The sequence below is a fragment of the Pseudopipra pipra genome, chromosome 8 (assembly GCF_036250125.1).
Source record: "Pseudopipra pipra isolate bDixPip1 chromosome 8, bDixPip1.hap1, whole genome shotgun sequence".
Lineage (NCBI taxonomy): Eukaryota > Metazoa > Chordata > Aves > Passeriformes > Pipridae > Pseudopipra > Pseudopipra pipra.
The window spans coordinates 19967819-20039907 of NC_087556.1; the positions used below are offsets into that span (position 1 = coordinate 19967819).

The following is a 72089-nucleotide window of genomic DNA, read 5'->3' on the forward strand; positions in this document are numbered from 1 at the left end:
TTCAGTATCCTAATGGTAGTCCTTTGAGATACTAGTTCAAATTAAAATTTAAAAATGTGCAGTATTATAAAAACAGTTTTAGAAATCTAATATTGAAACACAATCAAAATATTGCCTGTACCATGAGCTTTGTTATGCCCCAACTTAGCAAGAATAATTTTCTGCAGGACATAGAACCCCATCTTTTTAGGAATATACCTTGCAAAATATTTCAAGAAGATCTTCAATTTTCCTTTCCAACAAGTAGAAGAGAACAGCTGTCAGGTTTGATCCCAGGAAACTCTCCTCTCTGCAGATATGACTTCTCACTTCCAGGCTTCGCAGGCTTTGCCCATTCCTATGGGACACAAATCAAGTTTGACACTGATCAGGTTTGATCCCTTTCTTTCAGAGTCATTCTCAGTCTCCTTCTGGTATGAAAAAGTTGGTTTGCCATTAGGAAAGTTCAGTGTTTTAATTCTGTTTAGGAGAGAAATCAAGATACTTTTAAAAAAGTGAGCCTAAGTCAAAGAATGACTTGAAGAACTTTTCAGTTTTGCTAGCAAACAATTTCAAATTCAACATTGCATCATTTTCTGCTGTTAAAACGGACCAACTCCTGCAACATGTCCTATATCCCAACTGAAATCAAGTATACATATTTTACTGATATGACACAGCCTCTCTTTAAAGAAAGGTAGAATTAATCCCAAAGACAACCTCATCAAAGCAGCTGATAGAGGATCTGTGTAGAATTATTCTTTTACAGAATTGCTTGGTCTTGCTGGCATTCTTTTCTTCAAATGAAAACCAAACGTTTGGTTTTGGCAGATACTGACTACTTTCAAGTTACTTGTCCTTTTATTTCAATTTAAAACAGGCAGACATTCCTTATTAAAGTTCAAAGAATTTCTGTCTGATTCTGAGAGAAACTCATGGTGACTTTTGTTACCAAATCCTGTACATTCCCATACCCTGACATTCTAGAAAAAAATTATCTGATTGGTGCTATGACATTGGTTTGAAAATAAAGGTGAAGGATTTCTCTCATTGTTGATTAAGAAATCAAATGCCCATCATGCAAACCTGGTACCCAGCAATAATTTCAGTCTGGGGAAGGTTTTAAACAAAGGTGCCTTACTAAGTGTTTAGAACAGCTGTTGTTTGTCAGGACTGGAACACGGGGTAAGGCTGTCATGGGTGAGAATGGAAGGCTTAGACAGAGTTAGTAAAAAGCAAAGCCTTGCTGGTGAGTCTCGAGGTACAGAAAGGATTCCCTTGCTTTCTAAACTCCTTCTCAAAGAAGGGCTTAGGTGCAGTTGAATCCTATCTTAGCCTCGGACTGTGTTAACAGTTTAAAGGAGTTATAGAGGTGTGATTAAAACACTTTGTCCTGCAGGTTTTAATGATGTCAAAACAGATATATTTATATAAATGAATTATTTATTATGACAAATTAACAAACAGGTGAACAGATGAAAAATCTTAATCAGAATTATTTACTACACAATATAAACACTAAAAGTCTACTAGTAGAGTATAACAGAGCATAAAGTAGTATAGTGCACCGTCACAAAGCAATTACTGAAACAGTTATATTAAACCTAGCAAAAAGAAATATTTATTAAGTAGACATCTGATATAACACCCATACCAACACTAGTGGGGAGATCTCTTTCTCTCTGCCTCGAGGAGTATCCTTGGAGGGCATCCCTCGCCAAGGGAGGAATCTCCACCCACATACCCCAAGAAGGGTTATGTCAGAAGAACCTGACTGCATGAGAGGGGACTGGACTTTTATAGTATAAAGTGATTGACTGCTAGTCACACATTTACAGGCCAGCTATCAGCTTACCTGTCAAATCAGACTTCAAAAAGCAGGGTGTTTATTCGAAGTCTAGTGAACCAGGATGGTTTTAGCATAAGTAACACCAAGACAACACCCTGGCTCGAGCAGTAGATCTTGCATGATAGCTTGATTGGATTTTAGGTCTAATGAGCGTGGGTCTATCCTGCCACAAAGGCACAAGCATATCCTGGACTTACAGGAGGTGTTTCCCAACTCGGCTGATCCCTGCTCTGATACACAGCATCTGCAGCTTGTGCAGGTCACCTGGCCTCTTCCCTCTCATCACTGCGATTATCCCGTTTATAACCAGATAACCGCAAATGCCCGTGGAAACAGCACCGCTGTGACCGCCCCGAGCGCTGACAGGTTTGAACTTACACACTTCCTTCTGCCGCGCCTGAGGGAGGCGAGGTCCGGGCGCTGCAGGCAGGTGAAGGCAGGCCCGGCGGGGCCAGGGCGCCTTCCTCCGGCAGCCGAGATGGTGCTGCTGCTGTCGCCGCCGCGGGGCCGAGCCCTGGCGGCCCTGAGTGCCGGCGGTACCGAGACCCCCGCAGCCCCCTCAGAGCGCATCGACCCCGCCGGAGGGCGAACAGGGGCACGGCAGCCCCGCCCCGCCGGGACTACACCTCCCGTCGGGCCTTGCGCCGCCGCACTCCCAGGAGGCCGCGCGGCGCCGAGCGCTGCCATTGGTCGGATTCGAAAAGAAGCCGCGACTGGTGCGGAGAGCGAGAGAGAGACGCGGCGGGTGAGCGGGGCCGGGCGCGGGGCCGGGCGGTCGGGGCCACCCCTGCGGGGCGCGGGGCCACCCCTGCGGGGCGCGGGGCCACCCCTGCGGGGCGCGGGGCTTTCGCTTGCAGAGGGAAGGTGGTGGGGGCTCGGGGTGCGGGCAGTTTTCGGGCGTGGGTAACGCCCGGGCCAGGCCGTGCTGGGGCAGAGCCCCGGCGGTTGTGTCCCGTAGGAACGGGCAAAGCCTGCGAAGCCTGGAAGTGAGAGGTGTATTTGCAGAGAGGACAGTTTCCTCTTCATTTTTTTTTTTTTTTTATAGTGTAAGGGCTGATGCTTTAGGTTTTATATAGGCTCCAACGTGGTTTGGAGCTTTTTCTACCTTGCCTTGTGCTGCCTGGCAGTGCTGCACGTGTGTGCTGTGACCACGCTTTGCTGTGCGTGCCGCTGGGGATCCCCTTCTTTTAGGGTGCCTCCAGCTCTATTGCCGCGGTTAGTAGAGTTATAATAACACAATATGCCCTTACTTTTTAGTGGCTGCAGCCAGGCAATATAGTTGTTTACACCAGAATATCTGAAGCAATTGCAGTGCTGTGTGACACCATGTGGAGGCAGATATATAGTCTGCACCTTGGGCTTTGCATTCTGTCAGGGGTTGAACCTCGCTACCCTGAGTGCTGGGCTGTGTAAACACTTCTAGTGCCAGCTTTGGAACACAGCTTGATGTTTGCTTTTTGCCTCTTACGTAGAAAGATACAGAATGAGAGCATAATCTTGACAAATCACACTTAAAGCTTATATTTAAAGCAATTTAAAAGTCAGTTATCTAACAAATATATTTCCTGTAAAGGGCTGATAAGAGTTTCGCAGTGTAGCTGATGAATAAGACTTCAAATCGCGATAGCACAGGTACGTTTCTTTCCAATTGTAGCTTATTCACAGGTCAGTCTTTGTTCAAGCTGTGATGATATTTTGGGCCACATTTTTCCTGGTTTTCATACAGTTGCCTGACAAAAATGTAGATTGGAAGAAACAAAGTAAACATTGATGCTTAGTTTATGTATATTTTTACCTCATTTGCAGCTTGGTGACATTTGTCTAGCTGCTTAGAGGTCTCTGTCTGCCTTTTGCAGCTTACATAGATTGAGCCCTCTGCAGACCCACTCCCCAACTACCAGAAACTTGCTATGTAAATTATGAATAGGATGAAGAAAGCTTTCTTCTCAAAGAAATTGTAATTATCAGTTTAAAATTTACTGTCTTCTAAGGGACTTCAGAAGCTCTATGTTATATGATCAGGGAGCAGAAAATAGTTTTATTTTATCTTGCAGAATGGATCCAACTTTGGGTAATGACAAACTTTACAGACCATCCTATATTTCTAGCATTGAGCTATCTCCAAGATCAGGACTAGTAAGTGTGGAAGATCTTAAAACAGATCTCTCCTCTGAATTTTCTTTGGTTTCTTCAAACTCGGACACAAGCCAGGTACGAAAGCTTTAATGTTTGGATTGCTTTGACATTTATTTTTTACAAAATAAGCTTAGTCCTTTCTTTAATAAGAATAGTCAGAATTTTACAGAGAAGATGGAAAGCATCTTTTGTATGTTTTAAATTTGGAAGAGATGCATAGGATTAGACTAAGTTGTGTGGCACTGCATTGATGCCCTATTGGGCACATCAGTTTTCTCTGAATGAAGCTAATTACTAACTAGTTCATAGAATGTTTTATGAGTGTCATTCTTTATCTCTAGTTGGACTGAATGCAGTGTGTATATGTATATGCTACAAGATTAACTCATCACAGGCAACTTCTGCAGTGCCTAAGCACTTGTAAAAAATGATGTAGGGAATTACTTCTGATTCACATGTTGTCAAATAAGTCTATTCAAAACAACCTGGTTAAATAGAACTGCCTTAACATGCTAGTTGTCAGACAAAGAATAAAGAGTCTAACTTCCTTAATTTTTTTTTTTTAAGGGGAGCAATTTGGACTCTAAGGGACACCTACAAGTTTGCTTACGTATTAGGCCATTTACATCACTGGAAAGAGAAAATGGATCACAGGTGTGATGTTTATTTAGTTTAAAAATACCTTAAATTTGTTTTGTGGGAGTTTTTTTGTTTGTTTTTTTTCCTGTAAATGAGCTCTTTATATTCTCTTCATGCCCACATTGCTTGTGTTTCCTTTAATAGGACTGTGTTTCACTTGAAGACTCAACAAACATCATACTGAAGCCCCCCCACCACTATCTGAATCGACTAAGTGAAAAAACTGCTGGACAGATGATACAGAAGTTCACTTTTTCACGAGTAAATGAGTTATCTTTAAAAGTTTTTAATTTATTCCTGGAGCACGTTGTTTAACTTATATTATTTAATATCAAACAAACTATGGTTTTTGTTTAACTTTGTAGTCTTTAAGATTGTAAGCAAAAAGAATTTAAAAGAGCCTTTAAAAGTCACAAATGATTGCTTAAACAAAATATAAATGTTTCTTGGTAATACTCAGGTGTTTGGACCTGAAACAACTCAAGAAGAATTCTTTGAAGGTACCATGAAGGAACCGGTGCAAGATTTCTTAGATGGATGTAATCGTCTTGTTTTTACATATGGTGTTACAAATGCTGGAAAAACTTACACTTTCCAAGGTATAAGTAAAAACAAATTCTTGAATACACTTCCTTTTCTTTTTTTTTTTAATTAAGGATTACTTCTAGCAGAAATATCATAACTATTTCCTACATTTAAACTGTAGGCCCTGTACATGGGCTTCTCTTGGATATCAATAAATAATCTTTGGAAATCTCTTTCCATAACAAATATACATGCCAACAGACAGTCACTGTTTACATAAACTCTGTTTACATAAACAGTCATATTACTTTGTAAGGCTATACCACTTATTTTATAAGAAGAAATAGTAGAAGGACAATAAGTTTTGTGCCTTCTGAAACTAATCTTTATTGAAGTGACATTATTTTCTAAGCAATCTTCAGTTTAGGTGGACTATAATTGAAGTACTTTCAGTTACCATTTATCTGGGGCAATAATGGGATTCTCTTTTCTGTTGTTATAAATAATAGGTAAATAACAAAACCCAAAAATTCCTCAAGGGTACAGTTCTTCCAACCTTGACTAGTTTGGGGGGTGTGTTGTGTGGTTTTTCAAGAATTTTTGGTTGACGTCTTTTTAGACTAGAAGCTTTTTCATGGTATTATAGTTTTAGGACTTGGATAAAAATTGGCAGGGCAGAATCTTGTGTACTGGGTGCCGTGATTTCCTCTTCTGTTATTCCACTCTAGCATTACATGGGAGCCTGTATTCAGGCAATGGCAAAAGACTTAAGTGAAGGATGAAGCAGTTTTTTTAGGATTGTTCACCAGTAACTGTTATTTTGTTTGTGTTAGGTTGAATTACAAGTGGCATTGCAATACATAAAAAAATTTTAGAGAGGAGATAAGATGGGGAGAAATACATGCAGTGAAACAGTAGTTAAGCTTAATATGTTATTTGGTTAATAGCTTGTGATATGAGTGCCAACCACATTTTATATAAGTTCTGACTTAGGTGACCCAGCTAGTGCTATAACTTTTAAATGTCTGAAGAACAGGAGAAATTTATCAGCCTGATAAATTCTGCTCTCCCGTTTTCTCTCACTTAGAACTTAAGTGAACCCTTTTTAAACTTGAATTCAGAAAGATGAAGTGTACACTGAGGCTTTTATTTGACTTCTTTTTGTCATTCAGTTGCAAAAGTAGTATGTTATGAGAAACGGGTCTGGGACAGGGAAAGGAGTGACTCTTCACAAGGCTTTTAGAAGATTTTTGTAGGGTCTGTGGAGTTAGTACAGGACTGCAGCTAAAAGATCAGTCATGAGTTTTGTTTGAAGATTGATTCCTTGAGAGAGAGCAAAGGCAGCCTATGAAATACAGTTGAAAAACTGTGAATCTTTATTAAATGTCTGTTGGTTGTGGGGTTTTGTTTGTTTGTTTTCCCACAAGGCTAAGCTTATGCAGAATACTCCAGCAGTTTTTATTTTATGTTATGCTCGTTATTGGTGTAGAGTATGAACTGTTGCTGAAAGTTGAATACCTTTAAGAACACTCTAATGGCATTTCTATTACCTTGAGAATACAAAAACCCCTCACTGATTCATGCTGTAAGTTGCCTCCAAATTTCTCCTGTATGCCTCAAGATTTCTTTTTTTTTCTGTCTTCATTTATCTGTATACCTTGTTCACACTAATAACTAGGATTTTTCTTTTGTATGTTCTTTCAGGGACAGAAGATGATGTTGGTATTCTGCCAAGGGCCTTGGATCTGTTGTTTAAAAGTATTCAAGGAAAGCTATACACAGCAATGGATCTCAAACCCCATCGGTGTAGAGATTATATAAAGCTGACTGAAAACCAAGTGAGAGAAGAAACTGCTATTAAAAATTCACTACTTCGCCTAATAAAAGAGGTAGAGGAGCACTTTCTACACTGATGAGTGCATGCATCTTTAGATAGCTCTATGTTCTCCATTTTTCAGTGGGAAGAGACTAACTGTATTTAAGCATGGATATGTCTGGTGTCAGCCAGCTATTCAGATGAGCAGTAAAGTGAGCAATAGAGCTGATGAACCCTGTTCTCCTGTGGATTTCTGTCTCATGGCTGAATACTTGATGCACATGTAAACTCTAAGTGGGTTTTTTTTCTGTAGCTTGGGCACCTGATAATTTATCCTCTGGGCTTACTTAGTGCTTAATAAGAACTGAATGCAAATAGTCTCCTTTCTATCTGTGGGGATACTAGTAGGTCTGATCCTTTAAATAACTTACTGTCTTTCAGGGTAGTTGAAAAAAATTAATGATTTTGAGGTTGTTTTCCTCTTTCAGTTTGGCAAATATCTTCAAAGGAAGCAAAGAATTTATTTGAAACAGCAGAGCTATAACAGCAGTGGACTTACAGATTTGAATTAATAATCGATTTCTGCTGGACTTTATTCTTATATTCGCTGTTGAGCAGTCCAGAATTGCACTCCAGTTTTAGGAGTTGCCTGGAATTCTAAAGCTGTTTAGTCCAATTACAGTTATGGGGATTTGTATTTTGTATGAGCATATGCTTTTCTCGGTGTCTTTTCATTCTGAAATGAGGGGAATAATATAAAATAAAACTTAGCATATGTTAAGATTTGGAACTAGAAAGGTACAATTTTGCTTTTTTTTATTTTTAATGGAAAGAATTAAGCGTCTCCCTTGTGGTATGCTAGGTTATAATGGCTGTTGTGGGAAGGAATATATCTGTTACCTCGATTTTTATCCATTAGTTAGCTGGGCTCCAGGGTGGAAGGTAGATGGCAGCAAAATTCTTCGACTTCACTTCAGAAGCACAGACACATGCTCTCTACCTCTGGCAGTCTTCAGAAAAGGCTGTCACGTGTGTGTTTGAGTGCACATATATATCCCCTCTACTTTGTAAAAATGTGGTTTTAAGAAGAATACTTTAGCTTATAAATTTGCTGGCAAAGTTTGCATCTACTTCAACAGAGACAGGTTTGGGTGGGTGATTTATATGTGTAAAGCTTAAATCTAAAAATTTTGATTACATAAGTATTCCATTATTTTAGGAGCACTTACGGAATCCCAGCTTTATATGAAAAATACTCTTGACAGAACACTAAAAACCCCTGACTCAAACCATACCTGTGTTTTACTTCTTGTTAGTTCACTTAAGCATACTTGTTTTGGTAGACGAATTTAATTTCTTTAGACACTTTCACTGGCAAATCTGTGCCTATATAAAAGCTAACTAACCGAAATTAAGACTGGGAAGGGAGTGCAAGTGTATGAAGATTATAAGCTCTAGCTATAGGGTTTTGGTTGGCTTACTTTTTTTTTTTTTTTTTTTTAAATAGCTCAGCAAAAATTTTTTTCTAAAACCTTGACTTTATTTCAGCTGTATCATGTATTTCAAGCATGTATCAGGAAGCAATACGTTACTCATTTAATTTTTTTAAGTGAATGAGTGTTCTACATTTACCGCTGTTTCTGAGGGTTGGCCTAGTAAGGTGTAAGATATGAAACTGTGTATTAGCAAAATACCAATAACAAAAAACTTCAAGACTCTTCAAATTTGCCAGTGTAAGACTAATGTGTAAACTGCAACTGGACTCCTGCAAATCATCCTGTTAAATCACCCTGTTTCTGTGTGGGCTCCCACTCCTCTATTTTTTCTATGGCTAGACTACTTCTGATTCGGAAAGCTGAAATGCCATATACTGGGGTAAGGGAAGTGTCAGGAAGGAGTAAGAACAGCCCTTTCAACAGCAGTATATGGGTACATTGAACTAGACATTATGTGTAGGCAGGATCTTTCTATGGGCGTGTTGCAGCCATGCTCTATTCCTATTTAGTAATACAACAGAACTGTTAGAAAAGTAACTTGTAGCATATTGTACTGCCAGCAATATGTTTTAAACTTTGTTTTATTTTGTAGGTAGACCATCAGATTAGCACTAACAGCAATGCACCTGTTGATTCTAAGGGTATGTTTCATATAAAAGAATTGCAATTAAAACTGGCAAAGAAGCTTTCTTAACATCAATAACTGATTTCTGGCCTATGTTAATAATAAAATGACTACTTGTCAATTTTTGTATGCCTGTGAATTGGATAATGAGGAAGTTATTTGGGCAGAAAACCCAAGGATAAAATGGTTAGAATACCTGAACAGGCATTATATGACCTGGAAAGGTCATAGGAAAAGTAATACTACTTAAGCTATGGGCCCTAGTAATATCCTGACAGACTTTTAGAATACCTGTACTTTATAAATCTAATTCTAGCATTTTAAAAACTACCAAAATACTATGTTTGTTTTAAAAAGTCAAAATGAAGTATGCTTGTCAGTTTAATTCTTTGTCTTAAGAGACTTGGATAACTCTAACCAAGCTGTATGTGTTTGATAAAATTTAAAAGTGGAAAAAGAAGTGGTACAGTAAGTGTCTCTTGCAAATATGTAGGTTAAGCTTGTGACTTCCAGACATTTAAGAAAGGGAGTGGGAACTTCAATGAATTTTTGTATGAGTTAAGAGTTTTTTAGAAGGTTGCTGTAATATCAGTTTTCACTTATTAATTTTTTTAATGAAACTCACTTTGCTAGGTCTATATTGACTGGTAATATTTTGTACTTGGCAGATGTGGAAGATACCTCAGAAGACTCAGAACAATCTGCCACAACTGTGAGAAATTACATCAAGTTTTCTGTTTGGGTTTCATTTTTTGAGATTTACAATGAATGTTTTTATGATCTACTGATTCCTATATCAAATGACAAGAAAAGAAAAACACTACGCCTTGCTCAAGACATCAAGGGATGTTCTTTTGTGAAAGGTGACTAGAATACATTGCAAATTGCCGAATGTAGTTTGAAAAGTTTGTCTACCTGTAATAATGCTTCTTTCTGGATTGGAAAACTCCTAACTGCATTCACTGTGGCACTGGAAATGCCTCCCTTGAGTGACTGTAACTGCTGAAAGCCTCCACGCACTCCACTGCCTCCATTTCTTTGAAATGGGATAAATATTAGAAACAATTGACAAATTTGTTAGTGGCTTGCTCTTTTCCATTTTCTTAAATGCTCCAGTAGTTCTTAACTGTATTTATAATTGGCTCAACAGTTTTGGGGATTTTTGTTTGTTTTCAGTATTTTCTGTAGAGAAGCAGACTTCAGACAATATGTGAGAAAGTTCAGCCTGACTTCAAATTGGATTTTAATCTCCAGTCAAACCTGTAATTCTGTTTTGGGTTGCAAGAGTGTGGGGATAATAAATAACAGTTCAACGTTTGTTTCAGGTCATGGGGAAAAAGAGTTTTAAACCTATTTCATTTGTTACAGATTCTTTGAACAATCAAGGCATCAGTTCTAGAGTAAGGGCTTTTTTGTAGGCGTTTGGCCTGCTGCTTTTTCACATAAGTTGGTGGCCCTGAAAGATGTTCAGATGACTTCCCCTTTCTCCCTTCCCCCCAACTGTAGTGTGAAATAGAGAAGCTATCCAGGTAGAATTCTGCCTTGCTGAATATGAATGTTGGGCATTCTACTCATATTAGACCTTTTTTGCTTTTCAGTGCTCAGGCTAAGGTTGCTCACTTAATTTGAATGAAACATATTTAGTGTCCTAATAGAATGAAATAGTGTATTATATTTGTCCTTTTTTTCCTGTGAGAGGAGCCATTTTGATTTTATTTGTCATTATATAACTTCTGTCTGAAGCAGGTGTAGCAAAAGCCTCAAGTAAAAGTAGTATCCTTGCTGTGCATACATTATGCCCTTAATACTTATTTTAGTATTGTTATTTTCAAAACTGTCATATTTGTTTTTCTTAAAGGTCTGCAGTGGGTTCAGATTTCTGACTCTAAAGAAGCTTTTAGACTACTAAAACTGGGGTTGAAACACCAGAGTATTGCAAGCACAAAACTAAATCATTGCTCCAGCAGAAGGTAAGAAACATTTTGAATAGCACTGGGCATAGAGCGCTGTGTGAGAGGAAGGAGAAACTAAAATATGGCTTGTGGCTTTCAGGAAGGGAAGAGGCTTTAATGTGGTCTAGATTTCTAGGTTTCAGTTTTTGTGTCCTTTAGCAGTATGTGACACATTGCTTTAAGCCAAAAGGATTCAATCCTTCAACAAGATGAACAGGTACTAAAGCTAACAGCATTTTATCAAATACTCTATACAAAAGCACTTAGCTTTATTCCATCTAAATGCCTGAGGAAAAAGCAAAATAAGCTCTACATAAACATCTCTGTAAAAGTTTGTATCTGATAGTATATGCTTACATACCTTGATAGGTTCAACAGCATTTTGAACAAATATTGTGGAGGCTAAAAATACTTTCAAAGTATTGGTCTACTTCATAATTTCTCTTATGATTTCAATTTCTCCTTTTAGTCACAGCATATTCACGGTTAAGGTACTAAAAATTGAAGATTTAGGAACACCACGAGTGATCCGAGTCAATGAGTAAGTTCAGAACAGTCTCTCTTATGGTGAAGTTGTCAATTATTTTCCATGTTGATATACTGGTACTGCACTATACATCCAGTGCTCCCTGTGGGAGCTTCCTGCATGTATGGTGGCTTCCCCACTCCCTATGCTCCTATGGTACTTGGCCCTCTCCCTCAGCCTGTCAGGTTGCAGTTCTGTTCTCCATCTTGTCCCCTCTGTTCATCACAGAGTTCTGCCAGCATCCTATACTCCTCAACTCATGTGAGTCCCCAGAAGGAATAGGATGAGGAGGTGGGGGTGGGTGGAATAAGAAGCATGTTGAAAAAATGTTTGACAGGAAATAGGGGGAAATTGGATTGGGCAAAAAAATTTGAGAAGGATGAAGAAAAGTGATCGTTTTGAAAAGTGAATAATTTGTTCATCGTGTAAGGTAAATAAAGTGAATTTTCCTGTTCTGCTTTCAGATTGTCATTTTGTGATCTTGCTGGTTCAGAAAGATATACCAAGACCCGCAATGAAGGTGACAGATTGAAAGAGAGTGGAAATATAAATACCTCTCTCCTGACTCTAGGCAAGTGTATTAATGCACTGAAGAACTGTCAACAGTCAAAGTAAGTCCTTTTATGAATTGCAAACTGGTTGTGTTTTTTAGGTGTTGCCCACAACATTTAAAAGTTATTGTTTAAAATATACAATATTAACACTTAAATTTCTGGTAGAAAAGACATATAAACTTAGGAAGTCTATACTGTAGTCTTGTTGATATACTAGAGTTATCTTTAAACTTGCCTGGTTTTGCTTTGTAATTAAATCATTTAAATTATAACATAATCCTTTAAACATGCTATCATAGATTTTAGCAATTTAACTTTCTTCTTCTGAGCTTGACATATCAAACTTTGGAATAAGTTTAAAACACCATTGTCACTAATGTCATAGAGCCAAATATTCAGCATTTCATTACTTCTTTGGAAACTAACTCCATCTTCTACATACTTCCATTGTGATATTTCTTGTCAGCAGGATATTGCTGTGCTATCATGACTGTGTACTGTTTGACAAAATTTGTTATTTTTAAACTGTGACATAATTTTAACACTCTCCTGATCTAGCTAACCATAATGCAGACAAAAGAAAGCCTTCCCCCTACTTATGCCCCAGCCTGAGGATCTAAATAAGAGTAAAACAATACAAAAAGTTAACTGTCTAAAAACCAGTATAGTAACTGTCCAGGAAGTGTTTCCTGCATAGGTTCTCGTTTGAAGATCTGTTTCTGTCCTAGAGGTTAAATAAACTGTCTGCTGTTTTTGATATGCCTGTATGTGCTTTGCCAAATTCACTTAGTCCATAACACTGTTCTTGGCAGCATGTTTGAAGTCTATCACACCTTAAGATGAAAAAGCTTTGCTAGTATGTCTTCCTGATTAACCCTACATTTTGTGAATTTCTGGGGGTTTTACCTTCCTGACCTTTCCAGATAGGAAGGATGCATTAAAACTAGCAGCTGTGTAGGGAGTCATTAGTGTATCCGTAATATAACTTTCTGATCCTAATAATGGGGAATTTTAATAATATGGAGGAAATGTTCTGAAGCACAATCTTGAAGTACTAATACAGGTCCTGTGCAAGTAGAAGAAGAAGCAGTAACTTTCTTATAATGGTTCTTGTTTCCATCATGTGGCAAAGCTACTTCTGAGCCATATATGTATTCTGGCAGGAAGGAGTGTCACTATCTTGCTGAGTTCTGTAGCACTATTCATGTTACTGAATAGCTGTCGTGCATCCAAAATGCATTTGGTGGCAAAGTCGTGTTTTAGGAATTCCTATAAAACTTTCTATAAGTACTAAAAACTTCATCACCAGCTGTTAATTTCAAGGGTGCAACTTCGGATTCAGGACATGCCAAACTTCTGGGAGATTAGGGATAAAGTTCTAAAAAGTATCTCTATATGTTTGATGTATGCTAGTCTTCTTACCTAGACACTTGCTATTGTCTGTTCTCAGAGGTACGATAAGGGGTGAAAGAGATCTCTGATAATGTTGGATACTGCATGTCTAAAACTACATAAGTACTTTTTGTGGATGTGGAAAAGAAAACAAAGAGATGGGGTATAGTTTGTAGCATGAGGCTTACGTGACCTACTGTAGGCTAAATGTTGAACACTCTTGGCTTAAGTGCTCCCATTGATTGCATTGCTGTAGTGTACCAGAAAAAAAGGTAAAGCAGCAATCACCACAGCCACACAAGCTCTTCACAAACAGCTGTATCTAGTTCAAAACAGTTTTAACTGATTTAAAGATTGCGGCTTTTATAGGTGTTTTCAAGTCTTCAGGCTGGACAGCTCTTGGACTGCCTGGAACTTATTAAACTTCTGATCATCTGTTCTTTTGTCTTTAAAGGTTGCAGCAGCACATACCCTTTCGGGAAAGTAAGTTAACTCATTTCCTTCAAGGATTCTTCAGTGGAAAAGGGAAGATATATATGATAGTAAACATAAGCCAATGTGCTTCAGCATATGATGAAACACTCAATGTGCTAAAGTTCTCAGCCATTGCACAAAAAGTAAGTGTGTTGTTGTTTATCTTGTTGCTCTGTAACTTGGATTTGCTTTAAAGAGCAGGTTCTCTCACTCTTGAGAATATGAATTTAGTTACTGGCTTTTTCTGTCATGTTGCAATGATATTCCTGGTTGGGGTTTATCTCCTAGAGCTTTTAAAAAGGCCTTGTTGGGAGTTTCTTTTTCCTTCTGAATGTGGGGTTGGGAGCATCCCCTGCTGAAAATTTGTAATTCCTGTGAAATGTCCAGCCTAACCAGACACTAACTATATTTGAAAGAAATTCCCTGAGATCTAGGTAAATTTCTTCTGTAGTCATAACATACTTTCACCTAGGAGCACTTCTAGCTGTCCAATATCCTACTGCTATCTCAATTTGGAATATTGCTCACCTGAAATACTGATAAAATAGACTGAGTACCAAAGAGTTTGAAAGGTCATCTTTATGTTCACAGAGGCTTCAGTGGGAAGGTGGAAGCAGAGTGAGTAGAAGTAAGTGCAGTGATGTAACTTTGGCAAAGATAGAACGTGAAAGTATTGGGGATCAGTGCTACAGTCTTAATGAAAGCTATGGAAAAGTTTTGTTGGCAGTTGGATCCATGCTTTTGGAATTTGGGCAGGCTAAGTGCACCACCAGAAGTAGCAGACTGTAAGGGTGATAGAGCTGTTCAAGAAATAGAATTTGTAGGATGGTATTCCTGTAATGCAACTAGAAACTCAAAGTACAGGAAATTGAGAAATCTCTTGGTGCAAGTGGTGGTAACTCTCTTTTAGGTTATCCATCTAGTGAAACTTTGTGGTCTTGGGATCAAAGGAAAGGTTAGACTACAAAGTGACAACTTTGTACTCTAGCTGGAAACCCATGTTGAGTAGTGACTCTGAATAGAGGATAGGCTGGATACGCTCCAGAGAGCTACAGGAGAGTGCAAGAGGTATGTCTTCAAAGTGCCAATGGAGGTTTTAAAAAGTACCGGTAACTTTGTTCTTTGTTTTCTGGATAGGTTTTAGTTATGGATACATCTATTCTTCCCCAAGATCAGTCATTTGGCCAGAAATTGGCAGGAGAATCATCACTGCTTAATGTCACTAAAATGCCAATCTCAAGGAGAAGAGCCACTATCCTGTGGGACAGAACCTTGGAAGATGTGGTCGAAGATGATGATGACGAGATGGAGGAACAGCACAGTGTGTCAAGAGAAGAAGCAGTGCAGGAAAAGGAAGAAAGTAAAGTTGTTGTAGGAAAAGAAGAATATATGGTATGTATCAGGGCTACTTTAAGACTCAGTGTAGTGTGGAGCCTTGAAGCAAGGTATTCTTCTCCCGGTTTCCCTCATCTCTCTCCTCTTTTTTCTGATCACCCTTATCTTACCTAAATATAGTGTTTAGAACTACAAGTGAATTACTTATGACTTAGTGCTTATTGTGGGAATACTCTATGAAATGTGTCAAGGTACAGACTGAGCAGTAAGAATTACAGATTTGGCTTTCTCTTCTTTTGGTAACCTGTGGTCAATGCACAGAAAGTATTACGTGGTTTTTAGCAATTCAGAAGATTGTTCCTTTGTTATTTTATGAACAAGAAAACTCTGGAAACTGTCCTTTAAGGAACAGTCACTTCTAGGGAAGACAAGCAGGAGGGAACAGAGGATTAGAGACAGTTTTGTTCAGGTTTCATCAATACCGCCTCAAAAATGGGTATCTGGAAAAAAAGGCCAAATTCTGTGGATCTTAAGCCTGTTTTTAAAGATAACTTTGAGAGTTTTTTTGTTATAAACTTAGTGTTCTTTGTAAATGCCACCTCTGTGCAAACTTAAAAATTGCTGTTAGTACCAAACAGGTAGTTCAACCCACTCATGAGTCCTCCTGTTTATGAATGAACTAATAAAATACTTTTGCCAGCAGGAGAGTAAAGTGTTGTAGTGTTCAAGGAATGGGAAAAATTTCTCTTCTGGGAAACTTTCTTTACGAAAAACTCAATAATAATTGTAATTTTAGACACTGCTGAGTCTCATAGAAGAGCTGAAGAACAAACTTATTACTGAAAAGAAGAATAAGTTACTGCTGGAGCTAAAAGTTCGTGAAGAAGTGATACAAGAGTTTACCCAATATTTTGCTGAGCGGGAAATAGATTTCAAGTAAGCTGGCTTTAAGTGATTTTAAAGTTACTGGTTAAGCAAATTAGAGTAAATTCTCTTATTTCTTAAGTCTCTCTTGGCTGTAAGAGACCACACTCTTCTACTAGATCTTATCTTCCACTATATCTGTTAATGTACCAGTTTGTTTGGACTATGAGGTCAGGAAAAATTCTGTGTACAAAAGGCTTTGACTTTTCTGTGAGATGGGTAGGGGTGTGTGTATAACTTGTGAGTAGTGTTTGTTCCTGTGGAGCTCTTTCTAAGAGAAGAGCTGCCTTGATAGGTTGTCTGTAGGAGTGACATTTGCAAATTCTTTGGTTACTTTGGTCTTAGCGATACTCCAAACAGATATTCTGGCTCAAGAAGCTTAGGAAAAAAAGCTTTTTGTTAAGTGCTATCCATAATCTGTATATTTGTCTCACTCTTGTTCTTTAGGGGTGTGTCTGTATGGGAAATATACCTCTGTTCTGGTGTAGCAGCACTATTTTGTGTACTGTTTTGCTGTGCCAAAATAAAGAAGAAAGCATCTTTGTTTATAAGCAGCTGTATTTATAACTTTTTAGCATCTCATACTGGCTAGCTTTTAGCTGACTTATTTTTCCTGCTCTAGAGAGTGCCTTGATCATGAACGAGCACGGCTTGAAGAAAATGCTGAAAAACGCCTGGAAATCTTCAAGGAACTCGCAAATAGTTGTCCTAAAAATGCAGATGAAAGAAAGAAATTAGAAGATCAGCCTGGCAGTGAGCAAACTGGACCTCTGGTATTTTTATCTGTCTTCCCTAAATGTCCCTTTTACTCACTACCTGTTATCATCATGATATTTCTTAAGAATTAGAAGAATGGTTTCAAGGAATTGCATGCAGTGCAACTGTATCCTCAGCAAGATATATTTATCCCATTTAATAATGGGGTTGCTGAACCTTGGGATTTAGGAATCTTTGGAGTTTTCTGCATTTCTCCAACACAAAGTGAAAATTCCTATATACAAAGAGATTGAGGGAAAACTGCAATTATGATATAAAATCCGTTGCATTAAGTGCCTATTTACAATCCTTGAAGCTGATTTCTTAGGCATTATATATGGACTGTACTGGAGTGATCACAGATTTCTCTCAGGGCGGTTGTAGCTACAACTGAAGCAATGAGAATTATCCATACACTTAAGTCATGACTCTTCTTACTTTGAGGCTGTCTCTTGTGAGTTTGAAATCCTTTATTTTTAAAAAAAACAAAGAAGAAAGATATAAAGTCAGTATTTTGAGTTCAACTTTCACATTAAGTTACCACAAAATTGTTTGACCTCACAAACTTTTACTGATACCTGAAAATTTCTGGTGTATTCCTTCTAAAACTGTTTGCTTGCTATGTTCATTCAATATTCTCATTGAATTAAAAAATGCTACCTTTTATAGTAAAGTTGGAGGTGATATGTTTATGGACATATAAAGTGGACTGCAATGTTGGGTCATTAAATATTATAAAAAAGTAGCTATTACTTGATACTGGACACTTGTGTGTGAAGGTAGACAGAAACTGGCAATCAAAATGCATATGAATCTTCAAGATGGTTTTGAAGTCAGAATTAACGGTACTTAAATGTTTGAATTTGTAATGGTCTTCCAAATTTTCTGTAGAAATAATGGCTTTTGTGTAATTATTTGCCATTTCTAAATGGATATAAATTATCTTTCAGGATGAAGAATATAGCACAAGGCCAGGTGTCTGCTTTGATTTTGAGGGCATTATTGTGTCTCTGCAGAATGATATCACCGATATAAAAAATCAGGCAGAAGCAGCACACCAATACATTGTGTCCCTAGAAGACCCACAGCAAACTATAGGATGGCTTCAAAAACAGCTAGAAAAAATCACCACTGAACTAATTGAGACCAAAGAACAGCTGGCAGAGAAAACCAAAGGTAAGCTGGGTCTAGGAGTGATGTGAAAGAGACAAAAAAAGAAATTACTGACTGCTGTGAAATAGAAATAATAATCTAGTTGAGCAGGATTTTGGAACCAAATCTTATGTATAGCAGTGGTGATCAGGGGTTTTTTTATATGTTCAGGTTGAACAATTTTTCAGGCCTTGGTTATTTGATTTTTAAGACAAAACTTCAAACTATCAATCGCAGACTTTGGAATTGTGGGGTAAAACATCCAAATTATTGATTCCTGATTCTAATCCTTATACTTCTCTTATGTTTTGCTGATGTAGTGTTTTCAGGTATCCTGTGAAACATTCATGGAGGAAAAGCTAGCAGTACCTCATCATACGATTTCAGCAGAGGTCTTTTGACATGATCTATATTTTGTATGGGTTGCAAGGCCCAATTTTCCTGTTCAAAAAACTTAAACAACTTTGAAATGTGTCCTATAAGTAGAAGTCAACTTGAAAATAAATCTATTCAAAAACTACTGAGGTACCAGAAGATCCAAAAGAATGAATGATTACCTGATGCAGACTTTTTTCCTGTTACAGATTTTGGAACACAGAGGATTAAATTGGAAGAGTCTGCTGAGCAACTTAAAGATGCAACTGAGGTAACTTTCTCATAAAAAAATTTTGTGCAAAATTATTTGCTTTAATACTAAGTTCCAATAACTTAAAATGCTATTACAGTGTCGTTCTAGCTTTTTTTTTTTTTCATATATCAAACATAATTTAACTAATCTTGCTTCTAAATGCATGGTATAATTCAACAATTTAACACTACCTGAACTACTTTTTTTTTCTTTTCCAAGAAAATGAATCTACAGAATAAAAGGATTCAAGAACTAATAGACATTGTCGAGCAAAAAGATAAAGTTATTATGAGACTACAAGGTTTGATGACCTGTTCAGAAGAAACCATAAAAGACAAAGTAAGTCTTAGACATCTCAGTTGTCTTTATATAAAAAAATCTTTCTGTATGCTTATAATGGACTTAGCTACTTTGGGAAATTGAAATTTTCTGTAAATACTTGCTTGAAATAGTAACAGGTCAGTTGGGATTGAAACTAAAGCCACAGCAAAATGTTTGTGTGGGTGTGAAAAATGGGACTTTCAGAAGCAGTGGTCTGAACTTATTATTGGAGAATTCTAGATGAGACTCTTAAGAGCCATTAAAAAAAACAGCCACAGTGTGAGAACTTGAACGGTGAGAATAGTGGAAATGCATCACTGTCTATTTTTTTGTCCGAATGAAAGAGGAAAAAAAGGAGGTTTTGTTGTAGCAAAAGGCCAATTTTAATTGAAGTTAGAAACTAATAATGTGAAAAGAACAGTGATTCTGTAAATAGAAAAAGATAAAAAATCAGTGCATTCCACCCACCACCACCATGCATGCACACTTGCAAAGGAAAAGCAATAATAGGAATATACTGAGCAGAGTTTGGACTAAGCAGGTATGACATGGGTATCTGCTTTTGATATGATTAATACCACTTAGAACTGTCTAGTCTATTGATAGCTCCTGAATGCCAGAAGACTAGCTTGACTAAATGTATACAGGCTTAAAAAAAAGATCAAAACATGCAGTTAGGGGGTTTTGGGAATTTTTTTTTTTTTTTTTTGAGCCTGATGTCCAGTAACTTGAAATAGCTCTGAGAAGATTTTAAATGAAACTTAGTCAGCACTCTGATCCGTTTTTCTCTTCCACTGTAAACTTAAAGCTTTGACCATATTTAATCTTGTATTCTCTCTCTCTGCCCCACAGCACTTTAACTTTTCAATAGTATGAATGATCCAAGAGTGATGAGAGTTGTGGTGACTTCTTACTCCTTCTTCCAAGAGCAAGGCTTTAACTGTCCAGTGTTTCTATGAGACTGTGTGGCATGAAATTTTAAACATGACCACAAATCTCAAGTCTAATAGAGTAGTCAAATAGATATCTATGTATGACAGGCATGACTGGGCTTTCAAACTGCATCAGATGTGTCATGACAAAAACGATTTGTGGCTTTGCTAAAGGATGCTAAAACTCCCAACTCTGGCAACGATGATAAGAAAGTGATTGACTTGTAGAACTGACTGTTTGCCCTTTGAACAAATTGGGAATTTTGTCAGCTCTTGACATTGAAAATTATTTTCAGATGGTAAACTAATTTCTCTTACATGTAAGTCTTGCGTTTTGTAGTTTCCCAGTTTTTTTGCTCTGATTCCTGTAGAGTGCAGAATATTGAGTTTATTAGTATTATAAATTGTACTGGCTTTTGGTTTAAGTAACTGATCTGTACTCACTTTTTCCTCTGACAACCCCTATACACCTTACCCAGATAGTTTTGTAAAAGTATTTGTATATAAAAAACTACTAAGCCTTTTAAGTGCTCAGTTTATGCAACTTCAAAGTAATTGATGCTATTTTAACACAGGACAACACTCTGACTACCATTAAGAGAAAATTAGCAGAAAAGAACTCCAATGAAGTGATGGAAAGCAGCCAATTGAAGGATTGTGAGGAAACTGTACGGGAAGTGGGAAGAAAACGTTGCTTGGAAAATAAGTCTACTGTGGAAGAAGAGCCACCTACAAAGAAAGGTACAATTTCTACCATCACTCAAGAGGGCGTCTTCAAAAAAAACTTGATTACTATCCCAGAACAGATGCAAAAAGCTGTGAAGCGTAAACATCGCGTTATGAGGAAGAGATCTGCTACATTAAACTGGAAACGGAAATAACTGTTCTGTAAATGTAATCTATTTTACAGAACGTCCTATATTATTTACTCTAAGTGCTTTAAATAAAATTTAGTTTTTAGACTCTTTCCTTTCTGATGCTTTTTCTCATCTGTCTATGTACTTGCAGACCCAGCTGTAGTTCTTCGGCAATTTCTTAACAGTAGTTTTTGTGCTAAACTTGCTATTGCTGGACTTCAGGCAAAGTGGCATCTCCTGCTCAAGTTTTTGAACCTTACCTAAGCAAGCATCAAAGGTGTCAATGACTTATTGATTGTTCTGTCATACTGTTCTGTCATACAGTATGTGCTGCAAAACTTGGTGTTTCATTCTGTATCCATGAGTGTGAACGCACCAGCTCTGGTCAAGGTGAGAGTGCTGGCAAAGGAGAAAAGCCTTTCACTTGAATGGAAGTAAAATTATTTTAAGTTCACAAATTATATATTTTGTACAGCTCTTATGCTTGCACCTTCAATCCTTTTGCTTTTCTTGCTTTATCTGTGAGCATATCAGGTGAATAAAGTCTATTAATAAGCAAAAGTGAGCTATATGCGACTTGTACGAAATGGTACTTACAAGGGCTGGCTGCCTCTACCCAGCTCAGCTTCACTTCCTCATAGAACTATGGAAAGCATATGTGACAGAAGGGTGAAAGGCCTTCTCTTTCTGTAAAATGAGAATTGTCAAATTCACACGATCATAGAAAACTGAGGCTGCAGACGGTGAATAAACTGAAGGGTGGACTATCATTCATTACAGTATGCAGTAAAAGAATGTGGGAACACTCATTGCAGTAGGTCAGTTTTAAGTTTATGGTGCAAAGAGTTACAGTGAATGGGTTTACCTCAGGGTAGTGACCCATCACTAGTGGGGCTCTGCAGGGCTCCATCCTAGGCCTAGTTCTCTTTGACATCTTCATTGATGATGTGGATGTGGGATCCAAAGCTATACTAAGTAAGTTTGCCAATGATAGCTGTCAACTCCCTTGAAGGCAGAGAGGCCCTGCAGAGAGATCTAGACAAATTAGAGGGCTGGGCAATCACCAACTGTGAGAAGTTTAACAAAGATAAGTGCTGGATTCTGCACCTGGAACAGGGCAACCCTGGATGTACATATAGACTAGGGAATGAGAGGCTGGAGAGCAGTGCTATTTTCGATGATCCTTGTGGCTCCCTTCAATTCAGGATATTCTATGATTCTATGAACGAAGCACTTCTTGCCCTGGGTATTGAACTTTAATATTTACTGCCCTAGAAGGTGGGAGAGGCAGATAACTCTCATATTCCAGGCATGGTTAGACAAGCTGACAGCCTCCAGGTTTGTGACTGAGAGGGTTAAGGAGGGTTGCATTGTCTCAGTTCTTCAATGTCAGGGAAGTTCCACAGGAAGTGGCTGGGCCTACCAATAGTTGCAAAAGGAGGTAAAAATATTAGGTTAAGTCAGCTGATGGTGTGTGATCCAATAGGGCGTTTCTGATGTAAAACTATTTCAAGTAAGTGTCATTTGAAGCTAAGGACTAGAGGTTTTGACAAAGCACCTCAACACCTCTGCCTTTTAGTGAAGTATGCACAATTCCAATCCAATGTGAGGAATATGTGGTATTTTGTCTGATATGCTTTCATGTGTCTACACAACTGAGCTTTCAGAGAACCATTTCCTAAATCCAAAGTTTTTAGTCTTTTAGGATTTAAAAGTATGACTTTATATGCCACAGTCAACCTGCTGTTGTGGCTGATCTAGCAGGAGCACTTGATGTGTCTTATTAGAACATAAAAGCTACAGAAAAGCAAGAGAAAAGAAGTGTCTTGGGGACTTTAATCACTAAAGACCAAAACACTACTGCTAATATTCAGCATGACTTTTTGTTAGTGACTCAAATTAGGGACTATAAAACTTGCTGGATCTGTTCAGAGGATGTTTCCATGCAGTACACATGTACCTATGTGCTTGATGCTCCCCAAGTGAGATGACGGCTGAACTCTGCCTTATTGTAGTTGCAGTAGTTACAAGAATCCATACTATCTTCCTGTAGTACATGGTTATGATGACCTAATCCTTAGAGATAGTCAGGCTTGATTTAATACAAAAATGCATGTCACTAAAGGAACACAACTGGATTCTAAAACACTTGTGTGAAATACAGCCAGAGTCATTTTTGAAGGTGATGAAATACATGTGATTTTTAGTTAGAATTGCTCATTACTTTGGGAAAAAAAGAGTCAAGCTAATAAAATACTTATGGAAATTTGGAGTTGGGTTAATATGTTATAAATCTTTCATGGAGAACTTTACATGCAACATATTAGGTGTGGGCATTAATAGTTATCCTTTTATCTAGTTTAGAAACCTATTGAACAAAGAAGAGGGGAAGGTTCCAAACACTAAGAAGAACAAAAAAATCAAACAAAAAACATGCTGGAGTTTTAGCTTTACTTTTAAAGTAACATGATATTGAGTGTGAATAAAACTTCTCAGAAAAGCATACAACACCATCGATCTGCTAAAGATAGTGTGGGTAATTGCTGGTTCTATTTAAAGGGATTGTTGAATCAGTGAAGGTGGAAACTAGATATAACTGTGAATGTTATCTAGCTCATAAGTGTTATAAATACTAGTAAAACTAGCTAGATTTTTCTGCTAGTGGTATAGAGTAAAGGCTGGAATAGAGCCATAACAAACTTTTTTAAGTCTTCTGCACATCTCTTTCTGCAAATTATGCCTCGAAGACCAAGAGGCATCTATTGCAAGGGCTCTAACTACTTCAAGACTCCAAAATGCTATAAGGGTGTGGCTTTCAGACAGTGGTCATTTTCTGTAGAGCAATTGCAGTTTGTATTGCTAGAGACTTGCACTATTGATTTTAATCAACCTGAGCTCTATGGGTATTTTTTATTTTTGATGTTGTTTTGTTTTTGTTTTTAGGAGATAAGACAGGGAGATGGGAAAATTGCTCTCTTCATCCAAAGAGAACTAATAATTCTGAGACCCATGCGGAAATACTGGCACTGAAGGAAAGAACTGAAACCTTGGAAGGTCAGATAGCTGCACTTGAAGAACAATGCCAAAGAGAAAAAAATAAAAAAGAAGAGTTAAGTTGGCAGATAACAAGCTTGCATCTGAAGCTGTCTTCTTCTGAAGAAAGGGCTTATGGCTTAAGTGAAGAGCTTCAGCAATGTCAAGCTGACTATCAGGAGACTGTTTCCAAATTGGAGAAACAGAAAGCTGTAAATAAGGAACAAGAAGAAAAGATTATTCAGCTAAATAACCAAGTAACAGCTGCTGAACAAAATATAATTGATAAAGTGTCCCAAATTAAAACAATGCAGTCCCAAGTAGATGAGTTGTATAAATGTCACTTAGAGTCTTACACTATGGATACTGATTTAGTTAATCTAAAGGACTCCTTAGACCCTCAAAAAGATGAATCACAGACATCTCAAATGAGTCCTGTATCTATGCAGTTCCAAACTGCTTCTACAGCAGATCTGGGACAGGAGAGCTCCTTTCACCGCAGTATTGAAACCATTTGGGAAGAATGCAAAATTATGATTAAGGCTTCTTCACAAAAAAGTCATCAGATTCAAGAACTGCTTCAGCAAGTTGCAGACTTAAAGAAGAGACTTAATGACAGTGAGAATTACAATAATCAACTAAAAATAAAATTAAATGAGATTGCAAGTCAAGATGATCAGTCTGTAAAGGAAAAAGATATTATGAGTCAGTTACAAGAGCAAATCCTGAAGAAAACTCAGGATTTTGAAAGACAGGCTGCAGAAGATCAGAGAGTAATTGCACAGTTTCAGGAGAAAGCTAATGGATACGAGGGAAAAATAAGAGATCTTGAATGTGTATTGGAAGCTAAAGATGACAACATAAAAAAGTTAGAAGAAGTACTTAAAGAAAAAGAATCTACTATTTTAAATCTACAAAGTAGTACAGTAGCTCTCCAAGAGAAATGTACCAGGTCGGACAAAAAACTGCAAGAACTGAACGATCAAGAAGCAAATCTGAAGGATGAAGTTGTGCAGTTGACAAGCAGCTTGGAGAACATGAAACATGCTCTTCAGGAAAAGGAGAAAAATGAGGATAAGCAAATGCAATCTATAGAATTGTGAGTAAATAACGAGATTACTCATAACCCTTTGACAATAGACCTAAGTTAAAAATCCCTTATGTCAACATCAATTTATTTTGACATAACACATTTCCTTGTTTATAAACTCAATTAAACAAACTGCTTCTTTGAAAAGTTTCAATACACTACTTGAATTTTATATTTGCATATTCTGTTGGCTGTGTTTTCCCCACCTGTTTTAAATCATGTGGAAGTATTGAGTGGGGGAATAGGAACATATAAGGAAATTAATTATTTGGGGATTTCTAATAGTTTTGTTACATACCCTTTCTGAAAGAAATCACGTGTAGTTTAATGTACCAAAGCAGGCAATGTTGTCTTTGGAAAGGACTGGGTGGTAAAAGGAAAAGAAGAAAGAAAAAAAAGCCTAGGGAGTAAACAACAACAAACAGTTGAGTTTGGTAATAGCTATTCTAGCTGAACAAAATCTACTGTAAGACTTGAAGGAATAATAGTCATAGGAGGGTAGAACTTTCTTCACCTTCCTCTACTTTTTAAATCTTTAAGAAATAAGAGTATGTATCTGAGAGATTATATTTGTTATATGTTAAAAAATTATAATTATGTAAAAATAGTTTTAAGATGCTATGTAGCCCTTCTACTGACTATAGTTTCTTTAGTGCTGTATCTGAGAACCTGCACATACTGCAAAGTACAATTTAGAATGAAGGTCTGATGATCCCCAACCCTGTGCTTGTAAAGCTTTGAAAGGTTTTCCTTTTGTAAGGCCTTGTATTGTATTGTCACTTATCTAAAAACCTTTATATTAATTAGTTCAAAGGTAAAATCCAGGATGTCTTACTGTAAACTCTTTGAAATAAATGTGACCATTTAAAAGTGAACCCATCAAACTTATTTTTTGCTTTGTAGCACTTGTGAGGGCAGCATTTGCTGCTATGTTATTGGGTTTTTTAATTTGAATTTTTATTTATTTGATCCTTACAAGGACTGGGATGTGTAGTTATCAAGCTTGTTCGATATTAGTCTCGTTCCTTTTTGTTACTTTGTATGGTCACCTAGTGATAAAAATGGTTGCTCTCCTGTGCTTAAAAAAGTAATATTTAAAAAGATATCAGTGTTCAGAAATGAATCTGAGCAGTTTGTTACTTCAGGATCATATAATAAGAAATTGAAATCCAAAAGTACAATTATAAATCTTGTCGTTGATCTGCTAGAGCCAAGATTCTATTCCTGAATAAAATTAGGAAAGAGCCTGAGTTAATGTGTGAAAGCTGTTTTTTGAGATGTGTAAGACTAATGTTATTTATTTCTAACCCAAGGCTACGTAAAGATCTTTCTGAGAGCTCTGCTCTTGTACAAAGTTTGAAGAAAGATTTGCAGAGGAAAGAGGAAGAATATACAGATTTGAAAGAGAAACTATCTGATGCCAAGAAACAAATTCAGCAAGTACAAAAAGAGGTTGGTAACCATAGGCAAAATGTTTCTTCTGCAGGTTTGGGCCTGGGGTTCTGTTACTAAAACTGGTTTTCACAAATCTCAAGCTACAAATGTTAAAAGTGATTCATAATAAAGCTACTTTGAGCAATATATCTACAGTAACATTGAATTTAAAGTTACATAGCCATTGAAGTTGTAAACCAAAGACCAGATGTTAGAACACAGATTAGTACAGATATTGAAGGGTCACGTAAATTTTTATTAATACCCTTGAGAAAGAGTTGTGAAAGCTATGACTAATCTGATTATGCAGAAGGATTTTATAATCTCTGTAACAGCAGTAATCTTACATTGTTATTTGTGCTGACTTCAGACTTGTGGAAAACACTGATCTCTGAGAGGAAAAGATAGATTAATCAGAAAAGGAAAGCACTAACTTCTAGAGACTTTTAAATCTGAGCTATGTTTCCTATTAAGGTTGGGGAGAAGAAATTAATAAATGGAATAACTCAATACTGACAATTAACATTGGTAAAAGTTAGCAGGCAGTAAATTTTTTTTTTTTAGAACCTCATGGGATATTGCAAAAACTTAAAATCCAAAAGTCTTGCAAGAGTTTGGCCTTGGAAGTTAAAGAGTATTAACATTTTCACCAGCAGCCTTTCCTACGCAGCATTCAGTGTATAATCCTCTGCTTGAAAAATAGCAAGGAGTGGATAAGGTCCCGTGTCAGAAAACTTTTTTTTAAAGGACAACAAATTGTAGCTTAATTAGGCCATTTCCTGGTTTGTGGTTTGTTTGGGGTTTTTTGTTGTGTTTTCAGAGTGAGTTTTTTTCCTTTATTTGGGTTTTGTGGTGTTTTTTTAAGGGGTGGAATTTTTGTTAAGTTGGTTGGGTTTGGGTTTTTCCCCCCTCCTCTCAAATGTAATACTCTATGGTTAAAATCCTTTCCTCAGAAGGATGTACAGCTCTACCAGCCCCTGGAATTTAACTAAGATACTTGCAAAAATTTGACTCTTAATTAAAGTAATTGGTTATTTAGACATCTGACAGAGATTGTAGAAGGCTTATAACTAAATGTTAGTTTTGCTTGCTGTCTTGTTGCAGGTGTGTACAATGCAATCTGAGGAGAAAACCCTGAGGAAAAAAGTTAATGAGCTGGAGCAAATTAAAAGCCAGTTTAGCGAAGAATTAGAGTTCAAACAGCGCACAATTCTGAAACTTAAAAGGGTATTTTTTTTCCTAAAATTTTCCTTGTTCTTAATTTTTTCAACTAATCCAATATTGAGTTCTCCAAGGAGGTGGAGAAAGCTTATACAGGTTGAGGTAAAAGAGTAGCCAGCTGAAATTAGTTTTAACAGCTGAATGAAAAACGTTTGAAGAAATTCTCATGCAGGACATGGCTCTATTTAAAACAATTTGACAATCTACCTAGCAAATACATACTTAATACCTTCAGAGTTTCTGATTAGTGACACTTAGATATGTTACTTGTATTGTCTTCTTCTTTTTTTTTTTTTTTAAGCAACTTGAATGCTCCTTTATGTTATATGAAGAACTTACTTATTTGGACTGTTTGTCTTAAATACTTGATTCATCATTTATTAAATTCACAATGAAAAGCCACTAATTTATAACATATATATTTGTTTCTTTCAACATGTTTTCTTTAATTTGCTTTCAATGTAATATTTAGGAGCAGTCAAATAACGAGAAGCTGGAAGAAATCTCCAAAGAGTATGAGAAAACACATAAAGGTCAGAAAAAGCCATTGTTGTTCCTTTTTTTTGTGTGTGTATAGGGAGTGTCAACATAATGGGTGGTCATGTTGAGAACAAATTTGGAGAGTCTCGTGTATTTTTATTTTAAAATACTGAGAAATTCCAACTTGGACGTTAAAATCTCACAAGAAATATTTTTATTGAATCATTATTAGAGATATAGTAAGCAAAGAAACAAGAATAAGAAATGTAAGCCTTGGAGAAAGTATCAGTGTTAACTTATTAAATGTTGGGATTTATTTGCCATTTTAGTTGTCCGTTTTAACAAAAGCATGAACTAGCACAATATTAGTTTCTGCAGATTTGGTAAACATTTGGCAGTTGAACAGTGGTTATTTTCTCATAGCCATGAGTAGTCTGACATTTAACACCGAAACACATCTAAATCAAGTTGCTGAGAACAGAATCACTTAAGAATTTTAGATTTGGATAGTTCAGTAGAGATGCCTGATTTCTTTCTAATGGAGCTTTTAATCTCAGGAAATGGAGAAACAACTTGTAATCAAGACACTTTGGGAGACAATGGTGGGAACTAGGAGGGGGCTCATCTGTAAATTAATTTTCAAATTTTCAGATCTGTGTGCAAAGGAAAAAATAATTGAAGATATGCGGATGACATTAGAAGAACAAGAACAGACTCAGATGGAACAAGATCAAGTGCTTGAAGCCAAATTAGAAGAGACCAACAGATTAGTTTTAGGTAATCTCTTCATGAAAAGGGAGCAGGGAGGCAAAATTATTTTGAATGTGTATTGTGATAGCTGCTTTAAATTTCTGGGTTTACTTGCTAATTGTTATTTAGGCATTACTTTCATGTAACACAGCAATTTTTTTGAAAAGCTTCTGTTGTCTTTTTGTGATCATAGCTGATAAACCCAAGTAACTTCAGTAGAAGGATGTGAACATGGTCAAATAAGTGTTCAAAACTATGTGAGTTCAATGTGAATTCATTTTGTATTCTGACTAGAACTGGAAACATGGAAGCAGAAATACAGAGAGCTGAATAACCAGAGCAATACTGACTGGCAGCAAAAGATAAGCAAAAATGAGAAAACCATAAATGAAAACGAGGAATTAATGAAGCTGCAAAAAGAACTGAAGGTAAAATATAACACGTAATTCATACATAGTTTTAAAACTATAACTTCCCTTTAGGAGTCTAAATTTTTTTGCATCGGTATCTTCAAAAGGGAGGGCATGATATGGCCAATTGTTACACTGGTAAAGGAAACCTCCTCTGAAAGCTGCAGTGCACCAGTGCAGTGAAGTCTGGATGCAGTGTCTTTGTAATATGTGGCATCACTTATGCCCCATAACGAAGTGCACCATCCCCTGCATTATGCTCCTACCATGCAAGGTGCTTCTGTAGCTGATCTCCTCTTACAGTTATCTTGATCCAGCTCCTGATATCTGTTCCAAACATCTTTCCTGTCAGTTGCTAAATCAAACTCTCTCAAGATCTTGTGCTTGCTGCATGACCTGTGAGCCCTTTCTGTGAGGCAGAGAACTTAATTTTAATTCTCCTTGGAATAGAAAGTAGACTTTCTTTCTAAGCAACTTTACAGGTGGCTTCTGTCTTATGTGGTAAAATGTCTGAGGTTTGACTGTGATAGAGGAGACAAGGTTGCTGGGGATTGAAGTGACATTCTTAGGTACGAGCTATCTCTGCCTCTCATTCAAACTGTACTGCATTCTTTACCTTTCAGTCATGAAGCAGAAGTTAGTTTTCTAACATGTCCTTTAAGGCAGCATAAAAGATTGGGGATTTTTAAGTTAAGAGAGTCTCTTTATCATTACTTTTGGTGTAAGTTTTATAGTGTTTGTAACTTAACCCAGAACATTTTGAGGAAAAAACCACCTCTGTTACATGAAGATTTGCCAGTCTGAATTACAAGTGCTGAAAATTGATAAATTTTTTTCAATAGGGAAGAACAAATGAGAATGTAATACTTGCATTTGGGAATATGCTGGAATAGAACTGTACTAGTATTTCTGTTATGTTTTTGAAATTCAATGGTATTCTGAATTTTAAGTCTTTTTTTTTTTTATTTCTACCTATGGTATTATTTCTGGTTTCATCAAAATAGGAAAATGAGGCAAAGTATCAAACTGATAGAAAGAAGTGGCTTGAGGAAAAAATGGAACTCATAAATCAAATAAAAGAAGCTGAGAATCATCTCAACAGAGAAATGAGAAAGTTTGTGGAGAACAGAGAACATCATGTAAAGCAACAAGCAGAAATTGTAAGTGACTGGATGTCTCAGCAGAGTCCTCTAGTGTAAAGCTTTAGTACAGAGCAAATGTCATGTCAAGTGTTAACAGTATGGGCACTTGAGGTAGCTGGCCTTTGTCAGAGTTCCCTGACTTTCTCATATGGCAAAGCCTACACAAGATCTTCTCAATATGAAAAGGGAAAAGTAGGAGGATCATAAAATGAAAAAACTTACTGCATAATGAAAGTTACCATGCCAGTTCTTTTCTGTCCTATACTACCACCTCACTATGAAGTCTTCAAATTTCATATTGTATGTAAAACACCAGTAAATAACCTATGCTAAAATGAATTGCTCCTTACCTGGAGCTAAGGAAGCTCACTTTGGAAAATAAGATTTCTTGCTTGGATTTTCTTAAAAAAAAAAACAAAAAAACAAGAAAAAGCCTAAGCAAACAATTTGTGAGACTTTAGAAGGAAGAGAAAAGGCAAGAAAGAAAGGAAGATAAGTTGTTAGAAAAAGCGTTTTCCAGATATAGAATAAAAAAACTTGATGTATATGCTGGGGTTTTGACTAGCATTGGAGTGACTGATGGTTAATAACTAAGATGCCTTACTTGGTCACTGGACTGTGTCAATTTTGTAATTTCTTAAGCATAGGAAATTTTTATATGAACCTCTAGAATCTAAAACTGTATTTGCATCTAGAGGTGGTTAGCAATGACTTTCTGGACCTGCAATCAGTACAGGAGGATGTTAGGAGCTAGAACTACTTTCACTTTATCTGTGACTTTTCTTGCCTGAGACTTATTACTAGCAAAATCTTTGAGCAAGCAAACATGAGTGGTGGTTCTTAAAAAATTCTCTTCACGAAGAGTATAAATATAAATACAGATTTTCTAATTGAAAAATGGTTTGCTTTGGCATATTTGTAGTGAAACTAATTCTGTGCGAGCTTTTTAAGATCTGCATAGGCTCTTAAGTTTACTAAGGCCATAAAATAGTACTAACTATGCAAAACAAAACTACCAGAACAGTTCAGACACTGTGTAGAAGTGGTCTTCTATTCTAACCTGTCCTTTTTCCCTCTTTAGGAAAGACTTGCTGCACAGCTGGTAGAGAAGGATAGTAATCTTCAAAAGTGGCGTGAGGAAAGAGATGAACTAGTAAAAGCTTTGGAAGTACAGCTCAAGAGTTTGGCTTCTAGCACCACACAAAAAGACAAAGAAATAGAGGAGCTGAAACAGGCTGCACTAAAGGCTTCAGAAAAGGTCAGTTCTCTCTGTCTTCTTCCTTTGTGATTTTTTGTTTGTTTTTGTTATCCATTAATTCTGCAAAACAGTATCGTTGCACTTGGCATTCTGGCTCTCCTTTTGTTCTTAAACACTGTTATATGAAAACCTTTTGCAGATAATTTAAAGAAGAAAAGCTTTATGTTTGCTTGAAACAGAATTCGTAATAGTAACTGAAGTTTCAAAATATTAAGTAGGGCAAATAAATGCTCTGATTGTGAATTTGGGCTGGATATCTGAAATAACTATCACATTTGTTGCCTTTTTCACAGCACCAAGAACTTAATGAACAAATCGGAGGTGAACTTATTCTAAACAAGTATAGTAAAACAAAGAGTTTTGCATTACATTTTCCCAGACTGTTATAAGACTTTTTTTCACTTTACACAGAGGCATTAAATTACTGGCTTTGTGTTGGATACCTGACTGTTTTAGCCCGCAGTAATAGAACTGATGCTACCAAGTAAACATAATGATGCTTTTGATACGTATTACTTTCTTCTGCCAATCCTGCAATTTGTGGCAATTTTTGCTTTGTTTATTAGGGTAAGGAAAATGACATAGAAGAACTAAGAAAACAATTGGCTGAGAAAGATGATTTTATAAAGGAATTGAAACAACACATTAACCGTGAAAGCCCTCAGTCTTTGTCAGAAGTACCTTTACCTGAAGAAGGACAAGATAAAACTGATCAGTCCGTAAGCAAAGAGGTATGTTTGTTTAATTTATAGAAAGAATGTACTAATGATATTAACTTTGTTTTGTTGTTTTCTCAGTATATATTTCTGTATATAGTTTTGGAAATCTCCTAATACGTTTTTTGTAGTTCTTTGTACTTTAGCTATATCTTCAGTTCTTGCTTATTCTTCTTCTCTTTAACACTCACTCTCAGAAAATGAGTACTTTAGTTAATAGAATGCTATCTCTCTATACATTATAGAACTTCTACCCATGAGGGAAAACTAGTTAACTAATCCAGGTTCTAGAGATTTGGAGATATAGTATTTGTAGTGTCATCTCAGTTTGAGTATGTCAGTATTAAGGGGATTTCAACTCAAACAACTTTTCATGATGTCACCTATGGGGTGGTAAGATGATTCTGTAATTAAAGCTACCAGCCCATATGGGGGTTCACAAGAACAAAGCAGTATCTTGCATCCCACTTAAAACCAAAACAAAATAATATTTGAGGTGTACACAAGGAAAAGATCTATTTTGCCTATTTCCTGAACAAAAATTAAAAGCCTTGTAACTGTACAGAGACTTTTGATTCTGACTGAACCCTTGTATGCATCATGAACACTATTTAATGAGGTCATTCTCCTTCTAAATGGAATTAATGCTATGTGACTCCATTGCCAATTAATAATGAACAGGTCTGAACATGGATTTCATAGCAGTCCCTCCCCTGGCTGCTACAAGATATGATTCTCCTCTTACTGCAGAACTTGACTGAATGCTAAAATACATCTCTTCATCTCTTTACTGTCTATTGGCAGGTAGGACTGTATGGCTAGTTTCTTGCTGTTTCATCAATTCAGCTTGTGCTGTATAGATAAAGCTTGTGATGTATGAACTCTTGGGAGGGTTACTGCTTAATGTAGCTTTGTAATAGCAGCTAAGAGATCACCATAAAATTAGGTTTTTGCTATAAAATCAGTTACAGAGAAGATGCGTTGTGAATGGTTAGTGCTGAAGTACTTAACTTAAGGCAGTAGCAACAATATTTGATGTAATGGATAGGTAGAGTCTATTACTGTGATCATTGTGTGAGAAACTGTTATGGTGGTGTTGAAGTGAATGGGGTAAAATTCTGGGGGGAAGTCAAATAATTATCAGGAAAATCATAGTGGAGAGAAAGAAAAAGAGCTAAAATGATCAAGGCAATATGTGTCTCCTGCCTTGTGTGGAGAGTCTGGCACTCTAATTAGAAGAGGTTAAGGCCAATGGAGGGTCATGGAGCTGAGGCTTAAAAAAAGTCATGGTTGGGGGTAAACAGAAGGCAGAACTGTTCTTCCTAAAATCCTGCAAGAAATGGGCAGCACTTGCTGAAACTGATAGGAGTTTATTTTAAAACAGGTAAAATAGCATATTTCTATATGAAGGAGCTAGTGGTCTTCTGAAGGTGGTGAAAACCAATACCATCAGCAGGGATTAGGAAAAATTATAGTAGAAATCTATAAATGTGTTTGTGGATGGATACTCTGAGGATTAGGCAAAGGTGTATCTGACATTTCTAATGCAAAAACTGAGAGTGCTGCGAGGGTATTGATGGAACAGATGAGGTGACCAGGATCACACATGTTATCCCTACAAAGCATCTGTTTTCCATTCCTGAAGGCATAGTATTGAAGTAGTTGGTGAGACCCACCAGGACACGTGATCTCATTGTGAACAGATGTTACTGTCTTAAACTCCCGTTGTCTTTCAGCCTAGGTGTTCATTAGCTATCTGCACTTGAGCTTTTATACTGTAACTTTAGGAAACTCAAAATAGTTTGAGATTTACAGTGTAGCATATTCTCATATTACTTATTGTAAGTATTTACAGTTTGTGGGAGAACAAAGCAAGGTTAGTCCTGTAGCTGGAAAAATATCCCAATAAGATATGATGAAGGTAAAGAGAATTATTCATAATCTCAGTGTCCTAGCAGTGCCTTCTCATTAATTGAGCTTGGTATAAAACTTTGAAAATTTTATGCAGTAGCACGGATTTTGCTAAATGCACAGTAGGGAATAAAATGTGTCCTGTTGCCTGAATGATTCTAAAGTTTTATTCTGCAAATGCCTTGATGATCAGATCACCTGATTTAGCGGCTTTTGGTAGAAATAAAAGCTGTATAATATAATTATGTGAATAATTATATCTGACTTCAACTGTGTACTCTTGAAAACTTATCTCTCACTGATGCATATGAAATGGCTGATTATTAGATATGTCAGCTGGAGAAAAAATATAAATTCTTTTAAATGGGTGAGCAATAGCAGGGCAGACTGCTTGCCAGTTGGACCTTACTTACACAATTTAACTTCTCTACTGTAGAAGTGAAGGGAAAGCTCTCTAAAGATAAGATAGCGAAAGATTATACTTTTCTTGCAAAAGCTGCTATTACTGCCTAGTTCCTAAGGAGCAGCGGAGTTAGGATGGAGAAAATCATGTCAATTTTGCTACCCCTAGCTGTGAAAACTGTGATTAGTTGTCTCTGCCCTTGAGGAAAATGACTCGGAAACGAAGTATCAGGTTGAGTTTGGCAGGGAAAGTTCTGTGATCATAGATACAAATGTTAACTTGTAAAAATTTAACAAAAAAAAAAAAATTCTAAAATACTCTGCTGTAGATTTCTTTGGAATGCTTCTATTGGAAGTGTTCTGGAAGCTAACAGCTGGAAAATAAAAATGCTTATTTCGCAATCCACTGCAAAAGTGGGGGGGATATGTATAATACTATTCTTAAAATTTCCATATACTTACAGGACCATTCAGAAATTGTCCTTGACTCTTCTGAAGTGTCTACAGAAGATGGAAAAACGAGTCGGTTCCCAAAACCAGAGATGGAAATCCAGTTCACGCCTCTGCAACCCAATAAGATGGAGGTGAAGCACCAGGGCAGCACATCACCAGTTACAGTTAAAATGCTCAAGCCAAGAAGGAAAAGGAAGAGTGTAGAGATGAACGAGGTGTGAACTAAACCAGCTGATGAAATCTGTAGTGGAGCTTTTCAGTGTATTACTCTGATCATTTACTTAAACTCTATCCTTCTGATTTTTCACTGAGATCCTAAGGATATACGTAGGGTATATTTAAACCTTGTGCCCCCCAAGTGGTGGATCTCTGGCCTGTGTTGATTAAGGTCATAGACTTCAGCTGATCCAGACTCTGGACTCTTGTCCCTAATTTGCACTTTCTCTTTACCTTTTACATTTCTCTCTCCCTGCTGGTGACAGGAAGACATTTCTTCCTGTCTCCAGCTCTGATCTGTGGGATCATAGACCAGTTCTGTAAAATTGCTTCTTTTGGTTATGCAATCATTGATATCAATTATTATTTCTTCTAATTTCCTAACTTTTTAGGATTTTGTGAAAAGTGAGAACAAGAGAAATGCAAAACCTGCAGTGGCTGATTCACCTTCTACAAGCAACAAAAAAATGGTTTGATTTAGTTCCATTTTGGAAGTTAGTTTAGCCTTTTCTGTAAAGGTGGACTTGTTAAAGGAGCAAATATTCTTATGAGGCAGTATCTTATCCTTATCTGTGTACTTGAATAGGATCCTCAAACACTTATGTTGCCTTTCTACTAAATTCTGTAAGCCAACCAAAGAGAGTGTCTGTATTTGCGAAGAACGTGTAGTGTCCTAGCTGCAGTGTGCAATGATTCAAAGGGAAGGATGTTACATGTTGAATAGTTACCCAGACTACTTTGAGCATACTATTAGAATGTGATGTTATAGACAATGCCTTTGAACTAAAACTGAGGTTTATATTACCTATATTTATGGCAATTATAAAAAGATTATTTTAGGCCATAGTGGAAACCTGCGAAGATTCAGAGATTGGATAGTACATCTATTTTCCTCATCAGATTCTTCTTACTTTATTTATAATTAGACCATCTTGTCTAATAAAATACTGTATAACTTTGAATCTGCCTTTTTCAAAAAGGTAAATATTTGTTTCCTATATGACTCATGTCCTTTAAATGTATTCTGTGAAACTTTGGCGTTTGTTTTTTTAAATTCTGGGTATAAAGTGAGGTCGTCTACATTTCTTGCTGTAGTGGTATCATTACTAAAGTGAACAGAGGTGTCAGTAGCAAAGCTTAAACTGTCAGCTTGAAAATAACATTGAAGTAAAATAAAATGAAATTAAACATGAAGATAAGTCAATTTTCAGTTTAAACAATAAACTTGTATTTCTATACAGATGTCGACTGCTCAGTCTCTTAGAAAAGAATACCCCTTAAGAAAGCAAGAATCTACTTTAAGTAAAAAGTCAGCTAAGAAGAAAGATGGGACATTCCAGAAACTTGGTGATTTTTTCCAAAGTTCTCCTACTATTATTCACTCCAAAGGTTTGTACAGTATAAATAAGGCTTATTCCCTGTTCTCTGGGCATTGCAGAATGGCAGAGTAGAAGAGTTTGTCTTGACTGCAAGGACACATGGTTCTAAAGTTTAGGTTAAGTGTGAAAGGTAAACCAAGTGGAATGAAAGATGCAGTGTGGGATGTGTGCACACATATCATAAAAGCAATGATAACTGTTTGGCTCAGAATACCAGAGTTACTTTGTACTTACAGGTAAAGGCAACATTAGAAACTTGCCCTGCTGCTCTACAAAAATCAAGAGATGAATCCAAACTCCAAATCTTACCGTGTTTTATAAGCAATACCTTGTTTCTGTGGAAACTTTCTTAATGTTTTTTGATGTATGTGAGAGGGGAAGATTGGTTCTACAGAATCTGAAAGCCAGTGTCTCATGAAAATATTTGGAAGACTTCATTAAATTGAATATGGAGCAATTAATGGATTTTGTTAAGTTTGAGCGTAGCCTTGGTAAGGTTAACTACTAGGACTTTCCATTGAAGAATATACTTTTATTCTTTTCCACAGTAAGACATGATCTCTGGATTACTGTGTTTAAAAAAAAAATTAGCAGAAGGCACAAGAAATTGCCAATGTTAAATTCTAAAAGACACTATTACTTATTTGTTTAAAACAAGGTCAGTCGTTATTTAATGTGGGCAGTTGAAATAAGCTCCTGTACCAGCTTGAAAACTTGTCTTGCATCTTTATTTATCTGACATAAGTCAGGTTTGTTTTATTGGTTCCATGAGGACAGCATTTATTACCAATGGAAACCAAATTTAGACTACTCAAAATTTCATCCTTAAAATACTAGACTGAGCAAATGAGTTCTGCTTTATAACCTTTATTACCACGTCCTTTATCTTTTTCCTCTTTGTATAAGAGTATTGTTTGGGATTTCCTATTGCTTTCTAGTGCATACACTCCTCTATAGAGCTAGTACTAATTTGATAAAACTACACAAATATATAGAGAAAATTGACTCTACATTATGCTTGTGTCAGCACAAAGAACTTAAATCTGTTCAATTCAGAAGTCTTTAACTTGCAGCGAGATCTGAATCCTGTTTGTTTTTTAATGTGCTATTTAAATGTGTCCTTTAAACTTTTGCATCTGAAGATACAGAAAGCTGCTTCCAGCTATAGAAAACTGTGGTAGTCAAATACCACTTCTGAATTTTTATATTTGAACTTCAGACTACATTGGTTTCATTTTAAACTGTTTTAATAAAGCTTTCTTTATTCATGAATTTTGAGGCTCACAAAATCAGTAAGACATGTATTTATATGACAAAACTTGTTTTCTAGCAAAGAAGCTGATTGAGACAATAAGCTCTCCCAAGTCTGCAGAACCAGAAAAAGTCAAAGAAGATGAGCTCAAGCCAAAACGAGCTAAGAGAAAGCTGTATTCAACTGACATTTCTTCCCCCCTACATATCCCTGTTTCTTCAGTAAGTGATTACAGGTTACTGTTTTGCCCACTGTAATGTTTTTCTGTAATCTTAGTTTAAAATAAACTAATAGGGGAACAAAACAAATCTGAAGGTTGCAAAAGAGATTTTAAAATAACAACTTACTTTTTAATTCTGCCTAACCATTCCTTTTGGTCTTTTCTTTCTGCTGTTTTACTTAATTTTCTCTATTTTCTCACTTGTCTTCTCTCTTTGACTACTGACTTACTGTATGGGTGATACAACAATCGTGGAGATATCTTTACATTTGGATTCATAGATATCTTAGTTGTAGTATGTGGAGGATTACTTTTTCCTGTGCTACAGCAGTTAAGTCTGAGTTTGTGTTTCCAGTAGCTGCGGTTCGTTTAAGTGTAACATAAAGGGAGAATAGAAATAGAGACCATTAAGGGATCCATAGATTTGGAATAACATGACTGAAATACTAAAGATAAATGTCTGCATGTACAATTAATGTTACAGGGTAAATGAGCACGTAAGGTGGTTTTGAATTCTATTTATGCCCAGCTGATATTTGGGCATAATAGCATCCATGCTTTTCAAAACACAGTTTAAATAGCCTTCTGGATGTGGTTAAATTGTGTTGCCCTGTCTAAGCCAGTCTATAAAAAGCCTTATAGGCCAGAGTTTATGTATTGTTTCTGAAATTCAACTGAATGGTTTTGACAGTAACTATACTGCTGAGAATCTCTTGCTCTGTTGCTTCTGAAGTATATCCCTTCATTCTCTTCAATCCTTTCTTCCCATGCTGTAGTAAGCATTTGCCCATACTAAGATATCCTGTTGAATTTCCTGTAAATTGTATGAATGGATGTTGCAGAAACCAAAATGCTGTCCATAAGAGGAAAACGAAAATGGTAGAAATGCAGAGCAAAAAGAGCAAAGAAGCTTGGAAGTGAATGAAAAAGTAGAAGACTGAATCCTGGAAAAGTCAGAGAAAGCTGTAAAAATTTAAGCTAAAAACTGTGTTTTCTGAACACTTCTTGTATCACGAAATGAGTATTAGGAATTAGAACTGAAAGCTGCTTTCAGATCACATTTTTCTTTGGACTTTGGTATTTGTTCCAGAAAAAAAAAAAGGGATTTTGTGTGTTTCTGGTATTTGTAGCTCATTATGATGCACTAAAATGGTCTCTCTATCCTGGAGACCTCTGACTAAAAGGTAATAGAATCATAGAATTGTAAAGATTGGAAAAGATCTCCAAGATCATTGAGTCCAACTGTTAACCCAGCACCACTGTGTCCACCACTAAAGCATATCCCCCAGGTGATGATTCTACCACTGGGCATCCTATTCCAGTGACTGACCACCCTTTCAGTGAATAAGCAAATTTCATTCTGAAAACAGATTCTGGAGAAAACTATGCTCTTAGTCATACAGGTCTAGAAGTCTATGTCATTTGTCTCTGAAATGCTGAGTAACCATTGTTTAATACCATCTTTTTCAGATCTTTGTAGAACAAAAAGAAAAGGAAAGTGATCATCTAATCATCAAGCGACGGCTACGATCAAGAATAGTAAAATAATCTTACAAACATGCGTTTGTATTTCCTAGCTGGGGCATATTTCCAGCTGATTGTATGTAGGAAGTAATAGATATTTAGTCATGCTTCGACATCTGTATATAGTTGTATAGGATTGTTCTGACTCCATTAAAGTTGAGGCATTCAAGAAAGCTTGTGTGTGAAAATTTTGTTTATTTGTTATTAGGAATGGTGTCTTTGGAAGTACTCATAACTTACCCATTGTGCAGTGAGAGCTATGCCTGCCTATGTGGAATGGTTTTAGTTGCCTTTTTTTTTTTTTTTTTCAGACAGCCTGTATACCCACCATAACTTTGAGTGGAAAAAAATAAGTACACATCAATACTTGTATATCCATAAATTCTTTAAAAAGATTTTAAAAAAATTCTGTCGTGGGACAAAATTAAGAAATTTGCACTATCTGGAGAAATATGTTGTTTTCCATTACTGGTGTTTTAAACTGTTTTGTATTTATTCTTCTAAATTAAGTAATTTAGAAGCATAATATTCTTTCTTTGGGGATTATAATATCAATAAATAATTATAATCTGCTACTAGAAGTGACCCACACTTGGACATTTGACATTTTCTACTCAACTAGAACAGCTACTTTTGATATACTAATGTTTCAGCTTATAATCAGTGACTGAGTAAACATTTAAAACATTTTGGTTCCATCAGTGTGGCATTTACTGAGGTCACAGGCAGTGTATTTCATAGGATCTTGCATTGTTTGAAGAATGGTGATTGTCACTTCCAACTCAGAATATTCTGTGATTCTGTGAAAACCTGCCCGCTTGGGTCTGTGCAAGGCCCGTTACCGTGCGAGCCTTGCCAAGGACCGCAGCCCCCGGGAGGTGGCGCCGGGACATCGCCAGCCGCGACACTGGGAATCAGCTGGGAGTGCAGGGGGCAGGAATGTTTTGCTTTGTTTTAAGCTAACCCACTTTTGATGCCATTTAGCCAAGCTTCATTAAAAAAAAATTGTTCAGAACGGGAGCTTTCAGGACTATATTCCCTTGGTAAAATCCTAGTCCTACAGGTTTTTTTCCTGGTACAACCCTGCCCACCCACAGAGCAAATCAGCACAGAGCCCTGTCACAGAGGGGTTTGTTTCTCAGTTCGGGATCTGAAAGCAAGTATTGGTTTATATGCCCTGATTTCTACTGTAACCGTTCATCTATTGCTGCACACTAACGCTCCACAGGAATTTATATACTTTTCTCTTTTAATGAAGATGAATTTTTCAATGGAAGTATGCTTTATTAGGCAGAACTAGAGGTCCTCTGAGACTCTAGAAAAAAAAGTAAGACACGATGTGTTAAGAAGAATTTGTTTCCAAAGTTGCTGGATTTAATATTTATAGACCTGTGTACTGATGGATAAAGTTGGACTTTTTTCTTTCCTTTTTTTTTCCTTTATTTTTTTTTCTTACAGAGATACTGGCATTTGACAACCATTATTCTGCTATAGGGACTTAGAATGCATTTTGTGTAAGTGCTATAACATTGATTTCTCTTTGAATTATCTACAAGAGTAAGGAATATTTTCAGAAGCAAGCTTTGGCTTATTTTATGACATAAAAATGCCAGACTGTACCCTTCTTGGTGTGTACTGAGGCTTCTGTGTGCTCTCAGATTGCTGCTGAAAGATAAGTTCTGAAATTCTTATCTAGGAACAAAGACTCTTTTTGAGTTTAACTGAAAGACAAGGTTTTTCAGTTCATTAAATAACTAGAAGATTTGAGAGGAATGAGCTTGCACACATTTCAATTAATTTCCAACTTTTTAGTGTGTTTTAAAAAGGACTCCTTTTAATCATAGATGAATTGCTGATGTGATGCATCAGTGCTTGTTTCGTGTCAGATTGGAGAGAAAAAAAAATCTGGCTAAAAAAGTGGATAAAGGAGAGGTAGCAAGTGTAGATAAAATAGCTCAGTACAATAAAAAGCATGACTATTTTAGCCCTCCTTAAAATACTGTACCTTATGAGCAGTATACTTCATCTTGGAGACCTTATATACAGTGGATAATTCTGACTGTACGTTTGGAGAAAGTTGTCCAGCTATCCTTCTGTGGCCATGACTAATCAAGGAAGGTTTAGATGTTCTTTCCTTATCATCTGTGAACAATATCCCCTAAATAGTATTTCTGCTCTGACGTGTGTTAGTGCCTCAAAGCAGCACCAAAATGATTGCACAGGCTCTGTGCAAAACCCCAAATACCAATCTTCCCCTCAATGACCTTTAAAACTTTTTGTGTAGCCAGATGAGTCAGTCGAAAGGTTCTTGGCTGGCAACATGCCTGCATGCCATCTCCTATGGATTTAATTTTTCAAAGAATAGAAGCATGGAATGAAGCTGACATGAGTGACTGCTTGAGTGTGCTTGACAGAAGCCTTTAAAGCAGCTGGTAATAGAACGATATGGGTTTATTTCCTGAAGAAGAGAAAATCATAGTATTTTTTGCTGTACAAACTAGCTTTTTCCTTGCTTGTAGACTTGTGATATCCAGGTTTGTATTCTGGAGAAAAAGGATTGGTGGAAAAAAACAGGGAAAATACGTGCTTATGTTTAGTTACCTCATTAAGTTTGCTGCTTGGTGTTAACCAGACACTTCTGCATGTGGATGCCAATGTGGAAGTTAGTACTGATCTTGAGAGGGATCATAGAATCGTGATCCCTGGAGAGACAGACAGCTACTGCACAAGTACTAAAACAAGGAATTTATAGAAGTAGGTGCATCTGAAATTGTCCTTATCAGGTTTTTTTAATCTGTTCCACACGTAACAGTTATAACAGTGTTTGGACTGTGTCAGAAACTGGTTTGAAAAGTTTGATTTGACCTACCATTAGAGGATGCATCAGTGTTTTACTCTGCAGGGAAGGGTGTGTTCTACATCTGTCCCATACTACTTGTTTTGATTTGGGGTTTAGGATAGCACTGGAAAGGGGGAAAAATTAATATTAGCAGGGGGGATAAAAGTACCTAGAAAAAAAGGAATTCAGTCATATAAAAACCGTTATATCCTTTTAGTATTGTGACCTGAACAAATGTTTCTAGTTGGCAGCAGAGTACCTCAGGACCAGATTACAAACTCAAACACTGTGACTGGAAGTGATTGTGAGGCCTTTGAAACTGACTGTGATTAACTGCAATCTGCAAATTACTTAAGCTAATGTTTCCCTTCTAGAAATTTGGAAGCTATTGACCATGTGACATTAGAGACAGAGGCATAGTAGGGATGGCAGTGAACAATTTGGAACAAGAGATGTTACCTGAGCTCTCACCTGTATCAAACATTTCATAAAATGTGATTATATCACAGAAGCACTGTTTTTTTTTAAAACAGCATTTTCAACACGAGAACAGCCTAACTGATAGTTTCCGCTGTACAAAAAACCCCTACAGTAGTGTATTTACTGTACTGATCTTGTGCTCTGCTGCTACAAAATTGACCTTTTATAAAATGTCACAGTGTTTGGTGAATCTCAGACTTAATTGTGTGCATTTTCATAATGCATAACAGGCAGGGAAAATAAGTTGCTTCACTAAAAAAAAAAAGGAGTAATTGAAACATTTAACATAGCTATTTTATCAGTTTGACACCCTCTGACATTTAACTGCTGTAACTTAATAATAGGGTATCATACAAAACTATCGGCAATTTTTTGAGTCACTGTGTTGTCACTGAGTTCTATCTGAGCTGAGGCTTTGTGAGGTGATGAGGGCAAGAGAGATGTTATTACTATACAAATTTATTTCAGCACTCCTCTTTTTCCTCTTAGATTTTCCTAGCAAACTAGAGTAGTGGCTCATTTCTCTTTCTCTAACCCTCTGAGGTGCTAGTGTTCTCATCCAGAGCTGCACTACAGTCAGCTAAGGAACAGATAAACTGTCTGGCTTCTCATTTCTGCAAAACCTCTGAACTCCCTACTGCTCAGTGATGAGTGGAGTAAAATTACCTGCACTTACTCCCTGCTATACCAGCCTTTTAGCATTTAACTTTTCAGTTTTTGATGAATTATTTAGACCATGTCACTGATTCCAGAGGAACTGACATCTAAATGCAAGAAGGGAGCCTCAGGCTTTGTTCCCCACACATGAGGTCACAACCTCACCCTCTGAAACAGATTTTACAATCACGATCCGAGTGTTTCCTTATTGGAAGAAATGTTTGTGACCATCTGTGGGAACAGATAGGTTTCAGTGACAGTTGAGATGCTGCTGCACAGGTTGACATCCTCCCTTCTTCACACAAGAAACTCTGTTTTTATCACCATGATGATTTGGACATGTTTTATCTGTATCTTTGTATCTGAGATTTAAGATCTTGATGAGGAAGAGGTATTTGGGGAAAAGATGAAAAAATCTGTGCCTTTACTCTCTACCGAAGGAGTGCACTGCTTCTGTGATAGGAAAGTCTTTGAAAAGCGGCTTTGAAGCAATCTTTTGCTTTGAGCATTGCTGGGTTTTGAAGTAAAGGCGATGACTGAATTCCTGAGGAAAGTGGTTTTATAGAGACACCTCTGTGTTCATGGGTATTTGAAAAAGTCACTTACTCCTCTCTTGGCAGGGAGGAACGTCACTAGTCCTGATCTGATATCATTAAATGTGATGCTCATATAGATACATGAATAAGATGTGTTCCTCTTAGGAAAAGAACACAACTGTTCCTGTTGAACATCCCAGGAAATGCTTCATTTTTTAAAGTGTTTCTGTTTTTCCTTAACTGTGATGAGACGCCAGGAGAAAGAGTCTACCTTATAGTCACCCATTTAAGTTCTCCTCTTATGACATGTAAATCACCCAGCACTCAGCTTCCAGAGCGCTGGACTCTCTGCAGCCACTAAGAAACAGTCTTGGACTGCTTGCTTTCCACGGTTCAAAGAATAATTTTGAAATTGGGAAAGTGATTGCTTTGTGGAAACTCTGTGTGTGAGATGTTCTAGATGTCTTTCTTTCCAAGTGGTTTAGCCAGCAAAAACATATTATCAAAATAATAAATTTGGAAAATCCTTGTTTTTCAAACAACAATTTCAACTGTTTTGAAATACAATTCTGCAGAAAATGCTTTGAGCTTATTTTATGTCATCTTTTTAAGCATATGATATCGACATGTGAAATACCATGTGGTATTAATTTCCACTAGCATCTATTAATAATGTTAAGATGATCAAATAGATTCTCTCACCACTAATATTGACTGTTAAACTTCTTGCTTATAAAAAACACCCATTGAAGTGCTGACTCCTGCAGACACTGCTTAAGCAAATTCAGAACACTGAGTTCCCAGCAGGAAATCACTTGGACAATCTTACACAAAGAAAGTTTTCTCTTCCTTGTAAATTAAACTTCATAAACACAGTTGGACTCTAGTGATGCAAATGAGTAGTAAAAAACAAAATAGCAAGTACAGTCAGTCTCTCTGATTCTCATGACAACTTTTCAGAGAAAACCCTCAAAGTTGTATTTCACTTAAGGAGTGACTCCTGTTTGCTAACACAATAAATGTAACTGAGGAATTACTTGCTGGTGTTATCAGAGATTCATTGACAGGCAAATGCTGACAAGGTAATTTTATTAGAGAGCTGGAGAAGCTGTTGGCAGGAGCACAAATGTTAGACTGCCTCAGGTGTTTTGAATAGTTTTTCACTGATGGTTGCTTAGTCTCTGCAGTGCTTCTTTATAGCACTCCAAACAATGAAGGAAAGAAAAACAAATTAATTAAGCGAAAGTGTCACATTTCTAGCCTCCTGCCCTTAGTGATCACCACAAACCTTTGACACAAAGCAGTTCTGCAAGTCTGTCACCACAATTTAGCATCAACTTTCTCTTGCTCACTGTAATGGTGTCAGTGCCTTCAGGACCGGAGAAACCTCCTGGAGCTCCATCAGTGGCCAGTGCGAACAAAAACCAGCATGGTAGGAATCTGAATTCCTATTTCTCTCCAGTTTGGTCTGTATTCTGTCAAAAACATTCCCTGAAAGTTGTGAATTTATCCATGAAGCTAAGAAAGATAAGAATGTGAGGCTATAAATCTGAGATGGAATTATCAAAGTTGCCCATCAGCAAAAAGACTTTCTACAGTCAGTGATGTAATTTTCCTGTAACAGAGATTAGCAGTGTCTGCAGGCTGCCAGGTGCCACCTCTGTTAGACAGGTACGACAAAAGCACAAAAGAATAGCACACCTCTGGAAAGGATAAAGCTAATTCTTAACTTCAACACTGGCTGCAGTCAACTTTTGTGGGAAACAATCCTTGGAAAATGTCCTACATTGCATATCTCTGTGAGATTTATTTTCCTCTTTTAAACGACCTGAACTTCAGAAATCATCTAGGCGTAAATATTTCACATTTGTTTTGATCTTGCTGACTTCAAATGCCTTTCGTGTATTTTTTGTATTTTGACTGTTTCAGTAAGCTTAACAACAGAAAATTAAGGGAAAAATAGAGTGGATAATCTACATGAAAAGTTAGGGATTACTGAGTGGAGTCAAAATGTCCTAAAGAAAGGGAAAAAAAGGAAAAAACTGTAGAAATAAGAAACTGGAATAGAGTTGGATCAGATGATTCTCAAGAATCGTGTTTCTGATCCATGACAGACAGTAGCCCCATCCAGTATCACAGCCCTTCAGAACTGGAGTCCAGACCCTTCTGGAAATCTAATCCAAGAACTTTTTATCCTCAGATTTCTCTGTCCTCTGGATCTCTTTGCTGCAATATCATTTCAATATTCCTTGTTCTGTCCTCAAAGGATATAACCCCTTTATAAATACTTTAAAGTATTTAAAGATTATATTTCATGTTCTCTAATGTTCAGGCTTTCTTGTAAGGTCATGTTTTCTAGATGTCTGCACATTCTCTGTGCTCTCCTTGTGTTATCCCCATTCCAGGGCAGGGCAGGGTCTCCTGGTCACCATCACAACCCAGCTCCACCTGCTTCAGGTCTTCACGGCGTGTTAAATTCTGCTGGATCTGGAGTTTGTGCTAAAACTTGTGATATTTTGTTATAGCTATGATGGACCAAAGTTAAAGACAGAACAAGATCTGTAACTAGAGGTAATGTCTTTGAGATAGTTTTTAGATTGACAGGTGTTTCTGGAACAGATACCCTGTGCCCCTGCTGTCACTTTCTTCTCTCTGGTTTGAGGAAGGAATTGGCTCAGCACAGGAACGGACAACTCCCACAGCTACAGTGGGAGCACAGACGAGCTGGGGGATGTGGCTGGGTGTGGAGCAGGAGGATTGCTACATGGGTCCTTGAGCCTGTCCATCATCTCATCTGTGCTGATGACCAGTAGGTACCTTGCGCTCTCTTTCAGCTTGAACTGTCACACAGGTGACATAAACGTTTAATGGTTGTAGGTGTCAGCAGTCTGTGACTGGCTTTTGCTGGAGATTGATTTGGAGGTGACCACCAGCATCTTTCTTCCCAGAGTACTGTAATCCCATGCCTGATACTGTGGGCTAGAAAGGCTGAGTAGGGTGAGGGGTCTTGGCTCTGAGAAAATGTCTTGTGCCATGGTGCAACAGGGGCATTTACCTCTTCACAGGGGACTGGGATGGGTTTAGATGTCATTTTGGCTGTGAGAGAATAGCTTCTTGCTTTAGTGGAGCTTTTGTAATCCCAGGGGAGGTTTAAATGTGTTTTCTCCAGAGACAAATATTTGCTACATAGGATGAGACTTATGTACTTACGAGGAAAAGGCTAGCAAAGTAATTTTCATCTGTTTTTAACAATGAGATTCCAGGCTCTCCAAGGATAAAAACCAGTAGATAAAATCTGTAAATGACCATAAAAATTCTCTCTATCAAGAGATTTAATTTATGTAAACAGCATAATTTTACTCTGTAGAGAGACTAAAAAAGAATTGTTGCAAGATGTGCTCCACCCTTCATTTTCCAATGTTAGAAGATAAAACTTAAGGTAAATATTTTTCACTAGAAAAAAGATCAATTCTCAGGAAATGCTGTCATCAGACTCCTCTAGGACAGAACAAGGTTATTCTATTAATTATAGTTCCAGTCCTTTGTTTTACTGATGTCAAAGTCTTTATCCAGAAGATTCCACCTCAATGAACATCTGAAGACAAGTCATGGAGCATTACAAACTTCATGTTTCTGCTTTCAAATACAGAACATACAGAGAGCTATTTATGTCTCTGGGCAGTTGTAGTGTGCTCCTCCAGAGCAAATCTTAGTTTTTCTCACCCGAGATTCAAGATGCTTCAGCTAACAATCTGCTGTGAGCACTGCTGTATGAGATGTGGGGTTCTGCTGATTTAGTGGGCAGGATCAGCTGGTGACAGGGCCCACAGATGACAGGAGAAAACAGAGGAGCACAGCTGTGAATGTAGGGAGGGAGGATCAGGATGTCTTCTGTCCAGTAGTACTGTATTCTGTTTTTTGAATTAAGGCTGGAGTTTCACCAAGACTATTGCAGTCAGCAGCAGAGGCACATCTGGCCAAATTTATCCAGTCTGTGGGAGGAGCAAACTGTATGAAATGCAAAGAGGATGAAAAGGCCAGAGGGGAGGAGGAGTGTGGGGAGCACTCTGTACCAGCCATGTTTTCTGTGAAAACTAACAATCCCCCCTAATGTTATCAGACTTTTCTTAGCATGCACCAGGTGTATTACAGATAGCAGAAAGAATATTATCAATCACCTTGGAAAGTTGTTATATGTTCTGCCCATTATCCCTGTCCTTTCCCCTTTTGCTTCACTTAATTTCCATCTCTGAGTTTATTTTTCTGTCCATATGTCTCTTTCTAGATATCTGAATTGGCTCACACTAGAATTTCAGGTACAGTTTCACATTAAAAAGGCAATAAAATTTTTCGCTCTTAGTTTCTTGGTGATGGTTGGCTAGTTGTGCCCTTGGTGTCTCAGGTGTTAAGGGAATAGGGTAGAAATTATGGAAAAGAATTCTAACAGGATGCTAAAAAGTTTACTCAGTGTAGAAATAATAAGAAATAAAGTTCGTATTTCTGAAGAGCTAATGTTCTCCTGACTTACTTGAAACAGCTGATACCTTGTAACATTATTTCTGAGATGGAGGTAGACAACAGCATCTGTACTTACAATCTTCAAATAAGCATTGATATATTGATAAATCTATAGAAACACTATATACATAGAAATGAAACTATGTAAAAATGAGAACTGTAGATTTTTGGTAAAGGATACCTCTGAATATGCTTCAGGCAGTATATTGTGTGAGTACAACATTTGTACTGCTGTTCATAACAGTTTTGGGGAGAAGTCTCCCTGAATTCTTGTGATTTGCTCGTTCCCTGAAGCGTGCTGAAGTCTCAGACTTTATATAGTTTAAGCTTCTGCTCCCCTCAGACTCCCCATGGAGATAATCCAAAGAGTTCTGTGAAAACACAGCAAGCAGTCAGCAGCTGATAGTCTCAGAATATTTATCAGTGCTGAAGGCACATTCTTGTCTCCAGGGTAAGTGAGAACTGCTAATCTTCTAGGCTTTAGCAAACTCTTTTGGGGCTCTCAGATAAATTAGTTTCTGTGCAGCCCATCAGTGGTCCCTTCTTAGGTTTATACTGGCCATAAAACAAGAGCTTTCTCTGGCACTACCCTCACCACAGCCATGCAGAAGAAGGAAGAGATTGCACCAAATTCTACAAAGAAAAGCCTTTCCTTCCAATGCAGTTTTTGCTTTAGTTAAAATATGTTGAAGTACAAACAAAGCAAGGAAACTCCTGCTGGCACTGCCTGATAAGACTGAGCTGAGTGGTTGCTCTCTTACAGTGTTTGGGGATGGGATAGGTACACTCCTTTTTCAACCTGGTTACAGGTTTTCTCCTCCATGGTTGTACCTACAATTATCTGGGAAAGGTGGAAAGGACAGTTGAAGTGCCTTGCTAGGGCCTTACTCAGAGTTTAAGCCACAGACTGTCTGTTTTACCCAAATACAGATGATTGCTGGTTTACTCTACCTTAGGACTTGACAGGCACACATATTAGTGCCTGTGGAACAGTGCTCATATAGATCTAACAACTAATGTCTCTAATGTGGACACCTTGGTCACTTATCTGAACTGCATTGAAAACTACTTCAGGAAAGATCATATGGCTCCACCTTCATCTCAGCCCACTTGATCTCCCTTCTAGAAGCTTATGTTAAGTGATATACAAATAAAATTATGATGCAAAGCCCTATACTGGTAAAAGATTTACAGGTTATGTGTGAAGTATTATTCTGGCTTGAATTCCCTTATAATCTGATGTGTGCTGAGGTGTGCACCTTGGTAAATATTTTTCTCTTAGAAAACTTATAAATAATTGTAGAAGAAAATCTATCTTTGAGTCAAAAAAAAAGAGATATAAAGTGCGGTGTGAATTAGATAATTTTTTGTATTTGGCAGTATTTGTATTTTAACTGAAACCCCTTGGAAAAACACACAGGAAGCTATCTTTGAAAAATCTAGGAGCATCCCAACTTTCAGCTAAACTTTCTTCTTCATCGAGTTCAGTGTCCTGATTTCCATTAATGAGTGGAAGAAAGGATTCTTGGAAAATGTCTGTGTCCAAAGGAGTTAATCTGAGGCAGTTTACAGATAAGATTTATTTGAATTTTTTCTAAATTCAGATTTTTATCAAATTCCTTTTTATTTTTCAGGATGTTTCAGCACCGAGAAAAAAACCAACCACACCAACAAAATACCTAAAGCGTTCATGCCTGTGCATTGGGGAAAGAAAAAGAATTTTAAACTCCAAATTTGATTATGGTGGTCAAATCTTTGCTCTGTCTGATTTGTTAGCATATTTTTACAGCTGTTCTCAGTTAAGCCAATTACTCACAAATCCTTTAAACAACCCAGTGTCATGGAGCACAGATCAAGTTCCCTCTCATTTAATTATAGCTGCTACACTATATGGTATAATTGGATCTTCAGGAGAATTTCCCTCTGTGTCATGGAGGATAGGAAAAAGCAGCCTGACCTCAAAATCAGATGTAAATGGCTAGAAAGGGGCTGTAATCATGTGCTAAAATTTCCTTTAAGAGTCTGAAAATTATAGATTCTTTCTAAACTTAAAGTTTTAGCTGTGTAGTTTGTTTGGGGTTTTTTGGGGGGGTTATTTGTTTGTTTGTTTGTTTGTTTGTTGTTATGGTCTTTTTTTTAACATCTTGAATTCCCATTTTATAATATTTCATTGTTTACTACTGAATTTGAGAATCCTGGAACTGAGGTGGCCTTCTGTCAACAATTTCAGGCATAGCTGTTGGTTTTATTTTTTTTTTCTGGAAAATTATTAAATTTGAATATGTCACAGAAGAAATGAGGCCCCTAGGGGAGAGAGAAGGTAAATTGATATGATATTCCCAATGCAGAATTCTGCTGGCCCTAATGTTAGAACTATGGACACCATCTCATGGAGTGTTTGGACAGAGCTGATTACAAAGGTGTCTTGAATGTCTTGTCAGTGTGACACACACAGATGTAAATGTGCAGGGAAAAGAAAAAACCCCTTATTTCATTCACTCCAAGGTGCCCTACTGTAAACTGTATTTTCCTTGTCCATGTTATCTCTACCTCTAACAGGTCTTGGTACAGTTGGAAATGGGGCTCAGAGAATTAAGTGAAATTTCCCTTGTGTTCAATTTAAATAGGCAAAGTACAATTCAAACTAAACACAAATGCAAGGAGCAGTAGACAGACATTTTATGAAAATGAATGGCTGTTTGAAGGCACAAGCAGTGCATGATTTCTCTCCATAGTGTGAAATTGGTTTTGCTGCCTTTCCTTCAGGCAGTCCCTGGAGTGTTTTTGGACTTGCAGAAGACATATCCTATTGGTTTTGTTCTGTATTTTCCACACTGATCCCTTAAGGATTTTAGCCCATTGCTGTGTATCTTTCTCTGAAGAGCACAGAAGGTCTGCACAGTGTCTCCTGTCAATGAGGAAATTCCCAAAATGGATGTCATCCTGCATCCTGCTCACATCTTTCTGGGCAGGGAGGGACATGTCTTCTTCCACTGTCACCCTGAGCAGGGCTAAGAGCGCAGAAGGCTGATAGACTCTGGCTCTGACCTGAACAGCAAGGAATTATCAACTCTTTCGAGGGAGTATCTGTAATGTAAACCAAATAGCATTACAGTTCTTAACACTATAATCTATCAATGATAGGGAAACATGGCAATTTACAGAAGGGTTCAGCACCTTATACCTACATCATTTGATCCATGATTGCAAGGCAGATTCTACCAGTAGAGGAAAAATTGCCCCTGAATTCAGTTTCTGATCAGTTTAGCAGTTTTTCTTTACAGCTGAGAGACAGTCTCCCAAAATGTGTCTCAACACAGTTTGGTGCCAGAGCATGTTATTGTACCAGGAGAAGCTACCATAGCTTGTTTAGGAAGCAGCATGATGCTGTAATCACTGTAATCAGTGCTCCAGCACTGAGTTCCCATGTTCAGTATCTCTGTGCCAAAGCCTAACCTCTCCAAGGGCAGCCTGATCTCATTACGCTTGTGTAATCCTTGCTGACAAGGGGGGGTTTACTTCTGATCAGTGTTAGTTACACTAATCAGTGTAGTTAGGGTTGATAAAAGGAATTACACTATATCTTTGTGCACCGATTAGTTTTCTTTTGTCATGAAGCCAAAATCATCATCATCAGGTAAAATATCCTTTGTTCAAGTGCCTGTAGGATTTGCAGTATAATTTCAGTCCTAAGCAGCAGTTCAAGCGGTAGCAGCACTTAGAAACTGAATATTTCAGTGAGGGAATTTATAGATGCCCCTCATTTATGCATTTTGCAACATCATAATACTCCCACATGCTTTATATGAGAGAACGCCCTGAGAAGGAGGCTTTCTCTTATGGACTGCAAACAGAGCTAGTAATGTTTCTCAAAGGCATCCCAGCAACTTCTAAGAATCCAGGGACTTCACTGTGTCACTTCACAAAAACCAAACCAAAACAACAAACCCAATCAACCACACAAAAATAAACAACACTATAAGAGCAAAACCTAGGAGAGATGATGTATGGACTGGCAGATCCCCAAAAGTGGCCATAAACCAACAGTATTTCCAGTGGAGCTTTAAAGACTAGTGGTGGTACAACTCCGGTTTTTATAAAAAAAAAGAAAAAAGGAAAATAAAAGTATATGAAATCTTTTGCAGTTTCAGATTTTAAACTTTCAAAGTTTCAGATTGTTAAGTTGTGTTGAGAGGTAAATCACAGAGCTAAACTGAGCCCATTCAGCTGAAGTGTGTGTTGAATGCAATCAAATGCAAAGTTCAGTGTCTAGCAGCAATGCATGCAAGGTCACACTTACAGAAGGGAGGAATGCTTCTGGAATATAGTGTCTCTGAGTATCTCTGCAGGGTTGCATATCAGACACCAATATGTTGATTTTAATGACAAATGCAAGACCTGAATCAATGTTTAGGAGTGCAGAGATCAAAGCAATTCAAATGGGAAACCAGGTATCATTTTTTAGACTTAGAAGACTTAAATTTTTCTAGCATATCACTCCAGCAACAGGTAAACTCACTGCTTGATGTCCTCAGGCCTTTCTGGAAAGGATGTTTTAGCCAAAAAACAGCTTAGTGGGATCAGTTAAATACTCTGACCTCTTCTAAACAGTTTCAAAGAAATCTGGGACTGAGAAGGGACCGATTGGTCTGAACTGCACATGAACCCTCTGGCCTCAGTTGCCTTCAAACCTGAAGCGGCAAGTGGCAGAGTGCCTTTAAGCAGAAGCTGTTGGTAAATGTGTTCCTGTTATCTGCAATGTCACCACGGCAGCCCAATGATGAAAGTCAACATGCAGTAAATCATATGAATCCAATCACTGGAGTTCATAATACTTGCATAAAGAGAAATAAACAGTAATATAATAATAAACAGTAATAAACGGTAATAAAACAGCTCTATGAGTTGGGTTTTGGTTCTTTTTAATGCAGTAAATGGGCTTCAAACCCATTAGACTAAATGTTAACTCAAATAATGACTTTAGAAATAAATACATGAAAACCAACTACAAAGTCCTACTATATATATCTATACTATAATCTTGCCATCATGAATTAAATGAATTAAAAGTTTGTGAGAACATTTAAAGATTATTTAATTCAGCTTTGGTAACAAGGTGACATGAATTTCACCAGAAATCTTATTTCCTTGTTCTCAATGCACCTTCTCTGCCATGTAGTCTATGAGCTTGCAATCCACAGTGTAACATGGTAGCTTTGGCTAGTGTACCAAAAAGATTAGGATGAGTTGTGGATGTAAGCATTACAAGTTGAGACCTATGGGCTTTTTTGCTCTTGAGAGAAAACATCTTCTCAAAATGTTTAATGAAACCTAGTGGTGTCAGCTGTGTAGTGCTGGGACCTGCACTCCTTCCCTTTCAGAGTGCAGGGAACTGGCAAGATTTTCACACTCACAACCAGCTGAGGGGATAGAAAATGGATGGTAGATGAGATTTGTTCAATAGTTCTTTTGGGTGGAGTTTTTTTTTTTTTATTATTATTTTTGTTTGTTTGTTTTTAATTTAAAAATATTTTTGTTTAATATATTCAATAGAATGCTGTATCAAAACAGGAACACAACACTTTGCTTTTGATGTAAAGAACAGCTCCACTGCCTTAAAGTGCAGCTTATTTAGAGATCAAGGTGTGACACTGGAGTTCTGTTTATATGTTTCGCAAATTTCTAGAGGAAAATATAAGAGCTAGGCTCTGCTACTACCTGTAGAACCTCAGCAGAATTATTTCTTGAGGTAAATTGATTGAAGATGTGAGAGTTCACAGGGTTCTCTGCAGGGGTAATTTGATGCCCCAGGAGTTGTTCAGGCGTTGGTGATGATACCTAATCTGGGAGGTATTACAGACAGCTGAAGTCAATAGCTAGATAGGTCTTCTGGGGCTGGAGGGAAGGCATGTGTGCTGTGGAGGGCAGAAAAGAAAGATTTTGAAGAGCTGGTGCTGGTGTGTGCTGCTGGGCACAAATTTGGGGCTCTGCCTGCTGAAGGCATTGAATGAACCAGTGCAGCTTCAGTTCTCTGTTAGGTAAGAGTTGGGTGCTTATTTTCTTCTTTCCATCTTCTATAAAATTTCAAGAGGTTAATACTTTTCTTTACCTGCAAAGTGGTTTTGCTATTTGGGAGGTTACTGAGGAAGACTTCTGATACAGGCTTTATCTTCTGTGGTGCAGAAACAGATAAAAATACCAAAGATTTTTCAGATTCTCTGATCTTTATTTAGCCTGTGTTTTGTAAAACTTCATTTCACTTCAAAGAGTGCTCTGCTTACATAAGAACTGAAGTGAACGTTTTAAAGAACAGTTATTTCTGCAGCAGTTGAAAAGACCTGGTGCTTTTTCTGGTGTGTTGGGCTGTGTGTTCAGTGCCGTGCAAGTGAATACTTGACTAAGAATTCCATTAAGTATGTGTTAATCTTTGGGCCTTCACGAGCTCAATATGTTTGTTTTCTCTGTATTTCAGCAAGCAGATTTTTGAATAAACGTGTAAGTAAATGTTGTGGTGCTGTTAAGGCATAAAATATTTGAATGTAACCAAATATTAAACAGAACTTTTTGTTTTGCTTTTCCTCACTTAACTGTAAGCAGAAAACAGTTGTACGGTCACTCCAGACAAAATTCAGGTGTGTTGTATTTTAATACATAAAATGCGATGTTTTGCAGCCTTATTCTCAAGTTATAGAGTCTTTCCTACCCCCTCCCCCATCCCTCAGGTAATTTTGCAGTGTTCCTATTCAGAACACTAGGCAATTTAGAATTAAAGGATTAATTCTGTATTACTGAAAATCTCCAAGTCTTCACTATAAAGACAAAAATCAAGCCCTTTTTGTGCCATTTGACTGTGATAGGCATAGTGCCTATTCAGTTTTTGAGTGTACTGCACAGACTTTTGCTTTCATCACTTCTAGGAGAGGGCAGGGACTGGCAGGCTGGCCTGATGTCACACAGGTGAGCCAGGGGCAGCCAAGTAATGGGCTGCCTATACCAAAGGTGTGACCCTGAGTTTTGCTGAAGCACTTTGTGGTGAGTTTGCTTGTACAAAGACTGACTTAGAACAACAAAATGTAGGGACACACTTGAAGTAAATGCTTTGCTTCTGGAGAAACATGCTTGAAACAATTGCATGAAATGTAAATTACTTGGGGGATTGGAGGATCCATAGGTGATTATGAGTGTGCTTTTCTGTTAAGATTTCTGTCAAACCTGTTTAATTTCACTATTCCTTTGACTCTCATTGCAAGAAGCCCAAGAGGGGAGTAGCAACAATTTTTCTGGAACTTGACAGTCTTAAACACCAAGTTGTTAGCCAAAACATAGGAGGTTTGCATAAAGGGTATGATTCCTCTGCCACTTCTCCCATAAAGTGTCATAAGAACTTAATTGCAAAAGCACAAACAGCTAGGAACTATAATTGAAAGCTTGGACAGGTGGGAAAGAAAGGCCACTCTGCCTGTGAGTCAGGTGTGTTCAATAAGCCGTGATTGCTTTCTGCAGGTCTGAGTTCTGTCGGTATGAGCCCTGCCAATATAACACCATGTGTTGTTTCTATTCAGACTCTGAACTTCATTAGTTGTATTTCAGTCATGATTTTCAGCAGATGGCCGAAGGAAATCCTGTTTGAAATATTAAGTGGTACAAAGAGAAAGAAATACAGACAAGAGCTATAGCATGTTTCCTGAAATCCTTGCTTCCCTGTGGAGGGACAGAACTGACTCTAACAGAAGGCTGTTTTTGCCTGCAAGTTGTTTCTATCTACATGGGGGCGCAAAAAGCTTTGTTGTTTGCTAATATCTGCCTTAACTCTGTCATTAAATGCAGTAAAGGTTGTTTGGTTGAAGCTTATGTTTGTTGACAATACTGGTTTCAGCAAAAATCTAACATCTGAAAATGATGAGGTATACAGGGCCTCGTCCAACTTTGCAGCTGGTGGTAGCCAAAGAGGATGCCTGAGAGTAATTCCATCTGCATTGGGTGTAACTATGCTATCAGATTAGTTGGGGTTGTATGACAGTGCTGTGAGAATTGGATAAAACAAGCTGCTTCAGGTTCTCAACTTAATGTTTTTTGTGCTAGTGTGCTTTGCATCTGAGAAGACCCAGCTGGTTTTGTTTAAGCATCAGTTGCAAGTACTTGCTGCTGAGATGTGGAGGTGAGCCTCCTGTAAATCCTCTTCAGTGGTAAAAGTGGAGATCTGGGGGACTTCAGATGTAATGGCAGGTAATTTGGAAGCATTAGTGTAAAGTGGGCTGATGGAATTGTGGGAATCAACGTGACTATGAAGTTTATTGTACAGAGTCTTATTTCCATGGGCAGAGGGATCTGGGAAATAGAAATGCTCTTGGATATTTCTTAAAGAGATCAGATTTGAGAGAGGGAAATGTGGTTTTTCTACTTGCATCCTGGAGCAGTACTAAACATCACTTGGCAGCCTTAATTTTTAGTTAATAAAGCTGTTTAGATAAACTTTCCAGGAGAAAAAAGTACTTTAAAAAGGAAGATCTTATAGACTTCTAAGGAAATACATCCAGTAAATCACTGCTCTCTGTGAGGTTAAAATGCAACTGTGAAAGTGTTGTGATCTTTACATCATTCTTAAATATCCCATCTTGTCATGCACGTTGCCACGTCTAACAGAAGTGTCCAGCGCCATCTCCCCTCTGTTGTGGCAACAATACAGTCTTATATGATGGCTACACTGAACTGTGGTGTGAACTACGCCTGGCTGGTCCTGAGTGCTGCCTGCTTATTCTCAAGGGCTGGAGAATTTTGTATGTAAAACCAAAGCATTTGAGATGCAATTTGAGAGCTGGATGTTTGGTCTGTATAGACATAACTTGTGTCTCTGAAACGTTAACCCACTGTCCAAGTTGAAGCACTGAGTTTTCTTTGGAGGTCACTGTGGAGGCTGGTGGCATGACAGAACTCTTCGAGGCTGAGGGGAAAGCAAAGTAATAGCAAGCAAGGAAGATTAGGAGAGTCACTGAGTGTCTTCAAACATTACTGTGCTTGTGGTGGTAGTGGTCAGCTGTTGCAATGCATCTGCTACTGGAGAGAAGGGGGGAAGTGCAAATGTGCATCTTCACCCTCTGGCTCAAGTTTCTTTGTATATAGGCTTTTGGTCACTTGGGAAAGTTGTTCCTCCCTACCTCCCCTCTTGATGTGCTATGAAAACAAATGTTAAAGCCACCAGTTTCTTCTCAAACAGAACTCTTACTGCTGTGGCTAGTGGTGACACTGTTATGAGAGGAAAATTCTTAACAGGTTTCAAGCGAAAAAACAGACCTGAGAGAAAAGGCTGCCTAAACTCTTACTTAAAAAGCAAAACCAAAACACAAACAAACAAACAAACCCCCCCCCCCAAAACAACCCAAACAAAACAAAACCAAACCACCTGAAAATCAAGAAAAGTCATTGTTCAACAAACAGCAAGCAGGAACAATACTAGTGGAAAATGATTATACAAGCCGGTTTCAAAACCATAATGTGCATTTGGATGGTAACAAGCAAGGTATCTTTTCAAAGAGATAAAAAGGGCAAGCACATGATCTCTTCATAAAGGCAAAATAAAACTAGTTCAAAGGGACTGGGTGAAGAAATTAATAGTCTTTAATTTGAATGTTCTGAATAATTAAGGTTTAGACATAGAGCTAGACAATGAAATCGATTATCTGGGATTTAGGGTATGTGCAGCAATTATCCAAATGAGTTGATATCACCAGTGTAGGTATGAGCCAAGTTTTTATCAATTATTAATATCAATATGGAATTATCTGCTTCCATTTTCCACATAATTAATTATCTCACCTGGCTCTGGAAGCCTACACACTGTCCAATTCATATTTTCTTCAGGTTCACAAGGTGTTACTTAAGATCAGGTTGGAAATGAAATAGGTAAAATTAACAGGTGACAGAAAAAAAATCTGATTTTCATTTTTATTGCTTGTCCATGTCAAGTCAGCTGTCCTTACCGAACTCACTAACTCACCAAACTTGCTGAAGAATTATGTCTTCGGAATGTTACATGATCTAATTAACTCAGTCACTCTCATTTCTTGAGAAAATGATATCTGACAAATTTCTTAGTTTTTCTTGAGATTTTGACAAGTAATTTAACATCTTGTACAGATTAATGTCTCAGAAATGTCATTTTGTTCTTTGCTCCAATCTGATAACTGTTATTTTCATTTTACAGCAAGAGCAAATTAGTGAATTTCAGTTAATGCTGCAATTTGTCTTCCTGGATACAAATTTGTCTTTGAATACTTTCTTTTTAAGGTGAAAGATTTTAGCAATAGTAAATATTAGTGTTGAAGGAAAACAAATTCAATCATATCATATTTCTCTGCCTCCAGTACTCCATTACACAGATTATGAGAGATGGTTGATTTAACTGTTCTGTTAACTCTGAAATATTTCAGTGCATACGCCACTGGATTTTGAAGCTGAATATTCCCTGTCAATTTGACAAGCTCTTGGATGCTCTTTATGGTGTGGGAATATTATTTCTTGTTTTGGATTTTCTTTGTTTTCAGAGAAATATAAAATGTTGAGATGAGCATTCACAAACTGGCTTTAGTTATCCAAGACATAAATCATCCAAATGTTATTCAGTGCATTGAAATAATTGTGATAAGTATTTTAGCCTAGACATTAACTACATCTTAAAGTTTTTGTCATTCTTAATTCATGAAATATTTTTGAGTTTTTTAAATCACATTTTTAAGTATAAATTCTGACACTTACTCCTTAGGACAACACTTTACACATAGACATGTACTCACTCTTACATTATGGGTTCCATTAAGGAGACCTGAATAATTTTTGAAATCCCTCATTTATTTTTTTCTGTCCCTGTACATGGATGAAATCCTAAATAGAAAAAGAAGCAGATGTTGCCTAGGTAACTGCAGTACTCACAGCTCTGATTCTAAAGGATACTTAACCTTACTATTGCTACATATTATTTATACTTGTAATTGACTCTTAGAGTTAACATTTATGGTTTGGGTTGTTCCGGGCTTTTTTTAACCTTAAAGTTGGCCTGATCTCTCTGCCTATGTTCTCTCCTCTTTACCTGGATGCCCATATGCACCTTACTGTGCATGACAGGAGTGCTGATATGACTGATGCACTAAAGAAGATGTATTCAAGTGTGCTGGTGGGGTGGAAGAAGACACATAATTTTAACTTTCTGGTTATACCATACTAATGTATGCATTTAATGTACATATGGTTTTGCTGGGGATTGTTAGTGAGAATTAACCAGGTGCTCTTTTGAAATATTCTTACTAAGCAGAAAATTAACCTAATTGAGTTTAGGAAATGGAATTATATTGATTGCATTTCCTCTTGGGATGAAGTTGCTCAGATCCATATCAATAACCCCTTTCTTAACTCTTTCTGTCTGTAAATTAGTGCTGTGTAAGAGCACTCATTTTTCCACTCAAGCACCAGCATTATTTGCAATAAATCTGGAGAAAAAACTATAAAGTTTATCATCTGTATGAGGTACAGGGAGATAGAAGGCCAGGCAGCTGGTAGTAGCCAGGCAGTAAAGATCTAAAATGGAGCACACCTGAAACTTCCCAAATGAGGAAAAACACTTAGTGCAGAGTCCCTGTGGTATAGGGGATCACCTTGTTTCTCCTGCTAGTGTGTTACCATAATTTCCTGGTCCTCTACCACATCACAGAAGATGGTATATGTGCATTAGCCTATTGAAGAACTTGTAGGTGTGCAAGGCAGGAGACGTCAGTGCCCCCAGGAAGGGCTTGGTGCTGCACCGTGGTGTGCAGGTGCACCAGGCTGCTGGGTCCGGGATGAGGGGAAAAGCTCTGCCAATGCTGTTGCTAAGGATTTGTTTACTTGTGCTATTTCAGCAGAACTTTATTTCCTCAGCAAAGAAATCTCATGTTGAAAATGAGCAAGCAAGTGCATTTGGGGAGAGATTCACTGAGGTGAAAGCACATGACTGCCACTGTGCTTTATAGCATTGTAACTGCTCAAATGCAAAGAGTAGGACAGCTGCTAGTATAGAGTGTGCATATGTATATATATTTAATATTAACCAGGTGCTCAAGTTTCATAATCTGAATGTATAAATCACTCAGTATAAGCTGTTGTATTTGTGCTGGAAATGTTCATAATATATTTTGATAATGCATGTTACATGAATGTGGCTCATTAAAGTACACTTATTTTTCTATGTGATTCGTTTGATTATATCCTATAAGTAAATTACCTATTTAGAACCATTCAGTTCTGCTTTGCCACTGTCTGAAGAGCTTCCTTATCACCTGTATTATGGCCATTTGTGTCACAGATAATACTGGGGGGGAGAGGGGAAAGATCTATCAGCTATTGCAGTTGTGAGTCTCTGAAATATAGTGAAATTTCAATAGCTTTCAATGGTAGAGAATCCACCAATGTGATGTGATTCTTCCCCCTACTCCCACACCAACACTTTGCCTTTCTGCCAAGAGGCTTGGGCTTCTATCTTTTGAGGTGTGACTGCTCTAAAATGTCTCTGAAAGTTTTCTCATTGAACATCTGTCCCTCCCCTAAACTTAGCTCTCAAAATTCTGAGTTTTATCATCAATGTGTGTTTCTAGTCTACAGATCAGGCAAAAACTTCAGGTTTTTCTTGTGTTCTCTTCACCCTAAGTAATGTAATAAGTAAGGAAATAAGATCCTTCCTTTTTCTTTTGGGCCCGAAATAGCTTTACCCCATATCCTCAGGGACTTCTACTTAAGATCAGGAGAAAGTAATGAGATGGTAAAAAGAGAAGAAGCTGAAGGGCTGAGGCTGTACAGTTATGTCACCTACCAGTGTCCAGAGCTCATTTTCCTGGATGTCTCTCTCCCCAGTATTCTACCCTGCTACTTCCAAGCATTCTTAAACCTAGGACTCCTGTATGTATGAGGAAATGCTGCTTTGCCTGCCAGTAGCAAGTGTTTTCTTAAAATTCTGTGGGCTCTAGATGTCTCATACCAAGGGACTCTGCAGTAATATGCATCTTCTCTTCCTGTGCAGGGTGCTCTGCATAACTTTATAACATATTAGCTTGACTCCAGTGCCAGTTAAGAAATTTGCTATCACAGCTACGGATTTTAGCCCCATTGAGTAAGTGCATCTCCTTTAGCCAAGTAATTTTCTTTTGGCCTGGAATTTCTGTTCTATCTTTTCCAATTTATACCCAGTCTTTGCTGCACATTATTCAAAATCCTATGCTCAGTCAGTCTGAAACTAACCTTTAAATCCGTTGCCGGGGAAAGGGTAGGAATGTTAGTCCCAGTTAGGAGACTGTAAATAATGATGAGTTATTACTACTGTATATAAATTTTATGCTATTTAAATAGCAAATGAAACTATTTGTATTACGTGTAAGATGAAACATTGAGGTCCTGTCTTTTTTTTTTTTTTTTTAGTCCTGTAATGACTTCTGCCTTTGTTATGCTAATAAAATTATTGCTGTTCACTTTACTCTGCCAGACCCACAAGCTGGAATGGTAACGCTGTAAATGTAATTTTGACTCAGCCTGTGGCTTTCTGTCCATTTTAAGCAGGTTGATAGGTTTGTATGTTTCTTGCTGAGCTTTGTTTTCAGTTTCTCCAAGGAAGAAATGGAGAGAACAAAAAAACCTCAAACACCACAAAAATATCCTCCTCAGATCTCCTTTACCTCAGAGTAATTCTGTCCACCACAGTGCCCCACTTGAATGGGGCATGCTGCTCCTATGCTGCTAATGCCTTTTCAAGAGAGGATGGTGATGTGATACTCAGCATGCAGAAATTTCAGCATTTTACCACTTTGTCAATGTTTTCCATTCTTAACCTTACCAGAAATTTGCACCACCTCTGCTTCATCTTTGTGTAGGAGATAATAGCATGAAGAGCCAACTTGCATAATTACCATCGTATGTGAATACTCATTTATTTTGTTCTTTTAGTTTGTTCTAAAGTACTTATTAAGGGGGCTCTGTGACTCAATCAATAAGTCATAAAAACATCACAACACAAAAACTTCCATTTTTGTGCATATCTTTAAAAGGTAGCAATAAAAATAATTTATGTGCTACCTATTTTTAATAATTTTTAAGTATCAATTGCAATGAGATCTTCTACGGCATTTGTCATATTGCTGTTCCAGACTCCCTTTCTTTTCAGCTCCCTCCTACACATCTCATTATTTTAAATCTTAAATCCTTGCAGTAAGAGTTAACTCTTTGATACAGCTCTAATCACTTCAAGGAAAATAGACCATACCCATGAAAACTGGAAAGTGAGTGCAAAATAACTAGGTAGAAGAATACTATCAAAGACAAGTAAAGTACTAGTGCCAAAACTTGTGTAAGTAATCACTCTGAGATAATAGAAAGCTATTACAGAAAATTTTATGCTTTAGACAAGTCCAGAGCCAGCTGGCTCTCAGTCTGGTGGAATTATAATGTAAATAGGTATGAGACAGAGTGTTAATAATAATAATAATAAAAAAAAATCTTTCTGGTGTGGTTGTCAGACTTCTAACTCTCTAATTCCCCTGATAAATTAAGCGTGCTTCTTGGGATGTGAGAAATAATGTCTCTGTTGTGGAGAAAATGGGCATGTTTTTCCAAGCATATGACACAAATATTAGGGCAAAGTTTTTATTAAGTTTTGTAGTTACAGGGACTATTAAAAAAAAAAAAGATCACCTGATGGATAGTAAAGTTAAACATGAAAAAGAAAGTATTCAACCAATGTACCTCCATATACAGGCAAAATTTCATGTCTCAGCACTTCTTCTTAAAACAGAGGATTTCTAATATTCACCTGTCTCCCTTCAGCAAATTTGCGTAACTCCTGTAAGCTGGAAATGGTCGTACGATTGCCATTTGGGAGCAGCACTGATGCTCAGGGGCAGCAGCCATTTCACCTCTAAATTTTAAACAGCGGAGGTGTGACACATGTTTTGGGCAATTGCTTGGAAGAAAAGAAAATTCTTTTGTCTATTTTTAGAAAAGTCCTAATTAGCCAGTTGTGCCTTTTTTTTTTTAACCCTCAGTATCCCTCCTGTCTCATTTGCACGGTCTGTGATTAAGTCATTATGCATCTGGTAGCTGTGTTTGTGCAGAGAGCAATGAAGTTGTCTGCAAAGCTGGTGTTTGTGATGTAAGGCCCAGTTGAGAAGACCTCCATCATCACAACAGAACACCGTCTTCTAGTATCCCTTAAGTTAATGAGCCATGGCAAGTTTAGGCTAGATTGTATTAGAAGTGGTGTGGAAATGAACTTAAACCAAATCTGCATTTTTAATACCTTACTATATCACTATTTACTAATACTGCAAACATATTCCTGGTTTCACCTGTCTGCTTTTTTGTCTATTTGAAAGATGGTGATCTTTCTTATTGTTTCACCCCTGTGCCTGCCATCTTTTCACACTAAATAGTTTCCTTTGCCTTCTCAGTTGTTGGGTTCAGTCATCTGTCCTTCTACCTATCTCATCCTGTTCTCCTTCCTCTGTCTCTTGGTAGAGCTGGCCTTGCAACTCAGAATATTCTGTGGTTCTGTAAAACAAGCTGCTTTGATTTTTGCCATTGCTAGCCTCTCTTGCTGTATTCTGGTAGCTCTGAGTGAGAGATTATTTTACCTGGATGGTTAGTTTCATGTTTCCTTGGAAACAATAGTTGAAAACCCAGAATAAAATTTTTTCTGCTGTAATCCTTTGCTGTTTTTCTCCTCATTTTGATTGGCTGTATTAAGAGCCCAGTAACCTGAGAATTCCATGAGAACCTACTCAGAGTATGCATCAAAACCTGAAAACTTAAGCCTTGCCTTAAAACTCTTTCTGCCTTTATTCTTTGTGACCAATATAATGAGAGATCAAAGGTCTGTGAAGTTATTCTACCTGAAGAAAATACTGATAGGGTTGTGGCTACTGTTGTCAGTTCCCTACAATGAACTTCTCTTTTAAGAACATAAAGGAATATTTTTCCACCTGGTTTGTGGTGGTCTGGTTTTTTTGTGGTGTTTCTCGGTTTTGCTTTGTTGTTGGCTTTCTTTTCCCTCAGTCCTTCATGAATAGAGGGTGATGCCATCTGTATTCCATGGGGTATTGAAAACTGGGCCTGCTTTCTGTAGTTTCTACAGTTAGTCCTACAGGTGAGATGTCCGAGCTGTTGTGAGGTTGCTGAGTCAGTAAATGGAAACGCGATGGTATTGATGGCAGCAGTCAAGTCAAGCCATCTCTTGGAATTTCTTCCCATTCTCTTTCACAACTGAACTATTGGAGAGAGTGGATTTCAATGCTGTAAGGGAAAAGTTTGCAGCTTTAGAAGTACATATATAAAGATATAAGCATTGCCTACTGAAATAGTTTTCAAACTAACTGCAATGTTAGCCTGCTCCTGATAGCTATTTTGATACAGGTATCTTTTGTTGCATTTAACTCTGATGAATTTTCTAAACAATTCATGCTGAAACATAATATCACATTTACCACCTCAGATGTGGCGTCAGATGACTACAGTCATCTGGAAAGTGTCAGGCTGCACCCTCTAATTAGTCAAGCTTGATGGATAAGAATGTTTCAGCAAATGAAGTTGTTCCTTCGGCAGAGAATGAGAAATGCACTTAGGATTTTCATTATGTATGATATCAGATTGGAACTTAATGCTCAGGAGGTGGGAGATGGAAAAAGATCATGCTATGCTTGTCATTGTCTTGAAAAATATTCCTTGCCAAACACTTCTCTGATTCTTATCTGGGAGTACGAAGACAAAGATAGAATATTCCTGTTGCTGAAAATAACCAGTGAAATACAATAGATTTGTACAGCTGAGCTGAACAAATGGTTCAACACTTGTATCCCTTTCAAGAGTGCAGGAAAAAGTGCTTTGGAAACATGTCGGGAAAATGAGTCAAATCTATATAAAGAATTAAATAAAAAAAAAAGGGAATATAGCCTATAGACTTTTTTCTGAGACTTGATTCACTAATACCCTGAAAGCTTAGTTTTGTGCAGTGGTGTATTTTCTACCTTAGGATGTGAAGACTAATTATGCATTTTTCCTAGGTGAAGACTATTTTTTTTTTTTTTTGGTGGAGTGTTTCAGTTTTTTGGTTGGTTTTTTTTTCTTTTTTTCTCATTTGTTTGATATGTGGTGTTTTACTGTGGTGGGGTTTAAAAAGCCCTCTACAATAGTACCTACTGATGTCAATGAAAAGATTGACTTAAATGGGGCTGGATGTGGCCTTTGCTCTTCCCCTGATTGAGAAGAAAAGCTGTCCATGTCTATAATGCTTTACAGTTCACAAAATGAACATACCAAAAAGTAATATCAGGCTTTCCTAAAGACAAAATTTTTATCAGGAACAGCTTTGGCTCAAAACTGGAGCATTTAAAAATAATCACAAGTTATACTGTTTAAAAACAAAAAAACCCACAATATTTTTTTATGCAATCTACCCTAATATTGCACAGTTTAAATTTATAATTTTAGATGCTTTTCAAATCTTAAATGCTGTCCAAGTAACTGATCTGTAGCAAGAGAAGAGAATGATAAAATGTAAAATGCTGACTTAAAATTGCTCATTCTATTTTTCATTTCTATAACTTTTTTAGTTATTTCTGATAATTTTATATAAGTTTAAACTTCAGAATCAACCTTTTCAGTCACACTGTCCTTGAAAAAATCTGACATAATATTTTACCCTGTTTTTTAATAAGTCTTTCATTTATTCCAGTGAAAAATCATAAATGATGATGGATTATCTATTCATGGAGCAGAAGAAGGAAGGATCTTGAGGGATTAATTAGTAATTAAAGTTAACCTGTGTTGCCTAAATAAGATTAACTTATTATAAGTGATTTTTCTACTCTGTTGGGATTGTCTCTAAGGAGATAGGATTATAATATCGGCAAATATCACTTGCTGTTACGGTTGGATGTGTATCTGGATGTCTGGTCTGTACATGCACTATTCCACACAACTCACTGGAAAATTATTCTTCCTTTTCTGATTCAAATGTACTTTTTCTGCTGAGTCTCACTGTGAAATTAATTGATAATCTGAAACTCTATTGCATAGGGCTATTACTGAGTGACTTTTTCAATTAAGTCAGACACAGCTGAGGCGTTTGTAACACTGTTTGTTCTTCACACTTTTGATTGTGAAGAAATTGACTTCCTTGTAGTTGTGGTTTCAGAGGATTTCGACATGGATGTATACCTTTGACATTTTAAGGATATATAAATGCATATATTAAAAACAACTGCAGAAATAAACCCCCGACCAATCAAAAGAAAAAAACCAATACCTAAACAAACAGCAAAATAGTAACTGAAGATTTCAGCTGAGTTTGTGCACCTTAGTAAGGTAATACTGGGAGACTGTAGTTTATTTAAAATAAGAGAGGCAAACTTTAGAGCTAGCTGCTGTAAATCTTGTATTCAGATAATTTTTTTGGTTCAAAAAGTAGCTTGTTACATGAGCATTTTCTGTTTTGCTTACTTTATTTATATTCAAGGTTTCGTGTGTTCTGCATGAGAATGATCTGGCCTTTGCTTCTTATTCAATTTGTGCATGCATGTGAAGAGCAGTGAATCCTGATTAAGTTATTAAACTTTCCTCCATTGAAAAGGTGGACAGTAATTCCACGTAGAACGGTGATCCATTGAAATAGGAAGCATCAAACATAAAGAATAACTTATGTACCAAGAGGCAGAGCAAGTTTTATGTCCTCAGATGACATTTTCCTGACTTGTCTGATAACTGTTTTTTCTGAGAAGAGGTTAATGCAGGCAAGCAGATCTTGCTCACAAATATGAAACTTGTTGGATTTTTCCAGTCTCTTCACAGGGAAATTCTGAAAATTCACAGGGAGCGGTAGAATAGCAGGTTGATTGCAGGAAGAATTTGGTACCATTCTAATTCAAGCTTTAAAACTGACATTGAAAATACTATTATAACTGTTTCCATTCTCTAGCTCTTGTGTGTGTGTATGCGTTTTAATTTTTTTATTTAATTTTATGTTTTCCTCAGCAAAGACAGTAAAACAGTGTTCTGGGTTTCAGAATTTAGGTGCAAACTATTCTTTGTCTCTTTTTAGTACTTTGGGCTATAATCTGTTTACAGTTCTACAGCTGTAACAGTGAGAGGTAGGCAATTAATTCCTGATAACAAACAGCCTTCATGAGGCAAGAACTTGTGGAAACTCTAGCAAAAATAATTGTTAGATTTGTCTTTAAAATGGTTTTCAAAGATTCTTAATTTGAACAAACTTATCAAGCGATCAGGATGGGAATAGTCGACTCAAGGGCAGTTGAGTAGAGGTAGGTTCCCAGAGATATGGCACAAGGTGAGATTAACAGGAACTCTGGATCATGAATTTAGCTTCTGTATGCAATCACGTTTTATAGGCAATATTTTCGGTTTTACAGCCCATCAGATGAAGAATTCCCAAGAGTCAAATATTTTGCTTTGGTTTCATTTTGTTTCCCTGTCTCCCCGGTTCCACCCAGCTGTATTCATTCCCCATGACTATCACATCTCTTAGCCATATCTAGCCCCCAGCAAATGCTATTTTTGCATGTGTCATTTTTTATTGTGTTTGTTACTGTGTTCCTTTCTTCACATCCTATTCGTCCCATACGCTTGGACTGGTAGCATTTAAATATTGTCTGCTCTTCTGTTTGTGATGACTAGCACAATATAGGTCTGTTTGTGGTTGATGCCTAGCCGCTCTTAGAATAGAAATGAAGAGTAACAGTAAAGAGGCAGAAAAAAATGTAGTTTGACTTGAACAGAAGTTTACCTTAAAGAGAACTACAGCGATAAAATAGTAAAGGGAACGTGAAAGGGGGAAAATTCATTAAAATGTGTATCTTTACTGTGCTGGCTCCAGTCATGCTCTTTCCCTTTAAAAGGAATACACTGAACTCTTCCAAAAAAATTTCACTTGTTTCTTAGATGTAAATTTTTAAACTCCTCTTCATAGTCATGCTTTATCAGACAAATGTTTACTTATGAGCTTTTTAATTTTCTAATAATGTTTTTTTGTTATTTTTCTAAGAACATATATTCTATGGTAGTGTAAAAATATTTTAATTGAAATTAAAAAAAATAAAATGCCTCTTGCTTTTCCATTTTGAACTTTGGCCTGACATAAGTGCAGGTTATTTCTGCTTTTGTTGGTGGGAGATTTGTTTCTGTTCTTCTACCCCAACTGCGCAGTGCTTCACACCTCTCCAAGGTTGTACCTCTAAAGCATGTGTGTTCAACCTGGAAAAAATTTTCTAAGAGCAAGAGCAGCCTTGTGAACACAACAAATGAGCACACAAAATAGTTGATTCTTATGTGTGTATGTACACTTTGCCTGTGTTACTTTCTGTGTTGAGCAGCAGTGGCCTCAGTTACTCAGGGCACCATTTGCTGAGTGATAATGTTTGTCTGTTCTAGCTGCACTGATCTCATTTCTTTTATAATTCACTGCTTTGGAGTGAAGAAAAGGCAAGATAGTCAATTAGACAATGAATATGCTTTTTTTTTCTGTTTTTTTTTAATGCCCCTCTGTAAAGGGGAACCACAAAGGGAAGCACAACAATAGACAAGGAAGACTGCCAGCTGGCTTTCACCAGTGCCCCAGACAAATTCAGCCTGGCCTTGAAGCCTGAAATAATCTGCCTGCCTATTACTACTAGACTGGAACGTGAATATTTATATTAAAATTAGGTCAAGACCACAGTGAGGACAAAAGACAGAAGCTCTGCCTGCTCTGTAAATCTATTAAACAAGCTTATATTTCTGCTCAAATGATTTTGAAGCTCTAAATTATCTATCAACATTCTGAGATTTGTTGATGAAATTTTGCCTTTCTCCTTTTGTTGTTTCTGGTTCCAAAAACAAAATCCCAGATTGTTGTCTGGACACCTCAGTGGGAACAGACATATGAATTGCAGACAAGTTGTGACAGAACTAGTCTCCTCATGCAGGTGACATTCTTCAAGGGCCATTTCAGTATGTTTTATGTTTGACTCTTCAATGTGATAATAAGGTAAGATTTTCAGACTAGAAAGTTGAAACCCAAATTTCTTCTGCCTTGACTCTTTACCTGTCTTTTCAAGGGTCAGATTATTTCAGTGTGGAACTTTTGCTTTCTTGGTCCATCCCTTGTTTTTTCTCTGGAGATTATGCCATAAAGAGGTTATGGTACAGAGGGTGTGAATGCTTTGACCCTGTGTTAAGCAGACTCCACGCCACAGACTATAGTCCATTTTTAGGATAGAATCAAATAGAAGTAGACTGTGGTAGAATGGGGATCTTGTACTGTGACTTGTGCAAACACTTACTGAATTAAAAAGAAAAAAAAAATTATCTCTTTTATCATACTAAACTGGCTCCAATGCCAAAGAAACTGTCTTGGGAATTATTCTGGAATAGTTATTTTTGGTTTCAACTGAAGCAGTTATTCTGGGATAACTATTCTGATGAAATTCCAAGTGTAGACAAGTGCTAATAAACACAAGTCTGTCATTTTGTTCACAACAAGTTGCACTTACACAATCAGTGTTCTGTTTGCCTTCTTGGTCACTTTGTTCCCTGTTGTTACTGGTGTCATCCAAAAAGCCTTTTTTATTTAATTTGCCATGGTCTTGAGGAGACCTGTTATGCAAAGATTATGAAAACTTTCATCGGTTTTTGGAAGGACAAAGACTTAAATCTTAATAGTGAAACTAAAAACAAATTAAACAAACAAAAAACACCCAACCATAAATCAGTTCAGTGACTTCACTCCTGTAGTATTCTGTAATAATTAAGAAAGCATCTGTAATTTAACATCCATGTAGCAAAATTATTATGGAAGGATTTTCTCCAACTTAAGTGATCACAAAATGACAACAGATAGTTGAGATGGCTTTTAAAAGCTCTCTTGAAACCAAAAATGGTCATATTTTACTTCTGTGACTAATTTGTTCATTGTCACATACATTATTTCAAATTACTGAGAATCAAGCCTTTTGCTATTTTTCTGTTTTTACTTGGTTGGTTTTTCCTTACATGCAGTGTATATTCTCCCTTTTAGAATTGTCTCCTAGAATATGTAATTTTCTAGTTGCTGTCTTTCTATCCCAATAGCAACACTACAGGAGGAAAGCCACATTAGTTCATTGGTATTATTATGAAACCACAGAATGGATTGGAAGGGACCTTAAAGATCACCTGGTTGCAACACTCCGTCATGTGCAGGGACACTCTTGACTAGGCCAGCTTGCTCAAAACCCCATCAAACCTGGCCTATTAACAGAATAGGGGGGAGAAAGCTCTCATTTTCATGAAAATTGTTTGTTTGTATTATTTTTCCCCTGTCATTTTTGATTCCATTTATCTACGTGTGATTACTGAGGTGCTTGTCCCTGCTCTGATGCAGATCAGTGGTGAAACTGTTGTCTCTGGCTTTCCACGCTTCAGCTTGCTTCTTTGTTCATTATTTTTTCCATCTTCCTAGCTCTTTGTGAGATAGTTTAGGTCCTCTGTTGGGATAAGAATTGGGTAGTAGTTAGGATCTGTTCTTCCCTTTTCCTTCCCCCCTTTCCCTTCTTCCACTGTTTCGCCCTTTCCTATACCAGTCTTTCCCTGTGACTTCTTTTAGTATATGTTACATAAACTTACTTATAATGAAAATTAGCTACTAAATTTTCATGTCATAAAATGACTTTCAGAAGTTGCTCGGTGTTTCCATTTTACAAGAAGGAAGTGCTGCAGGTGTTACTGCCATGACTTGGTGAAAGAGCTTCTCTTCTTTATATTTTTCTTCCTTTTTTTTTTTTGTCTTAGAAAAATAGAAACTATAACAGAGGATCCATCTACTTTCCTTATGAACATCAGGAATTAGGTTTACAGGAAAAAGAAGACCTAGCTAAATTAGCCCAACTATATCAAGAGCAGAACTGTTGCATGACCATGACTGTGTTTCTTTTTAAACACAACCACATAAAAGTTTTACTTATCTTGGACAACACCTATTTTTTAAAATTTATAGAAAGAAGATCAACTCGGTAGTCACGACAAAAGAAGCTCCAGAATCTTTATTAATCAAGATAAATGTATAGATTTACTAAAATAGAGGAGGTTGGCAAAGCTGAATTTCAATCAAGACAGTAATCACAGTATATAAAGACCTCTTTCTCAGAAAGCTGATGAGTCAATCAAAATGCAAGTAATTTGCAATCTGCATAATATTTTGAAGTATTTGGTTTATGGATACACTTAGCAAAGTTCCCCTAAAACATTCACTGTGTTTTCATTTG

The 72089-nt window shown here is 37.2% G+C and overlaps 1 protein-coding gene across 3 annotated transcripts; it reads left to right on the forward strand.

Annotated features, from left to right (window-relative positions):
- Window positions 1-2479: 2479 nt before the first annotated feature.
- Window positions 2480-39932, forward strand: KIF20B (kinesin family member 20B). 3 transcript variants are annotated; one of them, XM_064662851.1, is made up of 34 exons: window positions 2730-3460; window positions 3685-3785; window positions 3883-4039; window positions 4532-4618; window positions 4748-4864; window positions 5064-5202; window positions 6833-7017; window positions 9033-9081; window positions 9734-9928; window positions 10924-11035; window positions 11487-11558; window positions 12008-12154; window positions 13944-14106; window positions 15101-15355; window positions 16095-16234; window positions 16845-16995; window positions 17929-18154; window positions 18715-18776; window positions 18978-19097; window positions 20587-20752; window positions 23812-25000; window positions 26305-26443; window positions 27530-27652; window positions 28119-28179; window positions 28778-28903; window positions 29171-29304; window positions 30291-30446; window positions 31510-31686; window positions 32253-32417; window positions 35180-35383; window positions 35777-35854; window positions 36626-36773; window positions 38094-38236; window positions 39706-39932. In XM_064662851.1, the coding sequence occupies exons 2-34, from the start codon at window positions 3748-3750 to the stop codon at window positions 39781-39783; spliced, it is 5502 nt and encodes a 1833-aa protein (XP_064518921.1). In that variant the 5' UTR covers window positions 2730-3460; window positions 3685-3747; the 3' UTR covers window positions 39784-39932. The 3 variants fall into 3 exon arrangements, with proteins under 3 accessions (XP_064518923.1, XP_064518921.1, XP_064518922.1); XM_064662853.1 differs by lacking the exons at window positions 2730-3460; window positions 3685-3785 and adding an exon at window positions 2480-2573; XM_064662852.1 differs by lacking the exon at window positions 3685-3785.
- Window positions 39933-72089: the final 32157 nt, after the last annotated feature.

Coding starts and splice junctions, on each gene's coding strand:
- KIF20B (XM_064662851.1), top strand. CDS start 3,748: ATGAATAGGATGAAGAAAGCTTTCTTCTCAAAGAAATT. Junction 18,777..18,977: donor AACTTAAAGATGCAACTGAG/GTAACTTTCTCA, acceptor TTCTTTTCCAAG/AAAATGAATCTACAGAATAA. Junction 28,180..28,777: donor GTATGAGAAAACACATAAAG/GTCAGAAAAAGC, acceptor TCAAATTTTCAG/ATCTGTGTGCAAAGGAAAAA.